We start from the raw sequence: 72,089 nt of genomic DNA, 5'->3' as shown, positions 1-72,089 counted from the left end.
CTTTGTCATCCTGAACCATTTCATCAGCCTTTTTTAACTTTTCGTGTGCGTTCTGAAGCCGCTTCAGGTTAATAGTCAGGCCTACTTCAATAATGTCATCAGACTCTTTCAAATAATTATTGACCTGATTACACAACTTTGTAAGTTGTGTGCGGCACGATGTCCTATGTAGTGGGTCGCTCATATTTTATGATGAATTTTATTTTATTTAAATTTCTTTCACCATCGACCGTTAGATATTATTCGTTTATAATTTTTATAAAAATTTCTTTTTAATTCGCTTTTTAAATAAATCGCTTTTTACTTGCACTATTATATTAAAATATCGACAGTTGTCTTCCCAGGTTTCGGCACATGAAATAAAGCATAGCTGTATGCTGCAGTATGCATTTATTACTGCTTTTAACAAAAAAAATAATTCAATAATAAGTATAAAGTTAGAAAAAAAGAGATTAAAATATTAATTCATGATAAGAGGTAAAAGATATTCTTGATATTAAGAGATATTTTTTACATACCGTTTTACGGGTCCCGAAGTGTCCTGCTGTGGGATAATCACGGCTTTCTCTAAAGATTTGTGGGCGTAGAATCGATCGATAGAATATATCAATTATGCTAAAAGTGAGGTATTTTGTGGCTTCTGAACTACACATCTTAGCAGCAAAGCCCGTACAGGCATTGATTGTTAAAGTAAATACACAACACAATTAAAAAAATGAAATAACACGCAAGCCTTGGACATAAATATATTATCTAATTCGTTTAACTATAATGCTAAACATACTACCTGAGAGTAACAGTGAAATATTCTTAAGGTAATGAACTCTAATAAACATATTAACTTCAAATATACACTATATACCAAAGGGGTGTAGTCTATCTGTACACTGTATATGTATCGATTTTAGAGATAAGGTGTTAAAAAATAGAAAACTGAAACAAAGTTTTCCTGATGGCAGTGTTATTTCACCGATATTATCTTATCTTTATGTTGTAAGAATGGAAATTTTTATCAATTTCCAACCTACATGTAATCAGAGTGTAGTGGTTATCTGAAATAAAAGTTGGTTAATTTTTATTTAATATATTAAATATAAACAACTTCCCAAAAATTCACCCCTGCATGCACGCAACTGCACCGCATGAATCAAGCTAAAAATACGTAAAAATATATTCACAAGGGATATAAAATATATTTAAATAAATAAATAATACACGTACCTTATTTATTTATTATTTCTATTTATTTTTTTTTTTTAATATTTTATTATTTATTTTATTTTAATAAATAAATATAAATATTAAAAACTACCAATGCTAAAGTAACCACGTTTCAAATCAAAACAAATAAACAACACAAAAACGTCAAAGCATGAAAGCTTTTGTTAAACATAATACAAGGCACGACGAATTCAAAAAAACACACGAAAACACAAAACGTAGAAATTACACGCAGGCGAAAAACAGCAACAGAATACAACAAGTATCAAAAATACCAACGGCAAATGTACCAATGCGCTACACAAAAACTTCGGTCGTTTAAGTATAAATAAACGCGTATTGTAGAAGCAAGGCTGTTAGTGATCGACTCTTGAAGTCATCACACGCACGCAGAGGGACTTAGTGATCAACATTCCAAGTCAACAGAAATACGCAGGAGAACTTTGTGGTAAACTTTTCAGGAAACATCGTAGACACATCAGAGCAGCTATATACTGCTATGTTGACTTATATAAATACTAGGTGACCCCGCGAACTTCGTACCGCGTAACAGTCAATAAATGTTATATTAAATTATAGGTAAACTAAATTTAGAAATTTATTAACGTAATAAAATGAATACAAAAAATTTATTGTATTCAATAATTTATTAGGATATTGATATATAATTAATTATTTTAATGGTCTGTCAGCAAGAACCTATGGGTTGCACTCCGATTGATTCTCTTCAATAAAGAACCTTGTGATATACGATAAACAAATAAAGCAGATGGTTTGCCTACACGTGAACATGCCACGTACAATTGACCATGTGAAAAACATGCATTTTCTAGATTCAGACCACAAACACTAAAGGATTGGCCTTGTGATTTATTTATAGTCATAGCGAATGCAAGCCGAATAGGAAATTGAATTCGTTTAAACTCAAAGGGCATATCGATTGAGATCATTGGAATCCTCGGCTCACTCAGTTCTCAGGAATCCTGTTTTGTTATCACTAAACGCGTTCCATTGCATAGTTTTGGTTGGTTTAGATTTCGAAGCATAATGTCTACTGTACTTTTATTTTAATGAAGTACACAGTTTGAGTATATTTTAGCTACTGATTTTATTTCAAAAATGTTTTTATACAAAAATATTTTAAGACTAATTTCTACATCAAGGTTAAAATATTATGATTTTAATGGACTGTATTACATTTGTCAAAAAAGGTTAAAAAAGGTTAAAAAAGGACGGAAGTCCCAACACTTGGGATTTTCCTCCTATTGTTTTTATGAATATATTTTAGTTTAATAATTTAAATACGGTTGCTAAAAAATGTTACTATTTATCTATATTTTTCCTTAGTACATAATTCTAAGAATTTAGGTGATAATATAAACTATAGTAATTAAATATATGGTATAAATTCATGTTCATGATTGAACATTCTGCCGGAGGTCAAAACTCATGTTCGTGATTGAACATCTACCGAACCAATCTTTAATTGTAAATTGTGCGGTGGTAAGCCAGGCACATCCAAGGAGTTCAAAAATTCAGTTGGATAGTTGGTAGCTTCTTCTTCGTTTGTTACACAGTCAATAGGTTTGAATGTATGCAGAATACCAACGATTTGATTTTGAATTACAAAGTTTAAGTCATTCACATCTTTGTTCTTAGCTGCCAAAATTGCTCGCTCACTCAACCATTTTTAGTTTTTATGATTATCAATGATGTTCGGAAATACTTCATTGATGAGTTCGTCTTTTGATGAGACGAAATTGCAAAAATTTGAAGGAAATGCAATTAATCCGCTCGATTCTTCAACAGCTACACGGCCATTACCGATTATCAGCAATTGCTTGGAGAACTCTTCAGCAGATGTATCGTTTACCAATGCAACTCTCATGTTTGTTACCAGCTGAAGTTTCTTCAAATAGCGCCAAAGATTTGATGATTTAAGGCAAGCATTTATTTCGTCGGCAGCAGTCGATTTTGGAATGACTGGGAGTGTTTGGCGAAAATCGCCAGACAGTAAAATCATTGCGCCTCCAAAACATCTCGAGTCATTGCGATGATCTTTCAATGTTCTGTCAAGTGCTTCTAATGCGCGTTTGTGCGCCATTGTGCATTCGTCCTAGATGATGATTTTAGATGCTACTAAAACTTTAGCCATTGCAGAATGCTTCGCAATATTATATATCGGTTGCTCGGTAGTTTGAAGGTTTTACGGCAATTTTAAAGCTGAATGAGGCGTACGGCATCCTTCTAACAATGTAGCCGCTATTACAGAAGAAGCAACTGCTACCGCAATGTCGGAATATCGCACGAACAGTGGCCAAAATTAATGACATGAGGAATGTTTTATCAGTCCCCATTTGGTGGCTCCTAAAAGCCACCATTTTCTTCATCAATCGCTTTCATTAATGTTAAACTTCCTTCTGTTGCGGATTCAATAGAGGTACATTAGCTTGAACTGATTGGTCTAATTCATGTCGATCATATTCACGTTCACGTTCCAATTCTCGATTAAATGCGTTATTTATTCCACGATCAGGAGCTGGCATTCCTAATCTGACTAACAAACTACCGCAGGTATGGTAACATATGTCTTCGATCAAGAGCAAAGCCTGATTATGCATTTCATCATTCACCTCAAGATCGATATTTCTTGAACTAACACGAATTCTATGTAAAATGTCTTCTGACATGTTATCCTTATATTTGTTCCACAGGTCAAGTGGATTCGATGGTATATTGATAACAATATTTATTTATTATATATGAATTTATTATATTTGAAATTTCAAATATTTGAAATATAAAAAAAAAAAATTTAAAAAGAAATCAATATCACTCTAACTGTCGAACTGTCAACAATTTGAAACAGCATTTACAAATTTATTATTTTTGCTAAAATTAGTGGATTTTTCGAATATTATATAATGTATTCTGCTATTCGGAGTGGAGACGATTCCAACAAATCAAAGATAATTAAAATCGGTTGAGCCGTTCTTGAGTTATGAGTGGTCTAACTAACACGACTTTCTTTTATGTATATAGATATATATAAAAATTATATATTTATAAATTCTAACTAAACCTCACATAAGCGTGAATACGTTTATGTACTTCCAATTTGAAAATTAATATTTAAACACTGTGTCCTTATTATATAAAAATTTATTGTTACAACCCACGACAAACCGGTGAGTTTACCCCAGCAAAAGAATGAGCGGAACTAGTCGATATAATGTGTGCAAACTGTCGGACCTTCGGTTGAATCAGAGTCGTAACGTATACCGACGATTGCACAATTCTAGCTACGTGTCAGAACAGTGTGACAATCATTATCATAGCGTAACAATGTAAATGAATACCTACCTACGTGACCTCAATCTTTGGTAATTGAAATCTTTGCCTATCACCAACAAAATCTCTGCCCATCAACATCGGTGAATTCAGAATCACCACCATCACCAAACCAAAAATCCTGAGTGTCGAACTGGAGGACGTATTGACATATTACGACAATGTGAAATCGACTGAAGTAAAGCAATAATACTTTAAAAGCTCTCGCAGATTAATCATAGAGTAAAGGTAAAGATAAAAGTAAAAATAAAGAAATCTTGGTACAATTGACCTTTTGACCCGTCCCATAAAAGTGGTCGTAGCAATATTAAAAAAAAAAAACAATAAATAACGAGGTGCTACCAAAAAATCTCTGTTTACATGTAATCAGTACATTTTCTGAATTTTCAAATACCAGAACTCTATGTCCTTCTATGAGAATAATAGAAGAACAATAAATAAGCCTTGTATTTCAATGTACTGAGCTTTTAATAGTACTAACTATTCGGAATCAAAAAAACTAACTAATTTTTAATAGTATGACAAAAATATGGATTTTCCAAAATCTTTCAAAGTATGTTCAATACTAGGTCTTGTGAATTATTGATTGCCAACCCGGATGGCAAACGAATTAGGAATTGCATTTGTTGGAATTTTATTGGAACGTCGGTTGGAATGATTAATAAGCGTGGACTTAACACATTTTTCTCTCTGAACTTCCCATTTATTATTGTGGATTGAATTAAGTTCCTCATAATTTTTCTAATAACTAATTTAATTCTATTCTGTAATATAGGTGAACTAAGATTTCTAAATAAAATGACGCTTCCCGATTTTCAAATGCAAATTGTGTAGAGGTAGTTCTGACAAATCAAGCGAATTTTTGAAAAGTGGAATAATTAAAATTCTCATTTTCATTAATCATTGTTACGATCGGTTTAAACAAAAATTAATTGTAAGACAATATACTTTAAAATTTAAAATTAATTTCATCGACATCTAAGTTCTTGGTTAGCAAAATCTCTCTGTCACAACGGAATTAATAGTGCCGATGTTATAAAGCTTTTCTGGTAAATAAAGATTTAATTTCTTATTACCAAAATCCCGTAATTATTTGAAAGATACTTCCATAGTTAATTATTTTGTAATGTAAAATACGTGCTTTCCATGTGTCGCAATATATGTATAGACATTTTACCACAAAACGGACGATTTCAGGCATGCATAGAATTCATCCTCTATTGTTAGAATTTGACCTTCTTTTGCCACAACCGCACTCAACACCCAATCTTTAGTGTCTCCAGCGTTGTACTGTAGTTCGCGTAGCATATCATTTATCGCGAGCTAAACGTACAATATAGATACAAATAATAATAAAAACATATACACTCAAACTTCCATAACTGAAACTTCTATAATTCGAATTTTCTGTCACTCGAACTAAATAAAGTGCAATAGGATTTAGACAGCAAATTGTATACAAATCTCCTTCCATAACTCGAACTCCTATAACTCGAATTTCTTTAAAATTCGAATAGAAATATTGTCACGTGCCAATAGGAATATGGGAAAGTACATTCTATAAGTCGAATTTTAGTTTTAATTAAGAATTCATTTCGGTGTTAGGTGAAGTCCCTTTTCCAAACCAAATGTTTAATTTTTTTCTTTATTACGTTGTTAAGTGAACAACATAGATTAGAATACAGTCGTACAGTACAGGTAAATTGTTTTTAATGGCATCGAAACGTGTTTTAAAATGTTTGTCGCTTGAAGAAAAATTTAAACTAATTTCGGATATCGAAAGCGGCGAAATATGAAATCCCGGCGAGTTCAGTTTCCACGAATTTTAAAAAATATAAAATTTATTACCGCTTCATTGGAGTCTGGTACTCGTACTTCTTCTGGATGCAGAAAAACAGTAAAAAAGCTAATATTTGAAAATGTCGACAAAGCAGAGCTCGAAGTATGAAACCCGATTAATTTTTTGAAAAATGGATTACAAAATTAGATAATCAGTTTTTGCTTGCAGGACGAAAAATTTTATTGCTTATCGATAATTGTCCGACACATCCAAAATTGTTGCAAACTAAAATGTATTCTATGCATTTCATAGACATTTTCTTGAATAACATTGAGGATGGTCGTGAATGGATGGAACAGAATTACTAATGAAATTTAATGAGCATTTCTACAGATGACGATATTATTGAGCATTATAGCTTTGAATAATTGAATCCGATTCTAAGCGGAGCGAAATGGTAAGGGAAAATGATAATGATGATGGTTCGGTGGGTAAAATTGTTCATCCACCTTCCAAAAATGAAGTAGAAGATTCATTCAAAATTTTGAATTTTTATCTAAAAGGAAAGATCCTACAACTTAAGGTCATTATAACGCTTTGAATAAATTGGATAAATTAAAAATTGGAACTCTTACTGAAAATAACAGAAAAAAGTAAGAGCCAAAACCCTAACTTCTGTATATTTTACTTTGCTGTAACTTCTGTGCCGTATTTGATTTCAAATAAATAAATAATATCTTTGTAGCTTAAAATATAAATTCAGTTTCCTTCAAAAATAAAAAAAAAATATTCTTTAATTCTAATTTGTGTATTCTATGTAATATAATTTTCTCCATTACGCGATTATACTGACTTTAGCGCCACCTATCGAATATTTTGATAGGATTCCAGCTTGAAATATAGTATATTTTGGGACCCGCTAGGTGGCACTATTGTTGAGATTTAAAAATCTTTTTCGATATTTTTACCAAAAAAAAATTGCATTTTTAATTCTGAACCCATAAAAAAATTAGGTACATTGAATAAATAATTCAATAAAGCATTTGTAGAAAATAAATACAGACCAATCAATTAAAATTTTTTAATCAATTATTTTCTATTCAATTATTAATAAAGCGTATGGCGCGGCTTAAAATAAAATTTACTTGTATGGTTTTATTAAAATATTTTTGAGTTGATGATCTGATGATTTATGGGGGAAGAGAACAGAAGAAAGGTGTTATTTCTAATTTAAAATTAAAATGTAATTTAGCGATAATTATAATAAAATTTAAAATATAATTTAATCGATTATTTTCTATTTAATTATTAATAAAGCGTAAATGTTTTACGCTTAAGGCTTAAAATAAAATTTAAAGTAAAATTTAATGATATGTTTGTACTAGAATATTTTTGAATTGATGATTTGATAATTTATAAAAAAAAAAATAAAAACAATATTGTAAATAATATTTTATAATTAATTGTAAACAAATAAATACCCTGTATTTATAATTATAACTATTTATTAAGATATAGTAATTTTACAATTTCAGTAATTTTAATTCTAATCTATTTAACATTTAATGATAAATGAAAGAAAATGAAAAAATGAAAGCAAAAAAATATTTTCTTTTATGAAGTGCTCCCCTTCAGGAGGCAAAAGATGAAATTAAGCACAGTGACTCAACCGTGGACGTTTAAAATTAGTAAGGGAGAAGTTTACACCCGCATTAACGACATAATCATCCGATATTTTTCAATCGCACGATTACAACCAAACGAACATCAACTTCTCTGAATGGAAAAGCCCCGTTTGGCCTTCATTGCTCTCAACTTTATAAGCGAAGCTTGTTTAATTCTATCTTAGTTACTGAAATAATCAAACGCGCGCTCACGGGTACGCCCAAGCAAAAAACCTAAACCTACTGGCAACTTCAGCAGAGTTTGCAGTTAAATGAAATTAAAACAAATTTACAGACAAATTTTATAGATAAGTTTTTAATACTTATTATGTAGGTATATATAATTTTATTATGATAATATTTTTAACTATAAGAAAAAATATTTCGTGTAATTAAGTTCTAACTCTTTGGTTTCTTGGTAGTATTATACATGCATCCTCCTATTTAAAAATATTATATTATAATTTAATATTAATTATGAATAAACGCAAATCGAATTTGACTTGTCTTGACTTGACTAGAAAATTTAGACTAATGCCTTCAGTACAATTAAAATAAGTTTGAAGTGAATCAGCTATTTACAAAAACTGTGTATTTAACACTGAATACAATTAAATTACAATTTCGATAGAGTATATCCAAAAAAATAAATTACAATAAATACAATATAAATCTAGTAATTAATAATTAATTTTCTTATTACAAATCTTGTTTCAAACTATCATCATTTATCTAATCGAAACAATGTTAAATGTTTGAAAAATATTTGTTCAATGGAAGTCACCACAACTTTAGTGTTTAAATAAAATATTTAATTTACATATACATATTCTATATATAATTGAGCAACTTATTATATATAGGAAAGCAGCAACAAATAAAACATAAATGCAGAGAAGAGACTGTAATGCACACATATAAATAATATAGTTTCAAAAAATATAATCACCTTTCAGGTACTTTCATAATTGTATTAAAAAAAAAATAACTTACGGATATATAGTTATTATATTAATTAAAAGCGAATTCAACTTAACATATATTGTACTCGACAAAAAAGTTGCTATCCCTTAATATAATAATAAACGTATGAAATATTTTCCGATTTTAGTTGGGTAAATAATATTTCTAAAAATTTATTGCTCCATTATAATTGTGTCTTCGGCTTTAACATTTCCACCGGTTATGGCCTCCATGGCCTTGCTAAGTAACGTAGCATCTTTTAAGCTAACGACTTGCACAACCTGAGGTTCTGTGCCTGGAGCTCCTTGTATCATCATCTGATGCATTCCCGGCGATACAGTGATCGTTTCGAGCTGATCGCCATTTTCAACCTATAAATGTATGAATTACATATTTTATACATTTGTTTACTGTTATCAAATTAGTTCTAAATGTTGTACATATTCTATATAAATATTTTAAATATTGTATTATCATATGCAAATAGTAACATATTTCGCAGTCACACAATGAGTTTAACATTTTAAATTAGTGACTGCAACTGCAGAAAAAAAACTTAATACTCCCACGGACTTCGGAATCACACATCATTTTTTTCATGCATATTAACTATACCCAATAACTGATTCCTGCACATTTTTATTAACGCTCATTTTTTACCAGAACTCTGAAAAGTTTATGATCGTACAATCATTTATATATGAATAGAATTCGCATGAAACCTTTTATTATTGCATTGCTTTGTTATCGAAAGCTTCGTGCTCATAATAAAGGATTTGAGTTCCCTATTCGGGCGTTTATAATAATCCATGTATATGAAAATGAGGTTAAAAATATCAGAAACTAACATAGTTATGTCAAAAAGGAATCAGCAAGTAACCAGTAACGCTATATGAAGAAGCGGGTCCAGTCTGGTGCAGGTGCAGACTTGCAAACTCGACGGTCAGTCAAGTCGGCTTCTCGCACATAATTGTTCTAATGACCACACTGAACATTGTAACAGTCACGATTTCTCACTCAAGTCACTAAAAATGTTGGTGAACACGCCAACATGTTGTCTGACCGTCATTCAAAGATGCAGAGCTGCAGTTTTGCTCAATCAGAGTACTTTTTCTCTCTGGACTGATAGCCAAGCTTGCAAGTCTGCACCAGATTTAAGGCGACTATGGTAAGTAAGCCATTATTTTTTGTGTTTTTAAAATTGGTGCTGAACTGAAAAAATAATAAAAATCAAAACAAATACTTTATTTAAAATTGTTTATTTAAATTTTTGGTTTAGGAAAATACGTAAAAAATAAAAAATATTTGGCAAACATTTTTAAAAACATCACAACACAAATTGAAAATATATTAAATATAACAAATTAAACTAAAAACTTAAATTAAAAATAATTAATCTTTTAATCTTAAATAATAACAAACTTAAAGAAAATTTTGCGAATATAAATTTCAACAAATTATTTAAATTCTAAGATTTTTGGCATTATTGCATTTTTTTATTGAACTAAAATATTTTAGTTTCTATCGGAAGCTGTGGACACAAAACAAATTAATCTATTCAAATTATTATTATTTATTGCACATATAAATATTTCCGAAAAGTGAATATTTTAAAGATTCCCTGTACTTAACGAATATTAACGAATATTAAATTTATTCAAAATTTAATTATATTTTTTATATACACATGTAAGTATTTTATATTTTGTGTGTTTACTAAGTCGCATACGTTAATAAATTGAATTTAATTGCACTTCTTTTTTCTATTCACTTATAGCGAAGACTAAATATTAAAATTTATTTATTAACGCAAAATAAAAAATAAAATTAAAACGAATATGTTATTCTCTACATAATAAACATAATTAAACATAATTAAACATAATTAAACATAATTAATAAAAACATTTATACATTTTTTGTTTTTTATAAATAAAAAAGAAAAATCAAATAACAATTTTAGGAACATTTTTACATTATTAAAGTGGGGGTTACCTTCATCTTTTGTTTATTTTAGAACAAACGATTTGTTAACAAAAAAAATTAAACTATATTAAAAAACGATATTTGTAATACCAAATAAAATGAAATGGCAAGAAATCAAGTGTTATCCTATCACTTCTATCCTATCCGTGTGCTCAGATGTGCTATAGAAGCTGGATGCGTGCCAAGCAGATGAACTACTCACAAATAATTCTACTTTCAAGAAAAGCAATGAATTCTAAACTGAGCAAATATAAGAGTTTCCAGATCAAAATATATGCCCAAATTACCAGTTGACACAGCACATATATCAGTGATATAGCCAGTATCTTTTAGAAAAAAGTTGTAGAAGTAGTAGCGAAAAGGGAAATGTGTGACGATGTATACACGATGTGTACACAAATACAAATATTAAATTAAAAACCTTTTTTTCCGTTTTACTAATTAACATTTCAATTTACAGAAATAACAAAATTTTACTGCACATTTGAATTGTTCATTACGAAAATCATTTCGTATTGACATTTTTGAATACACACCAGAGGGTGTGTAAACTCATCCCAAATCATCTCTCGAAAGGAAGATGTCTTAATTTTTTTTTAAACACATAGGTTTTAAACATTTTTGGATTCGAAGATTTTTACTCTTATGCACTATTTAACTTCAAAAACATCTAAGCCGATCTGAACGAAATTTTACTTAATATTGATAGTACCAGTATGTAGTATGTGTTGTACATCTTATACATCTCACAATGTATAAATCCAAAAATCTTAATAAATAGTAAAGACAATCATATTCTCTTATAGTCAGTTATATATGCAAGAAAAACAGAAGAATGTGTATATAATAATTAGTGATTCAAAGTGTTTGAGCATTTAAATACCTTAAATTTTGGAAAAACTTCGAGCTACTCAAAGATGTGAGATAGAAATGTATGTAACAAATAATACTCGAACTCTACTTGGTTTTTATCTTCATTTGACTGGCTGTGCTGGAGCTAAATACTCAAGTATAAGAATAAGCGAACATCAAATGCTAGAAGCTTCGAACTACTCGAATAGTATTTGAACCACTGATAATACTCATTATATTAATGATTAGCAAATTATTTGAGATTTACACACACGAAACCTAGAAAGTAATTCAAGTCGAAAGCCGTGGGTAAACTCAGTTTCTAATGATCCTAGAGTAACTCTTAGCATTCTAATTTTTCTTTTCATATTGGCTTCATTCAGTGAAATCTGAATTTAATCAGAGTAATCTGCAATATTTGGATATATTACTTGATTTAAATCTAAATTAAACTTTACTATTATATGATAATTTATTAAATGAAATATATAAAATATTTGGTTTGACTATCAAGCTGTTTCTTTGAAAGATATTTTTGGCAAATTTTTTTAGACATTTTAAACCTCAAGTATTATCGTTTAAACTCCGTCAATTTGAAATGCCGGCTCGTATCATTATTGCACAACTGCCCAAGTTTAGACTTGAAAAACGTTGATTAAATTTATAATTTGGTATTTCTATAATTTGGTATATTTGACACTCGTAGCGAGTACTCCCTACAATCTTTTAAGTGTAGATATTTTTTTGTGGGATTCTGACGTAACTTAATTAACATGTAACTTAATTAACATGTGTAACTATATATAACATATATAACATTATTTACTATCTATATGACTAGAGCAAGCAACGTCGAAGTGCTTCTTTATTAACAATAATTTGTTACACCTTGGTGGGTTCCCTAAAGTGGTTCATTTATCTATATTTTCTAATTTTATAGCCTTAAGAGGCAAAATTTCCTCAACCGAAGTGCTATTGTTATTATTATTACTATTATTATTGTTATTAATATTATTATTATTAATATTATTATTATTATTAATATTATTATTATTATTAATATTGTTATTTTTTATATTATGTTCATTTTTTGATTCTTCTAACACTTCTATGCTTACAAATTCCTCATTTTGGGTTTCTTCTAATTTTATAGGTACAGCTTTAGGTTGTTTACGGCGTTTTTGGGTACCTCGTTTGATTGTCGCGGATTTAGAAATCGGTTTTAGAAATTTACTTGAGTTTGTAATTATTGTTGAGCTTGATTGAAGGTTAGCTGCACTGGCAAACAACAATTTTGCATGGATTTGATTTGGTTGGTGGCTCTGCTGACTAGAGTTATTACTTAAACTAGATGGGTTTAATATTTGGCAACGTATATTACGAATACTACTATTACTACAACTATCATTGTTATCGTTATTGCTAGTATTTGATATACTAGCATGATTTTGGTTCCGTGAACCTATTTGAAGTCGCTGTCCCGCTATTTGTGTAGCTGGTGCCGCCATTAAAGTGTAGTACTGATAATTGTTATTTCTATTATTACTTGAATGTACCTGCATCGGAGTAATGCACACTGTACCATCGCTGTTTGTGTGTATCTGCTGTATATTTGCCATCATAGATTGATACATTGACGCAGAAACGGGAACGGTTATCATGTTGCTTACAGACACTGGATAACCTAAAATAAAAGACATTGATGCATTAATGTTATTATAATACTTTCAAACATATTCACTTCTTTATTTGAAAATATACACATTTAATTGTTCTTTAGCAACTAGACAAACAGTGTCATATACTTATAATATATATTATTTATACCTTGCCCATCTTCGGCTGTTATATAAATTTGTCCATCCTGTGCAACCGTAGCTTCGGTCAGATCTACTGTCATGTTTTCATGTCCATTGACATCTGTTAAGCTTTGTACAGTTTGTATGGTAGCGCCGCCTTCCCCTTGATGCAACTACAATCCAAAAAGAAAAACTGCTTAACTTATCAGAGCATGCATTATCTCAAATATACCGTGGCAACTCCTTGAACTTGAGCTGTTGTACCATCCGGCAACGTTATAATTGGATTATTTGGGTCAACTTGTATAAGTGACACTGTCCCGTCTGCATTCTGAATTGTTGACAAAACAGTTTGTGTCGAATACTGTAAGAAACATAACATGATTAACAGCGAACTTTCTAATAGTTGCTCATAGAAATTAGGCAACAGAACAAAAAATTATTATTAGACATAAGATACTTTGAATAAACTCATCAAAAATAAATAGAATATTAACAAAATATTTAATTATAAAGTGGGAATTTAATATGCGAACTTAGCAAGCAAAAGTACTTTCAAAACAAAATTTACATATCATAAACAACAAATAAAAGCAAAAAATTAACCACAACATTAAAAATTGAAAAGAATTTATTGTTAGTACGAACATCAACGTCTCCCAAAGTTATCGGATCGATGCAAACCTGGGCGTTTGCAAGGGTTTGTGCCGCCGATGTACTCGTGTGATGGTTTGTCACTTGTTGAGGTGGAGCTGTGCAAAGTTCTATCTTCGTTGATGCTGGCAGAGTGGCTGTAGTGGTCACATGTTGGTTATTCGTACTCTGTATAATTGTTGGTGTGGGATGATGATTTTGTAAGTTAGGGTTATGAGTCGTAATTACTGTTCCTGCGCTATTTATTTTCACAACATTTACTTGCTGCTATTGGTGATAATCGTAAATAAATTTTATTAATTATATTGTATTTTCGAACCGAAAATAAAAACTAATCTCCATTTCATTAATTTATATAGATTTATATAGATTTATATAAATTAAATATATAACTTATATATTAATTAATTAAATATATGAAAAGAATTCTATTTGTTTTAAAATTGCAAACATTCAGTGGCGGCGTGAAAGTTTTTTTTTTTTAAACACTTATACATCTATTTATTATACCTTCTCTTACAAAGAGACTAACAATAAGTTTTAAAATCTTATCATTAATTGCATAATATCAAATTTTTATTTTAACTAAACATTGTATAATATAAAATAACATAAGTAAACCTTACGTCACCACGGACCTCACTTAAATCAATGAGTTAAATTTCATTGGAATGATTGTTAGGTGGTGTATTAAGAAAGCAGTTAAACTTTGTCAGATTACTAAAAAGAAGAGTGCGGTTTTTACTTGAATCTATTGAATTTTAATTAATGGCTGGACGGTCAGCTCTTTTTAGGCGGAAAGTAATGGATAGAAGTGCGAGATGCCTTGCTAAGGCGTTAACATGTTGTATCAACCTTTTATTATATTTTTTCTTGTAATATCAAATTAAGCTTTAACTAAGGGAATTTGTATATCTCGAGGAGGATACTTTCATTCCTAATATATCATGGGGCACCAGTGATTGTTCTCAGTGTTTTGACTGAGCTCTTTGGATAATTTTAATATTTGAAGCACCATCATTACCAAATAGCTGGGCACCATAACTCCCTATTGATTTTATTATGCTGTTACACAGAGAGAATCTGTTATTAATGAACCAGTGCAACTTAGAGGCTTGGAGCTTCATTTAAATGTTTTCGGCCTCAATATGCTTGCGCCAAGTTAGTCGCCTGTCTAGGTGAATACCTAAGTAAATTATATTACCTGCTTGTGGTATGGGAGTGTTATTTAGTAAAATTCTTGGAGATATACTGCGATTTAAGGTAAAAATGACGTGTCCACAATTTAGTTCATTAATTTTAATTCGCCATTTTGACCATCATATTTCAAACCCAAAATAAGTGAGATTGAAGTTGATTTGAAGCCAACACAACGTTTTTCTTTCACCATAAAATTGCCGTGTCATCGACAAACCTTGTGGTGACAACTACTTAATGGAAAATCAGATGTGTAAAGTACATACAAGAAAGGGCCAAGAACACATTCTTAAAGAACTCCAGCTTCTATTGGGAACTTAGTAGAAGTATATAATTAACGTTTGACTTCAAACTTTCTGTTCTGTAGCTTAGATTCTAATCTTTCAAAGAGTTTAGAAAGGCATGACAGGAAACTTATTGGCCTGTAAAAATGTGAGCTTGGCAAGCTTGGGATCTTTGCCTGATTTATGAGTCGTTATAATCATGGATGTTTTCCACTCTGTTGGAGAAAAGCCAAATTTAATAATGGCATTAAAAAATCGTGATACAATTTATGGTTAAAAGAGGTAAGTTTTTTAACATGATGGGTGAGATGTTATCATATCGCGGTCCTGTTATATCATATCCTGTTGTAGTATTCGGTTGGAATACTTCTGTTAGGAAATCAGCAAATGCGTTAGATTTTTCTTCATCGCGTCGCGAGAAAGTTTTTTATTTGAGAATCAGATTCTATGGAGGAGTTTATACATTTGCTAGCATTCCATAACGATGAATGTTTTTTGCGATTTGGACATAAGTTTTGAATATAATTATATTGCCTGACTTTGGTTTCCCTGCTTAATGCAGTTCTAAGTCTCCTTTGGGCATCCTTTAATAAGATTTTCGCTAAAGGAACTTCATTTTTGCCATTTACGCCTTAACCTACGTTTTTGTAAAACTAAATTCTCTATGTCATAAATTCTCTATCTTATAAATTGTGTGTAAACTAATGATCTTTTTATATTTTAGCAGTTTGTTCTAGGACTTGTAAGGCTATAGGAACAGTCGTTTAACTGAGAACCATTCAAGTAAACAAAATGTAACTGGAGAATGGTCAGAAGACAAATCGCTGCTTGTGTATGTTGACATAAAATTTCTGCTTATGCTTATTGTTATCTGTAGGCCAATATGTTGACTGCACAGGAGAGACTACGTCTAATGCATTTTTTCTATTTAGAATGGAATTATAAACCTGTTTACGTTTTGAATTATAGCGCCCTGAACCACAATACGTGTGCTTGGCGTTGTAGTATACTGCTGCACGAAATCTATCACCTAGATTTAAGAAATTATCCGTAAATTGAGTCTCAGTAATGTTGAAACTGCCGACAAAGTTAAATTTTTACCTTTGTGCCTAAGGCATATTGATGTGGCTTGCATATAATTATAAGTATATGTATCTAGAAAATTGTGTATTAGACAACTTCGTACCAAAATACCTGTATCACCTTTCCCATCAGGGTGATTAGTTTTATAGAATAAATAAATAGAAATAGAGAAGAAATTTTTGTTTGTTAGATGAGTTTCTGAACGAGTTTATGTTGGCACTGTTTCTTATCTTTGTGAGCTCAAGTTTATGTTAGCACTGTTTTAAAGTACTAATTTATTAGGCAATTAATTGGCTTTGCATTTTAACTATCTCATTACGACAAGTTTGTACAACTGACTTAAACTGAGTTAAGCTCTGGGTAGGGGTGGAGATCATCATTTTCAAACTATTGCTTTGAACTGGAAGTGCTTGTTTCTTGTCAGATTTTTTGTTTCTTGTCGACATTAACATATGAAACACCTGATGCAGCAGACTTAGAAGATAAAGGTTCTTTAACTAATTTGATGGAGGGTACTTCTTGCAGGGTCACGCAAGACTTCTTTTTGCAAAGCTAAACTGTGCTTCAGTTTATTATAAATAGGACAGCCTCTGTAGTTTGCGGTGTGATTTCCACTACAGTTGCTATATTTTTAGAAGTTGGTATCCTTTAATGCTTTTTTATCGCATTCTAAAACTAAAACTAAATTTTTAAAAAGCGTTTGGCAATCAGATTTGTTTCTAGGCAACTTGGAAAGTCGCACCACCTCTGCATACATATTCATAGCATTTGTTTTATATTTTTTTATTAACCTAAACAATGAACTTAATTTATTATTCAAATTCATTTCGTTTATGATAATATCACAATAATGTGCATAAAACAATCTTCCTTGGTTAAAATTTGTTACTTACATTTGATGTGTTCGTGCCGACATGTGTAACTGTTTGCACTGTTGTTATATGTGGCTCTTCGTCTTCATCTTCATCGCCAGCGTGGGAAATTAACTGACCAACTTTGTCTTCATCATCAGCGAAAGTGGGCAACAAATCTTCACGACCGTGGTATTTATAGCAGTTGATAACAATTTTTCTCAATGCATGTGTCCAGCTTATCTACAATTTAAATTGTTATAACCAAGAAGTTAGAAATTCAGAAATTTAATATATAGAACTATTGCAATGAAACTTAATCACCTTTTGCTTGTCATCCTCGGATCGTGCATCCATTCGTACATTTGCCCACGGTAATTCCTTTGGCCACCATGGTGGACGAGTGGATTCACGACCCCAACCAGGCTTACCTCGTCCTGTCGAATACTTCAACATTAATGGTATAAATGCTCGAAGCTGTGCTTGAGTCATTTTTTCGACAGGTGTAGGAATGCCGTCAATTATTAGTGGTGGTAGTTCAAAAAGTGATGGATCTTCCTGAGGTGGCGGTGGTGCTTGTTGCGCCAGCGCATTTTCTAACTCATCCATAACAATATTTTTCAAATTGCGCACCACATCTTCTAATGGCTTTGCACCAAAAACTTTATAGCTTGTATTTGGCTTACCAGGAGTAGCAACCAGCACCACAGCCTGCTTTCCAACTCTTCCAGTAAATTCATATATAATACCACGTAGTTTACGCAGTAATCGATTTTGTTGACGCTTGCGTATCGATGGGTTTGTTTCGAATGAATGAGCACGTTTACGCTTTTTGGATGAAGCTATAGCAGCTGCTGCAGCCACACCGACTGGTCCAGCAGCAGCTAACTGATTAGCAACATCGTCTTGAGCAGCCATATGAGCCAAATCCCCATCTCCGTACATACTCCCATCACTACTATCCATTTCCTCGTCGTCATCATCAGATCCCATACTTAACTGACCATCGTCAATCATTTCAATCTTATATGACTTCGTATTTATGGCTGTTGCAACCGAGTGTTGTGTTGTGCAGTCAGTTCCAGTTGACACCGTAGTGACATTCATAATTAAGTAGCTAAATTTGAATGTAATGGGAATTACACTCTTATTATTAACTCGTTTTCCTTTAAGTTTAAACAAATTCTAAATCAAAGTATACTTTCACAATTGATTGGAAAGTTACTCTATTTTTGATTACAGAAGGATTGGAAGAGTTGAGAGTAAGCTCACTTGAAGTAAAAAAGCCAACTACAGCGATTAGAAAACTGTAAAGAAGAAAAAAGTATTTGAAATTATTCTCTTTTTCATAATATAACAAATTCACATTTTTAATTTAAGTAAATTATATTATTTTATAATCTGGTCATATTTCGTAACAAAAAATACACATTTTCAAAAATATCTTGTTAATCTTACATCTTTATGAGGCATATTTTATTTTTTAATTTGAACAAGGCACTTAAATTTGTCTTAAAATATAAAAACATCAATGCAACGACCACCATACACGATTACATATTCCAGAAACACCCTATACACGCCAAGAGTTTGAAACTCATTACTCATAACTTTTATACTGAGTTTCGCCATTTGTGGGAGTCGTTGTTGTTTTCATTCATAGTTTGTATGAAATAAAAATTATATGAACTTGTTGCCACTAGATAGCGCGTCTGATTGTTATCTGTATACCTATTCAAATCAGAGTATCTCGATATCAAAGCTATATCGACATAAAACGTGCTGTGAAAAGTTGTTCGAAAATGATGAACTTTGCAAAAATCAGTTACCACATTACAGCACCAATAAAATAGTAACCGACCCTTACCTTAAGTATTAAATATGACACACTGCATACATATCTTTGATCGTGATTACAGTCATCATACTAATTTAATGGCTCTCTATTGTTCGAAAACTGTTAGAAGTCTCTTCAACTATAAGGACATGGACCTTTCATACTTCAAAATATGAGCTAAAAAGTCTTTTAGCACCAAAACTCCTTTGTAAATGTATGAATACATATGAAATATTTAATAATAATGTCTTTAAAGAATAATATTCCCGCTATACACCATTTTATTAGAAATACTACATTTACGCTTGCGCTATTGCGTCTTTCGCCTTTTACTCTTGTGTAAAGTCCATTAAATATATGTACATAAATTATTCAATCTATAGAGCCTATAATAAAAAAGGTTCCACCGCACTAGTAACAGAAAATGCACATCTAATAAATTATAAAATTAAATAAATTTCCTCTTACTTCTATAAAATAAAAAGATTTGTTTATTAATTTGAATATATATAAAATCTTTAACGCAAACGCACTGCTAATATGTGACTTCCACTCATTGTTAGACTACACCACAAACTGAGCACAATAGGCAGACGCAGGAAAAATCAATACTGCATGCGTCAGGTATGTATAAGTTTACTGTAAAGATAAAACAAGGGCTAAAACTACAGAGCCAACGCCAACACAGTCACCACCGCGATTTCCACCCTACTCCAATCAATAAAAGTTACACAAGCAAAAGCAATTGCATAAACACAGGGATGATTCTTCGCTGTCTGCTTTGGATACGCATGGCACACTGGTTTCTGACACCCTTACTTAGCTGACAACACACAATTGAAAGAAAACTTCACTTGCGTCTGTGCTTTCACTGCACAGAATTAATGTACACAGAATGCGAGTGCACACCCAGCGCGCAAAACGGTCATTCCCTTTAGCTTTTGCTCTCGGGGTTTTTGATCTAAGTAATGTTGTTACTCGGATTTTATGATTAATTAAAATATTTATAATAGGTAAGATTTAATTTGAGGTCGGTTTCTAACATTGATAAATACACAAATATAAATTTTTCTTATATTTCTTGTTTTTTATGAAAAAGATGCGATATTTCTATTTAACATTCAAATATTTCGAGACCTAATGGTGCAGTTATTTTACTCCTAAGTAAAATATTATATACTGAATAAAATGGATATATTTATATTATATACGTATGTACTTCGAAAATAACGAATTTGAGTACGACATATAAATTTATACTTAAGTGGTCGGCAAATCAAATCATTCTTCTTGTATTTGCATGCTGGGCACTGACAGACCATTGCCAATGTTTCGGGCATTCGATACGCCATCTCACTCTACACAGTATGTTGTAGCGATAGGAAACTTTGTTATTCAATAAGTAGTCTTCTGACCAAATTAAAATTTTGTACTGATTATTATTATCAGAAATCCAGATACCACAACTTTTCTATCCACCCACAAAACCGACAAGAAGGATTGTAAAGCCGATATGGCAGAATTAAAAAAGTGTAAACACAAATAAAAAGATAGTGCATTTCAAACGACGTAGCAAAATAAGGCATGTACACAAGCTGGGAACGTAGTACACACACAGCATCGAAAAATCATTTGTAATGAAAAGATTTTACTTCTTTTTCAAATTATAATTATTTTCTAAAATTAGAATAAAATCGTAGTCTTTACACTTTCGTCTTTAAAGTGCATTGCTCATGTGCCACCGCTGTAATCGCAAAGAAGCACACGCAAAGAAGTTCACCCCCTCGTGCTTTGCGTGCTTTATTTTGTTGTTATTGTTGCTGGTTTTTGGCCATTATTTTTAGTGAGAACAGGGAAAACGAAAAAGAGACAGCAATAAATCTGAGAAGAGCTCGCAGGCAGGAAAGCAACACAAGAAATCAATATTCGTACACATGTTGTACTGTATCTAAAACCATTGTGCGATGTTGACTTTGGTGGTGTATGGTACGCATATATTTCAGGGTGAATGACATTTGCGTGCGGTTCTTTGAGTAAATGGGCTCCACTGATCTCGTAGTGGCAGCGCATTAATCGTATTAAAAACTATTAAAAATGCACGTGAGCGTGCGTACTCTAAATTATGTACACGCAGAACCACTACCCATCCCGCTTATCACCTTGGTTTAATACGAATACGTATGCCATATATTCAAAGCAAATTTTATGAGTTCCTAAATTACATATTTTGCTAAATATATTAGTAAATTACTAGCAGAAAAATCTTACAATTGCACATGATGAGGATGTTAAAAATTTTTCTTTTTTACTTTATAGCCTGCGTTTGATGGCAAATTTCCCTTATACAAAAAATACGTCCTGCGCTTTGGGCAAGCGAAAAAGCCGGAAAAGAATAAAAAACACCACACAAGAGTTCCCCATACTGCCAGATAGCAACTGATTAACATGCCGCAACTGTGCCCATTGAGCATGCATGGATTCGGGACATTCGCAGATGCATCGGTAAGAACTCCTAAGCGACAGAGAAATAGTTTAAGTGACAGTTGCATTAAAGCAGCGACAGCAACAGCAACGACAACTCATTGTGCTGGCAACAAAATGTCAAAAGGACCGAAGCAATATAAAATAAAGCATCTCATCGCAAGTGTTCTGCTCCTTTGAAGAAATTCTTCTAAATACCTTTCTAGTGCAACTAATTTCTAGGTAAAAGATATCACGCTCCTGCCAACTACCACCCCGAAAGCGACCTGAGTATACATACATTATTAAAGCAAATAAAATCGCACAGCAATTGATATTGTGTTGGTTAAATAACTCAAGAAATCTCGGAAAGTTGATATTTATTTCGCAACAAATTATTTTAACAGTTTATCACTTGTATTAATCGATTCAATTTTACATTCGATTTGTTGGGATCTTATAGACAAATTTCTCGTTATTTTAGCGGAGCAGGCCCAGTAAATTTATCTTCACGACTGCGTACGCACCTGCGTGTAATTTTTGTTGACAATTTATAACAAAATTCATCGATTTCATTAATTACACACAACACTCCCGAATTATGAAGCCACTTTAAGATTTTACTAAATTTTCATGAAAAATCGACATTTTCTCGCGATTTGAAAATATATCTTACAGAATAGCACAAAACGAACAGAGTGGGAGAATAGAACAGAGGGTAAATGCATTCATTTTTCCTATTCTTCACGAATTCCTTTTGTGTTGCTGTTCTAATTGGAAATTTACTTTGAAGTCGATAATACAGTTTCCGTACAGCATAGTTGCCATATTATGAGTTTTCGATTTCAAAAGTCACGTCAAATGTTTTTGAATGCAATTAAAATTATTTTCAGTTTAATTGTGTACAAAAATAAAAAAATGTGAAATTTAGTTTGTTGAGATTACTTAAACAATTTATCAATTAGTTTTTTTTTCTAACAATTAGTTTTTTTTCATAAATATATGAATAATTTTAAAAAATATATGTATACATGTTTTGTATTAGACATGTATTTACATTATAACAATAAAAATAAATTTAAGCTAAAACAAAATAAAATAATTTATTACAATTACAACTAACAATTGTATTTGCATTTTTCATTAAAATTATGTTAGCAGTTATATTGTGTTTGTGTTATTATTAATTAATTTCTGTCATGCTTAATTAATTTGTGTATTGAATTAAGTGAAAAACTATAATTAAAAATTTTTTATGTTCCTATCATTATAATAATATAAAATTACCTATCATTGGTTTCAATAGCTGTTTTAATAGAATTTCATTGAATTAATTAATTATTATTGGACGGAGACAATAATTCTGTATTTTTTGCAGGACAACAGGAAAAATTCAATATATAACTTGTTTTTGCTAAACTTGCTACTAAACAAAAATATATAACGATAGCTAAAAAGTATGTGTAGATGAGGATTCAAACTATAAGAATTTATACATTTAAGACATAAAACATACAAGTTAGCCGCTTTAACTAAATCGGAGCGTATTCAGTAAAACGTTATTAGCTATATTTGGTTAAACCAAGTCTTGTAATGACTTTTTCCGTGGTTGAGGCTCTAAAAAATAACAGAAAACTTTCATTTTAACAGTAAGATATTTCATATTTTTGGGCGCTTTTGTCACCGATCTGACAGAGCTGTCTTGTTTTCAAATAAGGAACATAGTCAAGTTTATTGACTTGTCAGGTTGATTCACTTTTACTTAAATAAAGAGGTTCTTCCCGTTATTTTCGACATTGTCTAAGTGCACACAGCTTAGGTCATTATACCTGTTTCAATCGTCTCTTGGTCTGGTATAAACATTTTTATGCGTGTATTCAAGTAGACTGTGTGCAACGCCGCTACTCCAATCTAATCCAACTTGTCTTTACGGTTAAATGAACACAATGCCATAAAAACAATAACGCAAATACGATATAACAAAGTTAAGGAAATTCTATTTCATTCCTGTCCGGTTCTCTTAGGGTCTCAATTTTTATTGAGACCTTTGTTTTTATTAAAACAAATGTTTTAATTTGTAAAATATTGCTTTTAAAATATAAATCATTTTATCTTCAACACATTGATTGTATTATCGATCATGAAATTTGTGATATTCCATAACATCAATTTTTTTCTATCTTAATTATATAATTTCACAATATAAAATATATGTATGTGACAATAGCCCAACATTAGACTGCCGAAAGAAATGCTAGTTGACCAATAAATCTCTCTAAATCTTTCTCTAACGAAATTTGACATTTCAAACTTTTTTATTCTCGCCTGTAGAGTTCAGAAACTTTTTCTATAAACTGGTGTCAAACTTATAAATAATAAAGTAAACTAAAAAGATTTAAATAAGGTAAAGAATTTGTAAAATAAAAATATTTACTTCATATAGAAAAGTAATTTTAAAATTTTTGATATTTATTAATTAAATATATGAAATATCCCATTAAAATATTAATAATGAATAATAATTAGTATATAACAGTTGCGAAAATTGTTTTTTTATTGAGTTTATTCATATGATGAAAAATTTTAAAAAGTATTAAAATTTTATTAAAGATATACATTAGAGTGCCCCAGATCGGTTCATTTTACTAAAAAATAATCTGTGTAAAATTTTAATTCAATTGGATAAATGGAAATGGCGCCCCAAGAGCCCCAAAGTTTGGAAAATAACCATTTTTTCCATAAATAAAATATATATGATTGCTTATACATATATCCGACATATTAATTTTACATAAAAACGGTTTTCTTAAAAGTTATAGATTTATTAAAAATAAACAATTCACTCATACAAATTTTTTCTGTATTTCTAATAGTTATTGAATAAAAGAAAAAATTTACTGAAAGCACCCGATTGCTAAGTTTGCAAGTGCTATGAATGTAATTGCTCGCTTCAGCTTTACAAAAATTGCTATAATTTAATATTTACTCTAATAAAAGGTACTAATTCTGGTTATCTCCGACATCAACGTTTATTTTTGACCAAAACTTGTGAAAATTAAATTCGTTGAAATAGTTAAACATTTAAGCTTTCAGACTTGAATATCTTAGCATGACAAACACTTTTAAGAATAATTTCGTAAATATGATGTCTGCAAGCTAAATATGAAAGATCCTTTTCTAAACGTTTTTTAATAACTGAGCAACTTCCGTTAAAATGATTAGTGTTTACTGCTGTCGTATAAAAAACTAAAGCTTGCACGTGATCCTGCAAACCCCATTTAAAAATTGATTTACAAATAGATGCCTGTGCTCTTCCGGTACCATTTTTTATTGCAGACACTTCAAGTATTACTAAACAGACCCACTTGAGACAAATTTTGAACTTTTTTTAAGTGCTCTACTCTTTGTGATCGTAAGTATTGTCGAACAATGCGTACGGAATTTTTATTCAATTATGGCGATATTAAGATAACCGGCATTACGATCACTAATTTTGCAAGCATCAAAGACAGCTCCAATCTTCTGATCTGCAATTTCTAAATTTTCTCTTGATCTTTTACATAGGTGTAGGTGTAACCGCCATTTCAAAATTAAACTATTAATTAATAGTTTAATTTAAGTGTAATATCGTTATCACTAGAAGAACTTTCACTTTCTGATGATATCGGCAATGACACAGTTTCTAATCAAAATGTTACAATAATTTAATTTCTTTTCTGGGAGATCAAGCAAGGAATACTTACCTAATTCTTTCAGTTGCCGCACGCAGCGTTCTCTTCTTTGTAAAATTATTTGATTCATTTCTTCACTTCTTGTTTCTCTTCGAATTTCTTGGTGATCTCGGCCATACATGGAACCCTCCCGCTAATGGTAATTTACTACCAGGCAACCCATTATAATGATAATCAACAAGATATATATTTTTACGAAAATTTAAAGAAGACCTCTCGACAACACTTTTTGATCTAATCACTTTGAATTGTTTTACAGTAATGAGTTTTAGCAGCTGAGAGTTTAAAAAGTAGGACGATAAGATATTATAAAATTCACTTCGTATTCTAATGAATAACACAGAAACTCATCTATGTATATAACTATCCAAATGTTAGTAAATTTAGTAAACAACATACAGTCATGCGGCAAATGCATTCATAGAACTTACCTAAATTCAATTGGGTGCTTTCTGCTAATTTTTTCTTTTATTCAATAACTATTAGAAATACAGAAAAACTTTGTATGAGTGAATTGTTTATTTTTAATAGATCTATAACTTTTAAGAAAACCGTTTTTATGTAAAATTAAATATGTCGGATATATAAGCAATCATATATGAATTTTATGGAAAAATGGTTATTTTTCAAACTTTGGTGCTCTTGGGGCGCCATTTCCACTTATCCAATTGAAAATTTTTTACAGATTATTTTTTTAGCAAAATGAACCGATCTGGGGTTCCGCGGAAAATTCTCCAATTTTCGAAGATTAATGGCACCCTATTATACATACATACATCAAAATTTTATTCATATTTATTTTATAAAAATGACTTTAATGCTACAGACCCGTTCCATGTACTCAATAGTAACTTGTTCGAGTTAATAAGATACAAATGTGTCGAATATAAAATGAATCTAGTTTCTTATTTTATCAATATCTTGAAGCCAGCAAGCATGAAAAAAGTTCTACATATATTATTGCTTACATGGCTTCAGCATTTTTCAATACTACTCAAACTGTTACACATGGACTAGTTAGTTTTTACATTTTTGAGATTTTACAAATTTTTATAACAAAATTTGTTCTGATTTGCGTCACAAGATTTCACATAAAAATGCCAAACAAGGTATGGATACTTAAATATTAATTTAAAGCTTAAGTTAATCTCTTTAAAATGAGGTATTGTGCAAATAATTTACTTTTTCAATAATTTTTTAGTTTCCATTTTACTAAGAAATACCCTAACAAAAAAAATTATACGTCTAACTAACAACATTTATGTTTTCTTTTGTTCTACGCTTATTATTTCATGTTTTTTTTAGTTAAGTTATTAATGAAGTCTTCAATTGGTAAATCCGGTTTCAACCTAGATTTACTCTCGATCTGTTACCGAATTAAACATTTTCAGAGTAATCTGACATATTTGCAGTTGTAGTAGTAGATATGTATATTTTTTAGGAATAGATACATATATCGAATCAAATCACATTTTATTTGTTAAGTCATATAAAACAGCTATTAATTTCAGGGTAATCTTGCTATTCTGACAAAATATCTAGAACGTTATAAATTAATATCGAGTGTTATAAAATAATATCGAGTGTAATACATTTCGTTCGAGACATCAACTGAAAATTATAATTGTACTAAAAGTGAATCTCGATTAAAAAAGTTTCCACGATTTACCAATGGAAATCCAGAAATGTGCCCCACTGGTCAGTAACACTGCAACTGTGTTTCATTGTTTGCAATGCCTTTTAAATGGGTTGTAAGAGTTTATGGCGAATTTAGTACAAAATGGCGCGTAATTCTATAAATAATTTTTTAATAACTCAAGTTTTTGACTTAATTTCTATTTATTTTAAATAGAAATAGTTTTGACTGATATTTGGTTTATATAATATTTTATACATTTTTTATGCCTCGAAAAAGTTCCGATTCTATTTTGGACTAACCGTCGAAATTATCTCCACGCACATAAAGAATTTACAAAAAATATTTCCAACTGAAGATTACTTTGGATATCTAGAATGGTGTCGAGCCCGATCTCTAACACTTGCAAATTTTCAAGCGTATAATTTGCTTTTACTTTGGAACAATTTCAATGAAAACCTACATTTGCATGTTTTCAAACGTGATGATAGAAAATTGTGTTAAAAAAAATGTGCTAAGGCTTATTTCAGTAATTTCTTTAAAAAAAATACTTCATATACATTTCAATCGATTGATCGATTGCCATTCCCTGTATAATAAAATATATATTTTATAATAATTTAACTAAACGCTTGTTTGAGTATTATATATACATGCAGATTCCTCAACGAACAACTATTAACTTTTAAAAAATTTAGAATCGATCGCCTATTGAAAGTATTTCTTCTCAAGTATCTTATGCTAATGAGTCAATTTTTTATTTATAATTTTTTTATTAATATTAACATCACTAATGGAGACTTAATACTGCGAATATTGGTGTGTCATACTTTAAAAATAAAATTTGTATTGAAATGTCTCTAGTATATTTATTTTAGTAATAAGTTAAATATATTTATAAAACTTCTTTGTATTTTCAGAAAACTATACGAATTTCACAAATTTAAAACGAACAATAACATATTCAGTGAAAATAAATAAACAAATTATCATAAATTACCAAAACTGCTATCACATAACTCTAAAAGATAAAGTATATATATATATATATATTTGGCTATATATTTTCTATTTGGATATATATGAATGAGTGACTCTGGCACAACTAAAGAACCGGCACAGCTCCACTTTATAACATATTTCACATTTTTTCCGTTGCCATTTTTTAACTTTATATTTGCATAAAACTCCACATATAAAAATTTTGTACAAAAAACATTTTTTAAATGAAATTTAGTACTAGGCTTTATAAAGTTTTAATAACTTAACTTAATTTACATACATTAATCAAGATTTTCCACATACTACGGAAAGCTAGAATCCTTGTTAGATACAGAATTCAGTGTCTAGGTTAGGTTGGACGGGCGGCCTTGTATATCAAAGCTCACTTCAGCTCTAATTATGACCCGCTGTGAATGTGTATCTAAGTTTTTAAACTTAGATACATTTTCATTTGATTCATTTGAATCATTTTCCATTTTCCATTTTACTTCTAAGAACTTCTTCCATTGTTATGACGATTATTTTCGTTTTTGGAAAATACTTTTTACAATAATTATTATACAAGAACTTTTTTTTACAATGCTCCAATTTAGTTAGAATTTTTTTAAAGATTTCTATATTTAATAACTGATCATATCACTTAAATGTTGTTTGCCTATCACAAGGAAGCCCTTCACAAGGCAGCTAACATCCAAATATAGCTAGATTGCCAAGTGATGGACTGTCTTGTAATCTGAACATGAATATAGTATAAATTTCCACGCGTTTGAACGCACGGGTTGACGATTAACGACTGCTAAGATATTACTCAAGTCCGATTTTATATGTAATGTTTTATCTACTCAGCATTAAATTTTTTGCTTTCCTTCTCAAACTCATGAAAGAACGATAAGAATAAATATAGTTAATTTATTTTGTATTTGCATAACACTTCCCATTTCGCATATAACCGGATTGAATGAATTTAGTCGCTTATCAGCAAGCCACGCCTACACATTTCTCTGTTAGTACACAGATAAGCTGCATTTAATACCAACAGTTTTAAGATATATTTTCTTTTCTGTGTACATTTCTTACGCCATTTTGAAAACTCATTGTTCGAAACCCGACTTAAAATAAACTTATCGCAAATTTAAAAAAAAATTTAAATTATAGATATGAATTTGCGATATCAGTACATTCGGATTGAGGCGCGCTGCGGTTAGCAGTTTTCACAATTCGAAAGAAAAAACAATTTTAAAGTAATGTAAATAACGGCTTAGTGGTACTTACGCCGCTGTGCCGCTGTGCCGCTGTCAATCTAAGTATACAACTAAACATTTTCAGTTTAGACTATAAAATTCCGATATCAATAGCGGTTTTTATAAAAATAATAATCAACTCTGTTCAATTCACTCAGATCTATTCACATTTTACCCCTACAAGTGGACAATTATTTCAGACCCGTCTCAAAGTGATTTAAGCCAAGTGCATACAAACGCATACCAGGGTGCGGCACAATATCACACATCATGAGATAACGATATAAGTAACAGTACTTGGACAGATGCGGTACGGTACACCGAGAATCACTTAGTGCTTTTGGTGTTTTAGTGCAAAGTAACTGTTAATTCTTGTAAAATAAAAATAACTGGTGTGTGTTAATAGGTGTCATATTTTTACCGCACATATCTTTCTATCGGAAAGGTACCATAAGTACCATATATTCTAAGTTTAGTTAGAAGATCTGCTGCTTTTACTATATCTTAGTTCACTTATAGAATCTTTATAAACCTCACAGAATACATATTTCAACACGTGTTGAAACGTTTTTTCATGCAGCGTAAATGACGGAAATAAGTTAGATTATACTATAATCTAAGCTTGCTATGTAGGTCTACATTCACTTTCGCAACTACGGTTAATATTTATAAAATTAAATATCCACATTTGAGGCCATATTCTCATGCGCTTCCCCATTATGTGAGTTTGGTTTTTTTTTTCGTTTAAAAAAAAACAACTAAAAAAGGTAAAGATAATTATTCTGATTCAAAGTTACATCATTTTGTTATTCTAGAAATTATGTTCTCATGGATGCTCCGACGGGTCACTGCATAATGGAAAGATATGCTATGAAGCTGGGTCTACCTTATAATGACTTTTATCGAGGTTGTGGCTCTGAGAATGAAGAGGAAACTGTGATTCACCTCATGTGTCAGTGTCCATTCTTAGCTAGAAGATGATCTAAAATCTTCGCGGTCCCTTTTCTTACCGACCTAAACGAAGTCTCGTCTCGTCCTACAAAATTAGGGATTTAGCCGAGTTCATAGAACTGCCAGGTTAGTTTACCTTTACCTAATTGGGAGACGCGTGGCTTTTCGCTAAATCCGAGGTACTACACCAAACCGTTTTATAAGCCTTAGTGGTTTTTTCACTTAAACTAATACTCTTTGCCAATAATACCACAGACATAATTATCACCGCTTGTCGTCATATCGGACTCATCCATCTCTATAGGTCCATTCAGGATTTCTTTATGAAATTCTGGACATATTTAGGATAATTATCAATATTCAAAAGATTAAATCATAATCTCTAAGGTTCTTATTATCTTCGAAGAATGATTGTAAAAATATCGAATTATTTCAGAAACTCACTTCGTTGTGAGCTATTAGATAATTTAAGTAATTTAATATGTTTTTATTTTATTTAAAATTTATAATGAATTCATAGTAAATACACACTATGAATACTATGAATATATTGTTCTTTGGAATCATTTTTTATTACATTTTATTAATTTATAATTTTTCATATATTAATTTATTGTCTATTAATGCATGTCCTCATCAGCTTCGACATATTGGAAGCACTTCATACTATCGTCCGCAAAAATGGAATCTGTTACGTTTCTACCACAACCTTATAAATATGGAATTCAATGGGATACGTAAACTTATTTCTAAGAACAGTATTTCTGCCGGCCCGCGCCATTAACGCCACTTACTTATACAGTATATATTTTTCTTAGAAAAAAATTAAAAACTGCAATGGTTTCAAGAATGTTAGCTTCATAGCCCTCATTTACTCTTTGCTATACTCTAACTAAATAAAAATGATAAAGTTTTATACATAACACATTTTTACCTTTCACCAAATTAATTTGGAAAATATTGGCACCCGTCTTTACAAAACGCATTGAATATTTTTCCAATTCACAAATGATCTTCGAAATATGAAGCCTGCCATGATTTTATAAAACACTGATTATATATTCTTTTACAGTAGGTGTAAAGTAGCAGTTAACTAATTGTTCAGTTTGAAGCAAAAAGTCCTGGGAACCTCTGGACTACGATACACTTAATAGGTGTTAGTGCCCCAGATTTGTTATTATTATTGTTGATAACTTTAAATATTTGATTATTGTGATCGGAATAAGAATAAGTTAATAAATTGCTGCGCCAATGCAGGCAAAACAAGGTCACCTGAAACTCCCAAATCGGGAAAGTTTTTTCATGTTCTTTCCATTATTTAATAACATGTATTATAGATGATTTAGATGATTTTATTTGCAAAATATAAACTTTCTGTTCAAAAAAATATACCATGATTTTTCTATTTTTATATAATTGCGTGCAAAATAAACCGATTATTTTTATTAGGTCACGTGCAAGTACACAGATGCATTCAAAACACACCTCTGCACTATTGTACATAAAATATTCCATATACTTTCTTGCCTATGTACTGAGAAGGCTTCTATGTCCACATGGCGAGGAACTTATATAAACAGTTGTACATATTTTGTGTTTATTGCCCGAATAGTCAGCCAGAATTTTCTTATTGTTTTAATAACTTGTATTTTATAGCCAATATCTTGTTCACTTACTGTTCATATTCACATTCACATTCACATTGTCAAATATTGAAATAATAATTCAATTTGACGGTTTCCGAATTATATCCTTTTTACGTTGCACCAAAGCAAAATCAAAACAGGTTCAGTGTGCTGCCATCAAAATAGCAATAGTATTTTCTATTGGCGCTCCCCAAACACTCCTCTACTCAAGTAAGCACATGAGGTTCTTAGCGTAAGAATTACTGCGCTTGCGTCTCTTTGAGTACACAGATTTTCCTTATTTATTTTGGTTTTGAAATGGGGGTCACACCGTGTACATTGCAAATGAAATCGATATAAAAGGTCCGAGTGCTTATGCTCACGACGTAATTGGCGCGTAAAGTTAAATTACTGCGCTAAAAATTGGCCTTCAAAACTCTGCAAATGAAACTGTAGGACTTAGTATTACTGGAGTTCATTATTTACACCACATGCCAACAAATATTTAATTTAAGAACAAGCAATCTTTCTATTTCTTAATTTGCCAAAAATCAAATTAATATCCTTCTTGTTTTTATAAATCGGATTATGTTGAAATCACCTACTCAGGACCATCTACCACAATAGCGGTTCTTTGTTATAAACTCAAAAAATCCATTATCGTCGCATCGAATAACATAAGCCTCTATATGAAGTTCACTGGGCTATAGAATGAAAATAGCTTGTTTTTGAAACATCGATGTGGCAACAAGAACACAGCAACCTGCTCCGACAAATATTTATTTACTCATTTTAATTTTTTTGTACAAATATTTTAAAAAAATTTAACAAGTAAAAATACTTTTTAAAATTTAACAAGTAAAAATAATTTTCAAATTTTAACAAAAACTTCTATAAAATTACGGCTCAATATAGCAAAAACTAAATTAATGAAACGTATGTGTTTTGTCTAAATATTAAGCAAACGCTTTACGCTGTCTGCATTTTTGGTTTTTTCTAAAGTACGTTAAAGATTAAAGACAAAGTTGTGTGAACATCTAAGAGTACGGTGTGCGGGGATTAACATTTATCATTTCCGTAGTACTAGAAAGATATATTCAAATGTCATATTATATATAAAACTTTTGATAGAAATTACAAACCTTTTGCTGCACTTGAGATGTATAATTAGTAGGGCAATACCAAGAGAAAAACAAATGCAACCAACAACAATATATGCAATACCAAGGAATGGATTCTTTCCACCAAGCACAGATGTCGTTGACAAAATCATTTTCTTAGAACCATCAAACGCTGTAACTGGGTATTCTAAAAAAATTTCATTTAAATTAGTATGTAGTTTATTTGATTTTATTTGATTGTTTCCTTACGATAATTTATTTTTAAAGTATAAATGCCCCTCTTTAAACCTTCTGTAAATAATGGTGCTGTATGATTAACTCGTCGGTACAGTTTTCTGAAACTAGGCAAAGCAGCTGTACGCATCCAAACAATAAGATCTTCGTTCTATAAGATTAGGAAATATTTTGCACATATTATATAATAATAAATAAATAATTACTTGAAAACCATTATTTTCAGGGTTTTGTTGGTCCAGCTCCCACAATTCCTTTTTCCAAAATTTTGGTTTGGCAAACCCTCTTAACGCCGTTTGCAGATTTCCGGGTGGGTTATGAAATTTGGTATCTTTATCGGATTTCCATGCTATGCCAGTATTGAGTAATGGAACTTCTTCACTACCGTAATGTAAAGTCAATGTGTCTTTAAAAACATTAATAAAACTGATGATTAACCACTTTCTGAACATAAAAAAGATTTTACATTTTTACCGTTAAATAGGGAATTTGCGATGGCTCCACAGGGTGCAATCGGGACTTGTTCATCTGTATAAGCAAAAGGTACACAGTCTGTTGACGGTGTTAGGGATAGACGCCCTAACAATTGGTCATCATCGCGGGATTTAACATAACGTCGATGATTTTGATAATAGTTACTTAGTCCGTAATACATAAAAACATTGCCCTAAAAAATAGACACGAGAAATTAAATGTTTTTCCACCCTCATTAACATCAAGCATGAAAAACTTACATTAAAATCATTAGTAAGGTTAAAATTAATTTGGCATTCACAGCGGCTACTGGGATTCGATTCAATATATTGGGCGCATGTCAAATTGATTTGATCAATCTTATTACAGTTGGTGTAATCTATGACATGCTCGCTTACTTCATCTGAGAAATAAAGTAGTACAACGCCAACTGGTATAAAGAGTATCCCAATTATAAAAAATGTGGGTAATACTGTTCCAGCAGTCAATACTGGCTGCCAGGCAGGTAAACGCTGCTGCTTAAAAGCCGAGTCTAAACGAAAAATGTGTGGGATATATTTATTAATATTTCATTAGTCATATGGAGAGTCTATTTGTAACTTCTTATCTGTATGCAAGACATACAAGGTAACACGGTTAAAATAAAAATAATCAATACATTAGTCACTATTTATGTTACAATATCTTATAGAAATTTTATTAACCTACCAGCAGGTCGCTTGGATTTTTGTTGCAAACCCTGACCTTCAGCCTGTGCAGACATTTCAATTAATCAATATGTTTCACTTACTACTTATAAAACTATAATAATTTATAGTTAAAAACTTATCTTTTCCACAGGTGAGTAAATATTACAATTGATATGTTGCTTCTTCTCGTGCCAATATTCACAATAATATTATTCAAAACATGAAAACTGGTTACTTTTAAGTAACCACAATGAAATTTTTTGTGCGACTCTACCTTTCAAAGAACGGAATTTCCACCTACTTCAAGCATAACGAAAAGTATTTGCTAAACAAAATTTATTTTTTATTTTTTGGTACACGTATTGAATACATTTAATCTTACTACGATATCAAATTACTCTCTTTTGAGAGTAATTTGCAATATAATAATTTGTTACTATTTGTTAATCATATCGCACACCCTCTTAAAAAGAGGCGCAACTTGAAATTCATCAATACGACAAAAATATTTTACAGCGTAGTGTCGTACCTAACAACAAATTTGTGCTCCATATTCACATCTATTGTAATACAAGAGCTATGTTTTTGTATTGCTGATTCTTTGCTTCTTAAAAAAATCTCTAAGTCGTCTACAACTTCGTTATGGGTTTGAGTAGATGATACTGCTTGTTTTTTTGCTTCTGCAAACCCATGCAGAGTGTCTACAATTAATTGTATCTTCTCTCATTCTTTCTCCGTTCAAAAATAATCTAAATCACTTTCCGCTAAAGAAAAACAAAAGAGTTTACAATCTACTAAGCTTCTGAGCATTTTGTTGTGCTATTCCATCTAGTTCGACAATATAAGAAGGTCTTTCAACACTAACATTCTTGAACTTTAACATAAGTGTTGGAATATGCAATTTTTTTACTAGTCCTATAAGGACTATAAGGCTATTAAAAGCCAAGCTATTTCCGAAAATATTGCCTTCATCTAAGTGATCGTTAGATTCTCATTCATTTTCAATAGGAGAATATTCTTCTATTTCCATTCCTAAAGTATTTACAAAACAAATCATATTTCGTTCCGTTATCTGAAATAATGGAATAGATTTGCTGTGCATAAATATGTATTATAGTTTTCCAAGTAAATTCCCGTATGTTTATCTTTTCATTCCATCATTCCCAACGTAAACAAATTTATTTTTCCATAGTATCAACTGTGCATTGATTCCCAAAATTGATCTATTTAGTCGAGTAGCTATGTCAACTTTTAAACAAATCTTTTTCTTATCTAAAGCTGTACGTAGTTTAGTTATAATTTTAGAAGCCGTCTCAGGTGTATCTATATATGCTATAGCTATATCAGTCACTATTGGGTCCATTATTCGTTTTAATCCTGAATACTCCAACATTTCAAATGAACACCCAATAATGGTAATAAATTCTACACAAGCCTGCAAAACTGTTTCTTTTCTTAATTTCACTTTTAAAAATTCTGATTGTAAAAATTTGTGTAACGAACTTCTTTTTAAACCTTTATAACTTGGGTTAGATGCATTACTCTCGTTTTTGTGGTACGTGAAAAAATTTCGGCTGACATCTATCTTATCTCTCCCTTCTGTCTTATAACAGTTGTTATTTCGAGATTTTAAATCTGCTGTAAATGTATGTAAAGTAGTAAAAAAAAATACTCACAAAATATGTTTAATATTACTTCTTCACAAATAATAATTCTTGTTATTTTTATTTTCCATTTTATTTTTTTTAAATAATAAAATTAATTCAAACCAAGCTGATAACAAATTTTGAATAACATGTATCCATAATATTATTTTATATAGGTGTATTCAGACTTGCTCGGTAGCAAATAATTTTATGTGTATTTGTTTTTGTGAAATTACGATATTATCGAGTTACCGAAACAGCAAGTGTGATCATTTCTTCGGTATTGGGTAAAACCTCAGCTAATTCTTATTGTTGTGAAATATTGCACTAAATTTACATGTAATATAATATTTGAAGTGTTTAAAAATATAATAAAACATAAATACACTAACAGATATAAAAAAATTAAATAAACTAATTTCTCTTCAGTTTTACTTCAAGCTTAATTTTACTTTTTCCTCTTTTTCTTGCTTTTGTATAATAAATAAAAATAATATCAGCTGTTTTGATAATTCAATTTTACCGCTTTACCGAAGAAGAATTGAACAAGTGGTTTTAGATGCTTTTTTTTATAACGTTACCGAATACACAGGTACCGAGTTTCGGAGATACGTCTGTATACCCCTATTATATTATATTATGGTAGATGCTAGTTTATATGACTTTCCGGTGAAATAAATGTTTAAATTTTTTTTCTAAAATTTCCATTATTGTATGAAATTTTAGCACTAAAATAGGACCATATAATTCACAATTGAAATGTTTGTAAAATTACTACTTTGACTACTGGAGCTGAAAAAAACTTTCAATCATCGCTCACTTTAAATATATATATGTTTGTCTATAAATTATTTTCTATTTCGGTTCAATAGTCTATTACAGTTTAGTTCTAAATTAAATGACTTAGTTAACGCATGTTTTTTGCAAATATTTATGCACCCCTATTCTGAATCGCATGGGAATAGGAGTTTTTTCCCAATTTTGCACAAATTTTTTCCCAATCAAATTTTTTGGGAGACAAGTTAAAAAGTATTAAAAATAGTAACTTATATAAGTAATGAACAGATTTTTGAATATATTTTAATAAAATTATTATAATAATTAAAATTTTCTAATTCATATTTTTTTACTTTATTCACACGGGTTGATTAGTTTTTCGAATTTGTTTTAATAAAATTATTATAATAAATTTAATATAACTAAATTTTTATTTAAAATATTTTATTAAAATTATTATTTAAATAAAAGTTTTATAACGAACTAGCGGACCTGATAGACTTCATTCTTTCAAACAGATTTGGAGTGTGGCACTTTTTAGTTCCTACCTATTTTAAAGTCGGGTTAAAAAAATCTCCACCACAGAACAGTCACCCTGTTGTGTGGGGCTCAGCTCGGGTGACCAAAGTATTTTCTCTTCCAAGAACTTTATCCACCCTTCTGGGATCCACTAAAAAACCCCGACTGGAATGTCTGCCAGAAGATTTCAAACTAAGAGGCGAACTTAGGGTTCAAACCTGATTGGAAAATAGTCTAAAGGGGCAGTGGAAACCTAAAGGTGATAAATATATAAAAATTGTGTGGCTCGCTTGGATAGTTGAGATAATGATCTGCAAAGGAAGTCATGGGGATTTAATAAACATACCTACAATAATCAACAACTTATTACAACACACAAACTCATCTATTCTGGTTATGTTCTTGTCTTCTTATATGTAATAATGAATCGAAAAATGTGTTGGTAAGCGCATAACTAGTGTTGGTAAGCGCATAATTAGTAATCATTGGTAATTAAACTTCGTACAAAACATGATATAAAAAGAAAACTCAGTAAAATATGTAAAAACACGAAAAATTAAAATACGAAAATGCAACCATGAGTGTGCAAAAATAGCAAATCGAGCGTTTGACGTTTAAAGAGGAGTATGGCGAAATACGACGCGTAGAGTGGAGGTTTTTTTGGTTGCTTTGGAATGAAATAATATATATATATTAAAAACTGCTACTATCAATATAATAAATAAACTAGGTTAAAATCTTAAAAGCTTTGCAAACTGTTTTATTTTACAATAACTTAACAAATATTAGTATGTATTAAAATTATTTACAGTTCATATATTAATGACAGTATTTATAATAAATTTGAAATACTGATGATGTTGCTTAGACAACAGTGAGTGTTTGTAATGTAATATGAATTTTATTGAATAGCAATAATTCGATTTTTTTTTCTCGCCGTAAAAACCATCCTTGGACATCAACGAACATTTAAAAAAAGAATTCACCAAATTGGTTCAGGCGTTGTTGAGTTATGCGCTTACCAACACATTTTTCGATTCATTTTTATATATATTAGAACTTTATTGAATAGCAATAATTCGATTTTTTTTTCGCCGTAAAAACCATCCTTAAACTTCAACGAACATTGAATAAAACGAATTAACACATTTTTCGATTCATTTTTATATATAAGATTATAACTTTATTGTATAGCAATAATTCGTTTTTTTCTCGCCGTAAAAACCATCCTTAGACTTCAACGAACATTTAAAAAAAAGAATTGACCAAATTGGTCCAGGCGTTGTTGAGTTATGCGCTTACCAACACATTTTTCGGTTCATTTTTATATATAAGATTTAGTATATTTAAATTTTTATTTATTTATTTTATTCATTTGGGTTTTTTTCCACAAATTAGAGCATTAACTATTGTTATTTGAAGGAAACCCAAATTCTGAAATGAATGGGATTCCAATAATAAGTTAAAATAAACTTTTGCAATTATGCGCAGGTAAAACATTGCTTCTTTTAACTCAAATTTAAGTTTAAACATAAATAATTTCATTATTTAATTAAAAAAATATTTTACTTTTAAATTTAAAATTTTATACATATTTAAATAATAAAATAATGAATACTTATGAATTTATTTATGAATATCATTTATGAATAATGAATACTTATAAATTTATGAGTGAATACTTATAAAGTATTCATTAAATTTATTTCTAATAATTTGTCCAGCAGACAAATAATGTGATTATTACATTTAAATCAACATATGATACGCAATTATTTTCTTTGTATTGCTCAAACTAACTTTTCGTCCTTAAAACGTGCCATGGTTGCCAAAATTTAACAAAACAAATTTGATTCCTGGGAGCAAAGAAGATTTCTCTGCCTGGGAGTATTCAGAATTACTATGATTATTTAAGGCATAACTTGGCTCAAATAATATATTTAAAATAAATAAATAAATCAAAAATCAACAACTGAAGAGAAATTCGCGTGAAAGATCAAATGCTAAACTATACGGTGCTAAACCGAAATAAAACAATATATTTTTTTCGGTTCGGTTTTGGTTTTTGTTCCAGCAAAAATACCGGTTTTTTGATTTGGTTTGATTCCGGTTCGAAGCCCTACAGGCCGATTCCACTAATCGCTATCGATAAAATTCTTTAAATGCAGTTTAGCGACTTTTGTGATTCTGCTAACTCATTACGCTTAATTTTTATTCGCTAATTTTCTCAACTTTCAAAAACAGCTGATTTCTCCGGATAAATCGTTAAATCTCCAATTTTCGTATTCTGCTAAATTGGCAATCGTTAAATATCGATAAAAACGAACAAAAAAACGAATTTCTCCTAATTTGATTGTTTTTACCGATTAGGTTTTTACTGTCGCTAAAAGTGAAAATATTATTTTTTAAACAAATTGAGCAATTATTTTGTAAATTATTTAGTATATTTCCATATTTATTTATTAATTATTTTATTGTGATAGAAATAAACTTGCATTTGAAGTTAAAATGTAAAAAAATAATTGTTAATATTACAAAAATTTTGTGGCAGTAATATAGTGAGAGTGTGTTTGGTATTCGGCAAATGTAAGCAAATGTATTTTATTTTTCATATTTCATTTTTAATTTTTGAAATTGCACCAAAAATAAATGAATTGCATATAAAACAGTGAAAAAAATAAATAATTGTGTACCTATTTACACATATTTTATTTAATATATTTTATTTATTATTTAATTATCAGATATTTATGATGGAATTCGTGGACTTAAAGACAAAACGCAAGAAACATTTAATAAAAAGCTTTGACCCATAGAACGCTGTTAACATCCTATAAATTAAAACAATGGATTTATTTTTTTGCAATTATTAAACGTCAACTTACATTGAGCAAAAAAACCGCAAAGCAACAAGTACGCATATAATCGAAATTCCATCTAATCGACTTCTCGGTGTCATGTACCGAGTTATTTCCGTCATGAAAAGCTTACATAAATATTTCGAAAGACGAAATATTTCAATAAAACGCTCATCAACGTAAATCATTCCGTGAATCTCTCATATCATCGGAAAAAAAAAATTCTTTCTTATTAAATAGTCCAATGTTATATTAATTTAATTTTAATTTAAATTTCACAATGGAATTTAAATTATAATTCCAACAGCTGATATTTGTTTACAATTTTTGTTTTTATGATGACATTTCAATGCATTTCAGCATTATCCACATCGCCGGATAAATTTAGCGAAGAAATTGTGTTAGCAGAATCGCACGATCGCTTATTCTCCTAAAATAAACAAATCGCTTATTTGAGACTTTTAGCGAAGAGATTGGAGTTTTAGCGATAGCTATTAGTGGAATCGGCCTGATGCTTTTAATATCTTTATTGACGGATCTTTTTTGGCTTTTTTTAAAACATAATTTACAATACAAATAATTGATCAATTAGACGGTATACAATATATATAAAAATAAATACACAAATTAATATATTTGATTATTTCTGATACATATATGATACGTTATAATTAACTTTACATATTATTATCGGTGACAATTAATTTTGTCTGTCAACTTCATATAAAACTAATTTCAGTAAAATTATGCAAAATACAACACTGAGTTCGTGTATGGCTGAATACGTCACAAGCAAAAAAAAGGAGGTACTCTAAAAGTTTTCCGATTCTTCTATAGAATAATAACTTGTTTTACATAATTAGTTATTTAAAATTTGATCGAACTTATTTAAAACAAATTACGCTTATAAAGCATTGCATTAGAGACTATTTAGTACAAACTTTTGGTTTATGGTGAATTCGAATACGGCTGCATTAAAAGTGTGCTGTGTGTATACCAAATTCAGCACAAAAAAAACGCCATTCTCGGAAAATTTACCTGCCATTGTAAGTTAGGAAATCATTTCAGTAGTCTGCATCATGAACTGAAGTTTTGACTGTTGATTAGTGGTTTGTTTGTTAATTAAACGCATGCTTTAATTGTATAAATTTTACAAATCCATTTAAACAAAATCCTGTGTATATATTTTAAAATTGTGTATTAAGAATCTATATTGAAGTGATTTTTTTTGGTAAAAGGTAAGAGTAAATAAAAATTAGGAAGATTCAAGCATATTAAATTCATACAAAATTAAAATTAATTTTTTGAAGTAGAAAAAAATAAAGTAAAGATAAATATAAAAATAAAAACCTTAACATAAATTAATTTTATAAATATTGTTTACATATACAGAATTACGATTAAGTTGCGTTCAAAAAAGTGTGCTGTACTATAATGCGGACAGTCATATACATATTAGAAATTCACTTAATGTCAAAAAAATGTACTTTATAAGTAGTTGCATATATAATTCATTATTTTTGGAATACACATAATGTTTGAAAAGAATAGAAAGAAATGAAATTATAATAAAAATAAATTAAAAGTAAGAGCTAATAGACAATTAAAATTTTAGATTTTTAGAAACTGCTTAAAATTTATTGTGTGAAAGGAGTTTGTACTAACATTAACGCTGGAGAAACAAAATCGAGTTAAGTTAATTCGTGACAAGATGGTATTAGCTGAACGAAATGCAGAGCTTGTCAGGAATGGGCGACGATCCCGAGGTCCAAGTCCAAATGGACACAGTGCAAGCGCTGGTAATAGTAATGGCGCTGTTGTCGGTGGTGGCGGCGCTGGTACTCCGGAGACTAGTTCAGACGATGATAACTGTAAGCACAAACAAAAATGAAATTATGTTAGAAAACTAATGGTGATTTTTTTAGCAGTTAAGAGAAATGGCAAATCTAAAACTAAGGCTATTGAATATGAGGGTTTGTATAAGTAAATTTATATAAAAGCATAATAATAATTTTATACATACATGCGTAGAAAAAATTCGAGTCGGGCGCGATTATCAAGCTGTGTGCCCTGCACTGATACCTGAAGGCGATCGAAAGCCAGAAATATTAAATGACCGTGCATTACTTGTATGGTCACCAACAAAGGAAATACCTGATTTAAAACGTGAGTAAATGAATTTCTGATATTAATTTTTTTTATTACAAACTAAAAATGGATAGATATTTGTAACAAAAGTAAGAGACTAAATATCTGCACAATGAAATGATTTCTAATGCTGCACAAATTATATATTGTTTCGAAGGAAAAATAAATCAATTTATTAATTAATAATATTTATTTAATAAATAATAATTAATTGATTAATAATACACAATAATAAATTAAATATCAATAATAATTTATTAATATATTAAAATTTAATTAGTAATAATTAAATATTAAGTTGATTATTATAGATATTTCATGTTAATGATTTTTATAAAATTAATAAAAATTAATAATTTCGTCTACGTAAAACCACTCCTTTCGAGTTTGCTTAGGATGTACACATATTGCTATTCAAAATTTAAATATATGTATTTAGATTTATCAAACGAAGCTCAAGCAAAAGTTCAAAAAATTATTTGCTAAATGTGTGCTATATCACAACCTTTACTTTTCTTAAATACACATCAAAACACTACATAACAATAAAATGTTATTTTTAATTGAATTATAAGAATAAAAGCAGATAGAAACCGTATTAATTACATTTTATATAATGTATTATGACCTTTAGTGGAGGAATATATATCTGTAGCTAAAGAAAAATATGGTTATAACGGCGAGCAGGCGCTCGGGATGCTGTTCTGGCATAAACATGATCTTGAACGTGCAGTTATGGATTTGGCGAATTTTACACCTTTTCCAGATGAATGGACAGTGGAAGATAAAGTACTTTTCGAGCAGGCCTTTCAATTTCATGGCAAGAGTTTTCATCGCATACGACAGATGGTATTCAATCTTAATTAATATTATCTAAATAAATTTAAGCCTATGTCTTTAATAGTTACCAGATAAATCAATAGCCAGTTTGGTTAAATATTATTATTCGTGGAAAAAGACAAGACATAGGCAAAGCGTCATGGACAGAACAGAGAAGGTCAAATCTAATAAAGAAGGTTCAGAAAATGGCAGCGAAAACGGAAGTAATGAAGAATCAGATAGCGAAGATAAGGTAATTCATAGTTAGTTTATATACCAAATACTAATTTTATACAATATTTTAAATTGATTTTATTTTGGTAGAGACTTAGTTACATTTGAAAAAATTTCGATATAAGAACACATCCCATAAGTAGGTTATTATGTACATTTTCTATATATTTTATTTTATTTTACATCTATGTTAATAGTAGTTATTTAGTCAAAAAAAAAAAAAACAAAAAAATATTTGGAAGCGGGAGAATGGTTCTTATAATTAATCAAGATAGTCGAAAATTTTATACGATTCGTAAAAAAATTTCCGAAATGAAATGTTCCTGATTTAAAAGTAAAAGTAACCGGACGTTCTTTTTATAAAAAACCAATATTGAACCAGCATAGCTTCTAATTTCACTAAGGTATAATAACAGATCGAAAAGTTATGTGAAGAATTAAAAGATTGTCATAATTTTTTTAAAAAATGTATTTTTTTTTGTATTTTTGTTTATTTGATGCCTTTGCAATATATTATCGCATTGAAATGGGCTCTGCGCCGTATTATTCATTTTTCTCAAATTAAAAATTTTGAGATAAAAATATTTTTCGGAAATTTTATTGAAAATTTTCAAAAAAGAAATTAACTTTAACCCACCACAAGTAATGAACTTATTAAAATGATAAGGGTCTTTTGACAGAGGTATTTATTAAGTGGAAGTGCCTTTTTGACACCTTTAATGTCATTATGTCATATTGAGAATGCTTCTTTTTTGTCCCTCTTTTCGATACGAATTTTTCATTTCTATAACTAAGGAATCAATTCCCGAAGACTAAGTACGTTAAAACGAAATACACATACTGAAATCTATTATATTAGTTGCATAGCATTTAAATATATTATTTTATTAGTATATAGGGTATAAGTATATATAGTTTACGCATATATATATAAGTTTATTTATATCATTAGCAGTAAGAACATTAATTTTCATACATTTGTTTTTTTTTATGTGTTGGTCTTTTATTGATCTTTTGTTATTTTTATACATATTCTGAGCACACCAGCTTGCAGGATTATTCTTTTTTTTAATGATTTGTTTATATAAAGTAATAGAAAGTGTAAATCAAATCAAATTAAAATAATTTGTGTTTAAACTGGTTGAATTCAACAATCCTTCCAAATCAACAATTTCGAATGTTTAAAATTAATATATTAGGACATACATTTAATGATAATTTAAAATAAGGGTAGAAATCAAAGCACAACGCAAGGAGAACACTTAGTATTAGATTTTGTTCTTGCGTTTTTGCAATTAAACACAAAAACATCAACAAAGCGAACAACTCAAATCAGTAAAAACTCAAATCATACATATCGAGTTAACAATAAAAAAGAGCGCTTCTTTATTATTCCTTGTCAATATTTTCATATTATTGCATATATGAAAAGTTAACACAGAAACATGTCTTTCATTCATATATTAATTATAAGTACATGTAATGACTTCACTATATGTTTTCAATTTTTTTTTTTTACATTTTCATTGTCTTTCAGTTAGTTTTACAATTTTTAAAAACTTGATATGATGAAGATGACTAATTTTTTCAGTTTCTGTACTTTTTAAAGACGTACGCTTTTGTCTGAAAAAGTTTCGTATCACATCTTACTTTAAAAATTGTCAGAAAGTACTTTTGTTTGTTTGGTTGATTCTTTTATTCTATAGAACCTAATAACGAATACATAACAGATCTATCTATTAATCTATTCTTATATAATATTGCATATTCATTGCGCTAATATGCTCTTCTTCTTATATAAGTATATATATATGTATATATCTCACTCTTAACCCGTATATAACGACCTTTAGGTTTATGGGTCAAATGGTCAAGCAAAAGCAAATAGTAGCGGCAGCGTTATCAGTGAAATTTTAAGCAAATCGAAAAAACCAAGCGATCTTACCGCAAATGAAAATGATAATGAAAGTGGTATTTATGAAGAAACAACCCGAATAAAAGCGCAAATTTTTTAATGCTGACTTTTTGTTCTTAGGTGGCCGCAACACACCTTCAAGCAATAGTGGTGTAGGTGGTTTTTGCAGTAATTGCGGTGTTATTTGCAATGTTCTTTGCGTTTCTCCCCTGGGAAAAATGTGCTCCAGTTGCCACCATCATTGGAGGTACATACACATATATATTTAGCTTTAACCGTTTTTATCGTATTGTAATTAAAAGAATAACTTGTATGTTAAACACACAGACGAACCGGCAACAAGCGACCAACTTCCGGTCCTACATTTGGCAAAAGGGTAAGAGACCCAACAGCCGATCGTCACGAACGAAAGCCTCCAAAGGGAATATATATTAATCATGATGATATTATTACTTTGGCTAGTCCAAATGGCGCCCGAGATTTTTTTAAGGGTATCGAAAGAAAAATTATCTCCCTCCATACTCAAGTAAGGATCGCATTACATTATTCATTCCATTCTTTATTCATTAATTTTTTTTAATTATATTTTTGTTTTGTTTTTGTCTTATGGAATTTTGAATTGTTCAAACTTAGTATGTTTTTAAGTGTGTTGAAAAATCCTTATCTTAAATTTTGAATGGATTGTGTTAAGATGAAAGATTATAAAATAATATTTATATTTATAACCATATATTTTTAGTTGTAATAAGTAAAAAAAACAGAATCATAACAGGGTTAATTAATATTAACTTATATATAAAAATCGTGGTAAACAAATTCAGTAGGACTTCCGAATTGGAAATGTAGGAAAAAATGTGTATGAAGGAATATTAAGATTTTCGTAATTGTTTTTCTTAGTAGTAATAAGTTTATTTAAGTTTATTGTATTCCGTAATATTTTTATAGTGTAAGTTAATGTAAAATTGAAGTAATTTGTTGTAAATATTGAAATAGTTTCCTGTAAAATATAAATATTTCAAGTTTTGTCTTGAAGAGTCATTACGATATAAAGACTATGAATTTTTTTAAGCACATTTGTATTTATAATTATAATCAATAATTTCAAAATGTTTTATAAACTCTGAAGAACGTAAAGAATGATTATAATTGATTATATAAAATAAAATTATTTGATGTGTATAATGTTTTTAATATATTTGCAAATGAATATTTTGCAAACTCACGGTTGAAACCGTATCATTATTTAATAGATAGAATATTCAATATATCGTTGCCGTTCTATCGTTAACAGTTCTATAGGCTAAAGTGTGATGTTTTCCCGTGGGCCCCTAATTTATTATATCAAAAGTACAGCTTTGGGTCAGTTGGATCAGTTTGAGGTTCAATTTTGCCAGGGCACGAATTCAATCCCTGGTACTTGTAGTCTCAAAAAATTATTTATTAATAAATAAATTAAATAATAAATAAAATACAAGAAATATTTCCAAGACCACTGATGATGGGTATTTGGGAATATTCGAAACAGCTGTATGGTCGGTCAGCCAAAAATTCAATTAATTAAAATAATATAAAATAAATATTTGTTGTTGTTCTTCACTTCTTTTCGAAACCTCTTTACTACTTATATTAAAAGTTAATAATTAATTAAATTTTTTTTTAAGTAGTTATGTTTTCATATATTATTTTAAATTTCCTTGTGGAATTTCTGTATTCTCGTGAGTGTGGTCCGCTGCAAAGGCACAAAATTTGCGACAAGCCGTTACGTCTACAAAATTAGACTTGTCTGATTGAAATATTCAATTATAATTACTTAAAAATGCTCATTTCTAACTTGGTATTAAGTAAGAAGTGAGCGATTAATAGATATTAAATTTTAAAACCGTGATCCAGAATCGGATCGGTAATGTGATAACTTTTTTAAGTAAGCAATGACTTAATACAGTCTCGTGGTAAAATTTTAAAACTAATTAAAACGCTTACGCTAAGTAGGGATTGTGTTTGTTCAATATATCTTATATAAAGCATAACATTTTATTAAATAGTTTTACAAAAATAATGTAGTATTAACAATGCCCTCATATTTGTAATTCATTAATATCAAAACTCAAAATTTTTGATATTTTAGCAAACAGTGTGGTTGAGATTTTTGTTGCAAAATTATTGTTATAGTTCATTAAAATATTTTTTTAAAAAAAGACTTAATAATAATAAGTTCTTATACTGTAGGTGCAACTAAACAAACAAACTATATCTAGTTTAAAACGTAAAACTACTGAAAATGTGGAAGACTTGCGTCCTGCTGAAGTTGCAAATCGTATTAATTCTCGTTGGTCAAATGAGGAAATAAATTTGGCTGTGCAGGGAATCCGTAAATATGGGAAAGACTTTCAAGTAAGTTTTAAAATGATATGGTTATTAACACAATTTTGTATATGTATTAATTTTACAGCTCATAGCTGAAACACTTGGTACAAAAACAGAATCACACGTACGCACCTTTTATATAAATTATCGGCGTCGTTATAATTTAGACCAAGTACTTAAGAAACACGAAGCGGAAAAAGATGGTTCCAATATGGATACTGCCAACACTAATAAAAAGAGTGAAAAAAAAGAAAACAGCGGAGTAAATGAAGAATCTGATAACACTACATCTAGTGAGACCACCATATCAAAATCAACAACTGATGAAGCAAAATCATCTAGTTCAATAAAGTTAAAAGAAAATATTATTATGGAGGTAAATTATATAATAATCGTTTTCTTTATATTATATCAGTTTAGAGTATGTCAGCACAGTTTACGATTTAGAGTCATTTTTGTTTAATAAATTATGTGATACTTAAATTAGTTTTACTGATATTATTTGTATACTTACCTGACTTGTTCCAGTTCTAGAAAAATCAAAAAAAAAATCAAAACCGTTGTAGTAATATTAAATATAGGAATTATACAACAGTAAATAATATGAATAATCTTGTGGTAAAGTTAAAGTTGGTCTCAGAAATCTTTCCAACTGTTTGGATAATTTCATAGATCAAATAAATTTAATTTACAGATTGTGAAGATTGGTAATTCTGGAAATGGATCAATATTAATGGAATCAGAAATTAAAATTAAAATTATTTGAAAAAAGCAAGTTGCAAAAGATTATTTATACGTATGAAAAGTTGTGAAGTTTAAAAAAACCAATGCGTGTTTATTGCGAATTTAATATTGCTTTGTTAATATATTGCGTATACTTTTTTTATAATCATTTAAAAAATTCAAAATTTTTTATATTTACAAATTTCAATTATATTATTTAAAATATTTTAAAACTCGTTTTTTTTTTATTGAACATATAGATTGACTTAGATGATGAACCGTCTGAAGTAACACCACCAGCTTCAAAAAAAATCGGATTGAATGTAGGCAATTTGGATGTGCCTAAACCAACAACTGTTTAGATACTTTAAAGATCCTGTTTTCGTGTTTAAAATCTATTAATGTAAGTTCACGCTCAGAATATAACTCAAAACGAAGATTGTCTTCAATTCTGGCAGGTGCGTTACAACAACATTAATATTCAATCTACTGCGACAATTCGAAAGAAATAAAGTTCAGTTCGTTTATTTCACTTTTTTATAATTAAATAATTTATATATTTTATTTCAACTTTTGATTGAACTGTATATATTTAATTGGCATTGAGAATATTAATAATATATATTTGGCTTTTTCCTTGTAACTAATTTTTTCATTAAATTGTATGTATTATTAAAATTTTGTTTATTCTTTAAATAAGGAACTATGAAAAAATTTTGTATTTTCGTATTTTTGGCTAATTCCAACAAGTACGAAATTAATTTTTCTTTTGATTTTAATTTAAAATTGAAGACCACTTCAATATTTTATTTATTTTAATTAGGTTTATTTTTTAGTTTAATTATATTCATAAGATTGTCATGCTAAATACAAACAATCAACTAATATTTTATACATCAAGTTAAAGCTTGTCGTTGTTTGTTTTCTTTTTATAATTTTCTATCAATATTAGCAGTTTTTTGATTAGTAAGTCTATTTTAAAAATCATAATTTATTTTACTTACATGTGTGGTTGTAAAATATTACGGACAGGAATACAAGCAATACTGTTTAGTTTTTTTGTTTATTGAACGAAAAATTAAGAAAAGAGAATGTCTATGCCAATAACAAATCGCTAACTAACGATAATGTTCTACACATACATCTTGCAAAATTACTAATTATTAATTTAGTAAACTTTACTAATAAAATGTTTATATGGAATTGAAATTGTTTTTTAATTATTTTTTATTTTTATTGCTTAATTTTTAATTATAAACAGTTATAAACAAATTGAATAGATTAAGTGGATTAGGCATTTATTATTAAATCGTTTAAACCTGTAATATAAGATAAAACGTGTGTAATATGTTTTTATTACTTTTCATTAAACTAAAAATTTTACAAAATATTTAGTAAAATAATTTAAATGTTGTATTTATAAATAAAAATCCTGTTGGATGAAACATGTAAAAAAGCAACAACATTAATTGTTATTTTCTGCATAGAGTGAAAATGCAGTGCGTTTTCGTTTTTGTTCGTATTTAAGTACCAAATTCTACTAAGAAAACAATATTAATTATATTTTGAACAAATATTATTTATGTTAAACTGAAACTTTCACCATTTTTAATTTGTCTTCAATATTATTTTATTTGTAAACTTTGATATTTTCTAAAATTTTGTACACATATAATTATATTTAATTAATTGGTGGTAACCAGTTTGACATAAAAAACCGTAAAACGCAATTTGAATCACTTAAAACTATAACTGTTTACAAATAATTTCCGGTATTTATAGTTTTTTAATAGTATTATGCAAATAATAAATACAAATAAATATCTGTTATTAAAACCTATATGGTATGGAAGAAGCAGTAATAGTAATAAGCAAAAATAAACATTTAAGTATATATATAAAAATTTACAAGAATGCTAAAAATTAAATAAGTTAATATAAAAAAATGTATGAGTATAAGTATTATCTTTTAGCTAATAAATTTTATGATTTTTTCGTAATCCATAAAATTAAAATAATTTTATTGTATAAAAATGATTTAATACTACTATTATTTAAAATAAAAAAAAAAAACAAGTAAATATATTGGTTAAAGTATTCACGGTCCAGGAATTGTTTTTGACCCTTATGCGTTTCAAATTCGTTATATCTGAGTTAGTTGACGTAGCTGGCACACAAATATGTACCGTAATTGATCGATGTTTGCATCAGTTAATGTAGGATTTCACAAACATTTATATACAAAACCAAAGCATAATTAGTTCTTGAGTGAGTGTTATATATCACACTTGGTTTCCAATCCAATCTTTCTTTTCTACATACCTACATCAGTATAACGTTATCGATCAGATATCAACAAAAACTGGTATACGCATATTTGCTTATTTTTGTTCTGTTAAAGATGCAAACATCTTAATATGGATATGCATCTTTGCGGAATATTTTTTTAACAGTCACTGAAAGGATGACATGATTAATAATTATATGACATTACTAAACAGTAATTAATGGTTTCCACGTATTGCGGAAATATTTACGTATTTTTGAACTTCAGTTGCGAAGTAGTTCTCATCTTCATTTAGTTAATTTATAAAATAAATTTTTTTCTATTTGGGAACTTATTTGTCACATACTGTATGCATATTTCTGTAATATAGAATCTATGTTAAACTAGATGAAATAACATTACGGATTGAGTAAATATTATTACTATTACATATATGTTCCAATTTACATTTCTAGTATGGGTTTGACAATTAGTAATAAAATAATTTGGTGAATTTCTAAATTGCATCAATGGTAATCAATGGCAACTTTAAATTAATGGTCATTTATAATAAAATAATCTTTCCTAATTTTTAAAATTTTTTCATGATTTTCAATGCATTTTTATGCTTTGAAGCTTCCACCTTAATGACTTAAATCAGAACAAAGTTTATATGGATACCTTCAAAAATTCGATCAAAAACAAAGGCAAACGAGCAAGATTGTCGAAAAATCGAATAGAAAAATATTTTGATTTCTATCAGTCTGCAGTATACAATTTTGTTATTATACGTGAGACTTGGTTGAAATTTCAGACTAACACACCAGGTCGGCATCCAAGTACAATATGTACTACAGTGAAATTCCCCTAACTCGAAGTCCCCTAAGTCGAATTATTCCACAACTTAGATGGCTAACAACTGCTCTTATAATTGTAAATTTCCTAATGCGATGATAGAGTTGTGCTTATTGTCAGTAAAGCAGTAGACTTTCAATCACAGACATGAGTAAAAGAAATTTAAAATGTTTTGCAATCCCGGAAAAAATTAATTTAATTATGGAAGTAGAAAAAGGTAACAAAAAAAAAGATATAGCCGAAAAATATGGAATTCCTTGTAACACTTCATGAACGATTTTAAAAAAACTCAAAAAGAGAGTTCTGTAATAATAAACGTCAACGGATTACAATATGTAAATAAGATGACGCTGGTGAAGCTATGTTACAATGGATAATTATTGCACCTACCTCTGTTGGGTAGTATTATTAAAGAAAAGGTAAAACAGTTTCCAGACACAAATGCCGCAAATAAAAATGCGATCAAGCCAATTTGAACATTTATGCATTCCAGAGCAAATGCAATGGATGATATATTCCAATTAAATAATTTGGAAATTATATAGAAAAGAACAACAAGTAAACAGAACACCAATACATATAATCGAATATTTTAAATAAATTTAAAGTAGAGTGGTAAAAAGTAAAAAAATGTATCTGAATATTTTAAATAAAAAGTATTTGATAGCAAATCCAAAAAAAAATGTTGTCTTATAACTCGAACTCTTTTGCCGTCTGCTCGAAGATTCGAGTTAGGGGAATATCACTGTACTTGTGTCCCATAAGGTAAACAGCGTTGATAACTTGTAATTGGAAAAAGTCGCCGTCGCTGGTGTGGTCGATCATCGTTATATTCCGTATTAAATCCATATTTATTGATATGAATAAGTGTCGCTCTCGTAGTTATTATTGTAGTAAAATAATATTACAGTGCGTAGCGGATTTCCTTGTGATAAATCAAAGCACACTAAATAACAAAATATGAACAACTATCAGGGGTTTTTTAGCTGCATGAGAACTTAAAATGATAAAAACAAGACAAAAATATTATTGGTTTGAAATTTTTTTATTATAATCTGGTAGATAATTTCATGGTATTTAGTTTTTGAATATAATTTCCGACATATGTCCGTCGCGGCTACAAGTTGCATGGTCTATTCGATAAGTCCAATTTTTGACAATTATTTGCAATAAATGTGGCAGTATGGCGCCAATGATAGCATGAATATTGGGTTCTAATGCTTCAAGAGTTGCTGGTATGGTATGTCTCACGGAAGAGGGGGCCAGTTAACAGGACTACTTCTGGAAATTAAGTTGTCACCATATTGATTTCGCAAAAAATCAATTATTAAACGCACTGTATGACAAGTTTGTAACGACACTTTCCTTAGAGTCGTTGCTAATTGCTGGAGTATCTTCAGTCTCACCAGAATCATCAGGTGTACAACACCTGAATTATTTTTTCGATTGAATATATCCTTATGGTATATAGAAATATTCCTTTGCGTTTTATTCAAAATTATTTCGTTTACAGTAGGCGTACTGTAGCCAATCGTAACGATATTAGATTAGATTAGATTTAAAAACGGATTACCATTATGTCCTTTGGGGAGATGTTGCCTAATTCCGTTATAAGTGGATAGTACAAGTGGATAGTAGAAGTCTAAGTCTGGCGAGACTATCAGAGTAACACAGAATGTGTTCTGCTGTTTCCTTTTCTTCGCAACAAAGTCTGCAGCTATCGTCTCTTGTAATACTTAGGTTCGATAGATGCCTTTTTACTTCGCAATGTTCAGTAAGAATCCTGTGACAAATCAGATGGCAAGAATTCTTTAGGCATTTACATTATCTTAATTAGTCTGAGCTGCTCTATCCAGCCATTTTTTAATTTTATATATAGGTTGACCACAAAATATTTTCTGCAGCTTTCGTAGCTTATCTATCACAATCTTCTGCTGAGCTATCTTGTACCAGATAGATAATACAGAAGTAAGAATTGGCCTAGCAATAGATGTATACATCCAGAGACTGAGTTTATGATTTAGGCCCCAGTGTTAACCAATGAGGTTTCTGCTGGTCCATAATATTTCTTTGGCTCTTCGGATAACATTGTCTACATGAGAATGAAAACCATTGCTTATCCATGTAGTGTCGTGCTATCGACTCTATTATGAAGGCATCTTTCGATATATGAGTGATCTGTATTATTGAACGCTTCTTCAATATCAAGAAAACAGCCCACCTCAAATTCGTTGCAGTCTACAGACTTCTATATTAAAGTAGATAGATTGAGTGAAGCATGTATGTTAGATTTATTCTGTTGGTAATTTAAGATGTTTATTTAGCTTATATCTTTCTTTAGATATGTGTTTGACAATTCCAAATAGTGGGAATGATTCCCAGTACCAGCCCTGCTCTTAAGATATTGACTAGGTAGGGCATAAGGTGCGTAAGTTCCTTTTGTAGCACTGCTGGAAATATATCGTCTGCTCCAGCGGCTTTGAAAGGAAAGAATGAGTTAATCGCCTATTCAATTTTACTCTCTGTGAAAATTTTACGAGTTATCTTCTAGTCATTGGCCCTGGGCCTTTGGCCACCAGGGAGCTGAGCTGGGAATTTGATTGGTCATAAACTAGAAATCCCGGGAAGTATACTTTTGTTAAAAGTATAAGTGACTCTTTGCAGTAATTAGTGTAATGGCTATCTGGTTGTTTTAGAAGCCCAATATGACAACTCTGTGGATTTTAGCGTTACTGCTAAAATTTTGAATCTCAAAGCAGATTGAATCTCAAAGCAAATTCGCTATAATTCTCTTTTTGCCCTTCTAATTTCCTTATTGTAGGCAGTGAGGGCATTCCTTTAAGTGTTTCAGTCACCATTTATTTTAGCCTTCTTAAACAGTCTTCGCGATTCCACTAATTTGTTGTTCCACCAATGTTCACTTCTGTTGTCGGTCTTAGTTTTTACCAGACAGGCCTCATGGTAGGTATTTATAATAGTTGTACCTAAGGTAGCATCAGCTATTCATAAGCCATGAATGTTACTTGTCGTATATTTGTTATCGCTTAGGTTGGCCATCTTGGTCGTCTTTAAATCGAACCCAATCTGTGGCCCTAGGTAGCCTATAAGATTCCGTTACTTTCATATTTAGATCAATATCGAATCTTATCTGACGATGATAAGACATGGTTGTTTGTTGCATCATTCGAGTCTTTGATAAAATGTTTTATAACTGGTGTGGCTAAAGAGATGTCTAATAACTCTTCCCTGATTCTGTTTATAAAACGGGCATATTACCCGTATTCAAAACATTTAGGTTGTTCCCAGTAATATATTCAAATAAACACTCATCTCTTTTGCTGATGTTGGTGCTGCCCAAATCGCGTGTTGTGCATTAACGTCACTTTCAACAATGAGTTGGTATTTATTTTTAGCACTGTAGTCCACGAGTCCTTTCAGTCCTTTCCAGGTCTTGGAATTCTACAGATAGATAAGATAAGCCAACAATGAGCTCTGTCTTAGTTACTAGGGTGTCCACAGATATTATAGCTGTTACCTGTTCCTTATTGGTATGCTGTGGAATAATAAAACCATTAATACCATTTCTTGCCAATACAAGTACGAGGTTGATCATGGCTGTCTTGGTTTTACAGTAACTTACCTTTCAGTCCATTTATATGGTTCTCATAGACATTAGCTCCTAGATAAAGGCTAAGTCAATCTTTTCATATATAATATAAGATTGACCTATTCATTTTTTATTCTTTTCGTCCCTTGCGATTCCGTAACCTCTTGGACAATTTTGCCCCATGAGTGGCTGCTTCTTGTCGATGGAATTTCAATGGCTTTTGCTTCTGGTCTTTCACCCTAGAGACCGGTCTATATCCATACTACCTGGAGGAGTTGGATGCGACATCGGCCGGAGTGCTTTCCCGTGAAACCTGTACTGTGTCACTTGGTCTATTTGTCTGTGCTTTCGAAGTTTTTGGTTTTTTACTTCGATGCGGCTGTTGGATGGAGGCACCTGGGACTTAAATTCACTCGGTTTCTCTGTCGTTGGTGACCTTTTGTCACTAGTATTTTATGTCCACTGGGCTCTCCCTTTACACGTACGTGAATTTGAGTCTTCGCTTAAACAGGATCACGAACAGCTTCCCTACCTGACCGACTCTCCAGTTTTTGGATATCTCTATTACCGACACCGTGATTGTTTCCTCACCATTTTTGTCATTTTCTGACAGTCCTCCACGTTGATGTACATATTCCACCATTTTGTTTCACCAGACGGCTCAGTAAGATGTTCGGTGATAGTATAGCGGAGAGGGGAATAAAGATGATGAATGCATATGTCTTGGAAATCTCTCCGCTCTGAAACATTTTAAGTGTGGCATCCGAGAATGGTTCTAACTTTGTGAGATTTACTTCCGGATATTTCTCATGAGTAATAGCCACTTCGTAGGCAGTGGCAACGTCCCTGAAAGATGGGGTCGGTTTCGGATAATGTTCGATCGAGCTAGTCGTTTGCTTTTGGCTTCTTGGGCTGTGTGCGTTGTTCTTCTTCGGGAGATTTGCTGTACTTTTCGTTGGTACTGGGTCTGTCACTTTCTCCTACTACCACCAGAAAAGCTCGCAGTCTCCAAATCCAGTTAAAAGTAATTATAACATAACCCAACCATTGAACAACAATAATTAACATATTTCTTCTTTATTATTAATATTATTTTCTCTGATCATGGCCTTAATACGCCTTTTTTGAGCTCCGGTGAAGTATTCCGTCTTCTTCCTGGTCTCTTTGTTGCCGTCAGCTGAGTGCACCGTGCTCTGGGTGTTAGTATTTGAAGCACCGCCACCACAGTCACCTCTGTTCATACAACAGCTTGATACCATTGCTTTCTGAGCAGATGGGTTCAGATTGTCCGTATCTTGAATCTTAAGTGAGGCTTCAAGCCTATGTTCAAGATTTGCTCCAATTTTCGTTGACGAACGGAGTACAGCTTCTTCCTCTGTCTCCATATATACATTATTTTTATATACATAGTACATAGTAATACAAAACAATTACTAGTATCACATACCCGGGAAGTTTACTCTCCCCAACCCGATAATCAGCGGTCTACCCTTGGCAGAGACATGGCTGTATCTTGAGGATTGTCATACTTACCCTGATGAGTCTAGTTGATAAGATGGAACTAAGTCGACGATCTTTACCGCCACCTACTCTCTAAGACGCAAGGACATTGTTAAGCTATTCAGACCTTGTCAGCTTTCAAACACGAAAATCTACTAACTACTGACGAACCAATTACTGACAAAAAAAATATAAATCTACTTGCTACCAACTAACTACTAACAAGACATACACTACAAGACAACACAATCTACCTAAACCTACTGGTAGAGATTGTTTGCACTTCTTGCTCTAATCTCTATCAATATTTCAAAAAGTAGCAGAGTAGCAGAGTATTAATCAGAGTAGCTGAAGTTACATCAAAGCCCCTACACCACTACAAGGTGTCTACCACGTAGAGGATCGTAACGATATAATTTTTAATATAAATTATTGCTTCGATTGTATTATTTTTTCTTTATGTAGAAATTTTTTACATGCAGCGAGTGCTAATATGGTGCTAGGTGTCTATGCCTTAGTGATTATAATTCAAGTCCCTACATTAACAAAAATGCTCATCTTAAATACCCAATGTTTTAGTAGAGCGTAACATTTTTGTTTACAGCTGTTCTTTAGTAATTCTTGTTTATTCTGTTGATTTTTAATTTCACATGTCTACTCAGCATGTCTTCTTAGCTTTCTTTGATCTTCTCTTTGAAATTATCTTACGGCGAATACTTTTGGCAATTCTGGTTTTATTGTTTCGCTATTCCTTTGTTTTGATTCTTGTGATATGTGTATTCGATTCTGGTAGTTTTATTTATTTTTTTATTATAATAAAATAAATATTAAAAGTCTTTAAAAAAAAATATATATACCATAATTAATAAAAAATTATAAATATTATTCATTTATGTAATTATATTTCTATATTATTTATTTCAGGTGCGTGCTGCAATAATCTTTTTGCGAGGGTGGAATTTTGCAAGTAAATGTATTCATTTATTTTAAATAAAATTTAATTTAATTAGTTTTAATTTTAGGTGTCCACATTTATTTCTAGTGAGTTTCTTTGGTGTTTGGGATGATAGCAATTGTAATGTGTGTAAAAACAGATATTTTTTTTTATTTAAGCTATTCGAGCTAAAGATGTAGAATCTTCAAAAGATACTGATAGCCCGTGCTACCAGTATGCACAATTCGTGACCAAAACTTACTCTTGGTTACTTACTTTGCCAATATGAGATTCGCATATATACGAGTAGTATTAGCCTTACTGTTTCTTCTGTTGCCTAGATCCACCTGTATTGGGCATTATTCGCGATAGTACACACGTTGTTTTCGTACATGATCGCAGTTAGCTTGAGGCCTACGCCTGTGATTCACTTCTTTACCATAGCAACGGTATGTCGCATGTAATTTCTATGTTTTCTATATGTTTCCCTCTAACCACCAGTTAGAGGGACTTGATATGACATCCTTCTTTATAGTAAAAAAGCACTCTGTCTTAAAAATAGTTAACCATTATATCTATTAGGTACTTTGGGACGTTTTCCCCATCAAGTGCTGCCAGTATAGTGTCCCAGTCTGTGGGAAGAGGCCTTCAACTATTGTTTGGAGCTAAGTTGCTTTTGTTGTAACTGGTAGGCGGTTGACTGGTTGACTAAAATTGAATAGTAAAATTCGATTTCAAATATTTTTAGTTTTTTAATTTGATTGAGGAAAACGTTTCTGATTTCACTCTTAAGAAAATTTGAATAAGGTTTTGAATAAGGTGCATGTTAAGCCCTATTTAACAGCCCAGGTCGCCTGTAACCACTATTGGGTTTATATTTTTTGCGTTGTTGGCAATGTCGTCTAGTTTTTGTTTGTATTGCTCGATTGATAGACTGAGTTGTAAATAACGTTACTCCGTTGACCGTACTTTTTACCTATGCTTTCTTTCTCTCATAGACCTTCTCTAGGAAGGTCTACTGGAAGCCCAGCATTGTTTGTCTAGTGTGCTAAAATGCTCACTTATTATAATAAGGTTTATTTTTTGTTTGCAAACAGTCTGCTTTAGAAGATCCTGTCCCGCTGCACAGTAATTTAAATTCAGCTGCAAGACTCTCATCTCCATTTACTTATTATCCTTCGGTGGGCAGACAGATAAAGGAGGCATTTAAGCTCTCCCGTAGTATAGTTACTGTCGACATTCATTTTTTTCTTTTAGCCGCTTGGATATAAGTGGTATTTGCTGCGGCTGGAATGTCTGGGTACATCTATCGTTGGTTTTAGCGTTGATGGTTTGCTTCGATGTCTTTTCAGCAGTTCGTTTGTAGAGGGATGATATTGTTGCAACAAGGTCATGCATTGCTTGGTGTATAGACCTTCTTCTTCCACCCATCACCTCATTTACCTCGGATATTTTATCTCCGAGTTTAATGAACGCTCCATCGGGGATGAGTGAGCTCTCCTGTTGTACTGCCTCTCTGGTGATAGTACAGGTAACTGTGTTAGTCTCGGCGCCCTCATGAAGGGGTTTTGGCTGAGACTGACTATCTGTGACTTCTTTGCACTTTCGGTGCTAGCTGGAGTATTAATGACAGTGTGTGTAGGTGTTTTTGTTGTTGACATATATTTTGCGAGTGTGTCCCAACTTAAGACCGTTAGTTTCCTTGTATAATTACTCTTTTTGTGGTTCCATGATTATCTCTGCAATGCAATGAGGTCATTCGAGGATTGACACATGGTCTTTTGAGCGCATGTTTTCAGAGCCAAACCGGGACCAGATTTCACTGTATCCCATATTAATATAACATAATACTTCATCCACCAGTCCATGTCATCATTTCCAATCACTTTCTGTTCACCAGTATACCATTATCAGAATTTTACTGGTATCGATCGTGATGCCTTTTCTTATAGGCTTCCTTCGTTATCATATTTGGTGTGTGTATTGTAATGCGACAGCCGCCCATGACATGGGGTGCAGACACTGCGCATATCCTTCTCCCTCGGTGGTGCTGCAACCACTCCTTACATTGAAGTCAGTCGCTAGCACTTCTAACTCCCTCGCTGGCGCATCAACCGTTCCCCACAAAACAAGTCTCCCTCGTTGCCATTCTGAGATGGTAGACGCTTAGTTACAGCCGGCATTTACTCGGCTCAGCTCAGGAGCTTTTCAGTGTTTTTGTGACCTTTTAAGCCACACCCTTCGACGCCTGGCTGGATTTAAGTCGCCTCGTATGACAGGCATGCCTTACTGCGTCAATATTCTAACCTCTATCTCGCATTTCGAATGAAATAAATAAAATAATTATGTTTTTTAAACAAGAGGTCACTGCAATCATTGCTCTATCTAAAAAGTTCTTCCGAATTTTTGTTTTTTTCTTCACCTAAGCACAACAACTGCTTGCTTTAACATAATCAAGGCTTTTAAGACTTCTATAATCAATATCTTCTCAAATGTATCATTATTCATAAATTGCCCAACTTGTGGATCACCAATTTATTATGAATTTGAATTTATTATGAATTTAATTTATTATGACTGAATTTATTATGATTGAAATGGCGTAAGCTCACTTTTAATCGTTTTAAAGAGGTCTCTCAAGTTACATAGTGTGAACAAGCTATTTTAGTTTTTTTATTTAGTTTTATGTAATTCCTATGTACAAATTGGGATGCGAGTCGCACTTGTGGCGACCCAGTAGGCTATGCTTTTATTGAATTTAAAAAGGAAAATTCAATTTTAAATATTTTCAAGTTTTCTGTTTGAGATTGTGGGAAACGTTTCCATTTTTCTCTCGTGTAAAAAGTTTGATTAAAAGATTATTAACATCATAAATTTTGAGAGTTTTATTTATTAGCAAGGTTAATAGACCCTAGCTAAATTGGTGACCCCGACGTGATCTGAACGAACGGTTACGTTTTTCAAAATTACCTACTGCAATTATCACACCACCTACACTCACCCCCGCTAATACGATGCCAATATCAGCGTAGCAAACCCACGAAAATTGCACAGGTGGCACCAAATCTGCGAAAAACGACAAGCAATAATTACACTGCATCCTCCACTAACAAATCACCGGCTAAGAAACACGTTGCCATAGCGCCACGCACACCTGAAATGAAGCAGCAACAGCAGCAGCAACAACTTACAACCACTTTGATACGGCGCGGCCGCCAACGAGGCATGAGGCCAGCCTACAGATCAAAGTTATTTTCATCAAATCTCATCAACGCTCTCCACTCTCAATCACTTTGACATGGCGCGGCCGCCAACGAGGCATACGGCCAGCCTGCACGTCAAAGTTTTTTAAATCCTGTATCGCTTGTCAATTGTCTAAAGTTAATCGACACATCAAGTCACCTTTAGGCTGTTTCGCAGGTGTTTACGAGCGTTTCCAACATGTGCATATGGACATCATCGGACCACTACCACTGTCGCAGGGTAAAAGATACTGTGTGACGTGCATCGATCGTTTTTCACGATGGCCCGTGGTGATTCCTGTTTCAGACATGACGACCGAAGTCATTGCCGGCGCGTTTATCGAAGGATGGGTAGCACAGTATGGTGTTCCTCATATTATCACGACTGATTTAGGACGTCAGTTTGAATCAACGATCTTCCGAGAGTTGTCCAGACTATTGGGTATCAAGCATATTCACACCACAGCATATCACCCCCAAGCGAATGGGATGGTTGAACGTATGCATAGGACGTTGAAGGCTGCTTTGCGATGCCATAATTCTAATGACTGGACGCGCACACTCCCATTGATTCTGCTGGGGTAACGGACTTCCCCAAAGGAAGATCTAGGCGTCAGTTCCGCTGAAATGTTGTACGGAAACCCGTTACGTGTTCCAGGACAGCTGTTGTCACAGAAATGCCAAAAGCCAGGTGAAACCGATTTCGTTTCATCACTTCGTAATGCATTGGCTCAACTGAAGACAATCAACGGCAGCAGACACGGGCATCACCCAGTCTATGTTCCGAATGACCTCCTAACCAGCAAGTTTGTGTTCGTGCGTGTCGATCGGGTGAGAGCTCCATTGGAACAGCGGTATGAAGGTCCGTTTCAAGTTCTTCAACGAGATGAAAAATATTTCGTAATTAACAGAAGAGGGAGCAGGTGCACCGTCTCGTTAGACAGATTAAAACCAGCTTATTTGACTAACGATGAACTTACCGGCAAGCAGTTTTCGCCACTTCCTTTAGTCAATCATGAGCGGAAACAAGCATCCGAGAAGAAGGTTCTTAAACCGTCGGCCGTTTCTTCAAAGGTTTCGCGTTCTGGCCGAGCAGTGCATTTCCCAGCGAAGTTGTGTGACTACCGCGAGTAACTTCTCTTCATGTGTAGCGCGTCGTCGCCCGAACTCCGTCGCTAGGAGGGGGGTACTGTGGCTTGCAAAAAAAAAATACTGCAACAGTTCTCTCTAATTAATATTATTTATTTTCATTTTTTTTGTTGTAACATTTCATCGCTAAACAGCCGAATCACTACAATGTGATTATTAAATTTTATTTGTATTTTAATTTATTTCAAATTATCATTATTCAAATTTATCAAAAAAAAAAAAAAATTAATTGATTCACTTTACGACTACTTGAGTTGCGCTATCTTTGAACGTCTTTACTCATCAAAGACAAGTGCGAACTGTCGGTTCTTACCTACTTAAACCACTTAAGTATGTCCAAACAGTTTGAAAGTGATTGGATGTAGGTCAATATATATGTTAGATAGTCTTTTTATAGGAGCAATTTTGTTTAAATAGTTAAACTTTTACAATAATGAGTTACTATGAGTTTTTTCGTGACAGAATGTATTATTTTAATCTCGTAACATAATTTGCTATTTCTACAGCGAGAAGCAAACTCGTTGCTTTCAATAGCGTCAAATTAGCAGCTTTAGCCACTATTTTCGGCAAGTGACACTTGGAGAATTAAAGATAATTTTTTTGGGTCGCTTCTTATATCACAGATAACTGATAAGAATGATTATGAGGCTTTCAAAAGTCAGAAAAGGGGCTAGAATAATAAATTCTTGATATTCTTTGGCACTATAAAAACACTCTTTGAACTTCAAAAATTTTCTAAACCTTAAATATCAGTATTACTCTCTATAATTGACACAGTTTTGCTACTTATAACTCTTTACAATTATTTTTCATAGTTATATCAGAGAATTAACTTCTTGATATCTCTACAATTAATTTGACCATATCGTCTAAAAAGCATCAGGTATAAACGGTAAGTCGTTTTAGAGTAAATTCTTACTTGTTCTCCTCATGGTTCTAGAATTCATATCTATATTTCATCATGATTTTTCTTTTTCGATTGAAAAGTGCCCTTACACGCCTTGTAAGGGTACTAACGAAATGTATATTTCGTATGGCTAGGAACGATATATTTATTTGGTGATCGCAAATGGGAATTGGTATCACCTTGGGAATGTTCACTAACGAAATGTTGATTTCGTTACTAATAAATAAGGAATAGAAATGTAGATTTCTATAACTAATCAAAAAATGGGAATAGAAATATAAATATCTATTATTGACAGCCTTTTATACCGGAGAAGTGTAATATACTCTGGTGTTTTGTTAGTGTAGCTTCCTATACAAATTTCATTATTGTTTTGTTATTTATTGTGTGAATTTGGTTTTTAATAGTTGTTCTATTACACAGGTCAAAAAAAAAAAATTTTTTTTTTATCCTAGATATGTGATTGAGTGAACCTAGAGGTATTTTGCGTGCTGATTCCAAATCTGGACTTAGATTTTTTCTATCACGTCTAGTTTTCTTTAGACAACCAGATTAACGGGTGATTCAAGGGGTTTCAGCAAATAAATCGTGAATTTAAAAAATGGTACTTACTTATGTTTTTCTCGCATATTGAGCATCTGGTAAGTCCCTTTTTAGTGTCCAGCAGTAATCTGCTAACATGTTAGTGAAATTTCCTTTGTGGCGTTTTTCCATGTGTAAAATATCCTGGTGAAAACGCTCACCATGTTCATCACTAACGGCGCCAAGATTTAGGAAGTAGGAAGTGAAGTTTTAAAGACATATTGCAGCCCATTTTTTGGTATGAATCAATTAGATTAGCCACCAGATCGCGATAATTTTCAGCTAACATATTTCCTAAAAAATGCTCAACTACATTTTTGAATGAGTTCCACGCGTTAATTTCTGTTGAACTCAATTGCTGTTGAAATTCCGAGTCCTTCAGCAGTTCTCTAATCTGTGGCCCAATAAAAATACCTTCCTTAATCTTTGCCTCACTTATTTTAGGAAATTTTTGCTTCAAATAAGTAAAACCACCGCCATTTTTATCCATGGCCTTAACAAAATTTTTAAAAAGTCCTAATTTAATGTGCAGAGGTGGTAAAAGAATATTTTTAGGATCGACCAAAGGCTGGAAGAGGACATTTTTGATTTCAGGAACGAGTGCTTTACTTTGTGGCCACTCTTTTTTCAAGTAATGCAATTTTCTGTCTCTGCTATCCCACTCGCAGATGAAGCAACAATATTTCGTGTAACCAAGTTGTAAGCCTAGTAAAATTGCAATAACTTTTAGGTCACCACAAATTTTCCACTTATATCTTTCGTATTGAATTTTTTTTAAGAGAAACTGCATATTCTCGTAAGTTTCTTTCATAACAGTTCCATGGGCTAACGGTATTGAGGGAATTTCATTTCCATTATGTAAGAGAACAGCCTTTAAACTGACCTTAGAAGAATCAATGAACAAACGCCAATCATCATCGTTGTATTCAAACTTAAGAGTATCCATAACAGATAAAACATCATTGCAAAAAATAAGGTTGTTTTCTTGAGTAGTTAACAAACAACAAAATTCGGATACTTTTTGAGCAGTAGGTAAATTACGACTTTATAGCAAAAATATACATTCAACTGTTTTGAAGAATCTAGACGTGATAGAAAGAATCTAAATACAGATTCGGAATCAGCACGAAAAACACGTCTAGGATCTCTTAACAACGTCTCTAGGATAAAATCTTTGTTGACCAGTGTTATTTTTATTATATATTATTATTATTGTTTTAACGATGTGGCTCTGATTAGTAGTTGGGTACCTTTTGTATTTTATTTAAGTAGTACCTTTTTGGGCAATCATTCAATATTGGAATTGAATTCAAAATGAACGCGGTATTGTCAAGCGTAAAAAAATAGTTTTATACCTTAGCATACGTTATTTCAAGACCATGGTTCGTGATATAATGTCAGATCCTTCTTAAGATGAGCTCTTTCTGAAAATTTACATAAATGAAAACTATGGATCGCAGTGGAAGTTTTGATAAAATCTGTAATCTTTGATGTTAGTCAATCCGGCCGTTGAGATGAATGGCTTAAGGTTTGTTCATTTCTAAATGGATGTATCTGGGTAACAGGCACTCTTTGATTAAAATATAAATTTGTATGCGTATAACGAATCTCGACTTTTGTCGACTTCTACATTAAAGATAAACAATAAAAACTGTTGTAAAAGCCAAAAGTTTGGCATATCTAAGCTCAGTTACCAGAATCTAGTATTCTGTCCTTCTAAAGTATCTTCCACGTCTTCTAGCGGAGAAAATACAAAGACTGTCGAACTGTAGTTATATTACCGTTTTATTAGATAACGTCCGAAGTAACTTAGGTCAAATATGTCCTGACTTCTTCTGAAAGCATCATTGCTTATTATATGTGTCACCTTTAAAACCAGAAGCCAATAAGGTCAAATTTCGTGGATGTCCCATACTTAATCAAAATACTAAAGAGCCTAATTATTGTGACTACCATAAAACAGGATGACTATAATAGAACTACCACGTCTGAAAAATTGAGTTTGTTGAACTGACTTCAAATATTTTAATTAGAGAGTAATAGATGAGCCATACCTTCGGCGGCCTATCTATCTTGTATGGAAAATTGGATCAAGTGTTGCTGCAGGAGGAAAGTACTTTAAAAACGATAATAAAGAAAGTCATTAAAAATTAAAATTTGCGTTTTTTTTTAAATTCTCGTTCTTTTTTGATCATAAAGTATGTGGTATATTTGAAACAAAAAAAAGCTGTCTTATTCTGTCAAAGATCTAGTTAGATAAACATAAAGAATTATTGCTTTCAAATATTAAAGATGGTAATAAACAAACTATCGTCACTAAAAACAGACAAGAAGTATAAGATATCACTATTCATGACTCTCCTAAGAAATAGAAAGTCTCCACTCGGCATTTTTTCGCGGATCATATGATCTTCAAATTTATTCTAGCTATAGATACGTCAGATTTCTCAAATTCAACAACTTTCAGAAATATAAAACAACAAACCGGATAATATTTAAAGCAGTTATCAATTAGTTGAAGTCTAAGATTTGACTTTAGTGCTTAATAAAGTGCTCCACATAGCATTTCCACTCGATCTTGAATAAGACTAATACATCGTGGGAGAAAGCAGGTTTTTGTAAAAGTATTTGCAAAAGAATATAAGAGACTTTAAATACACCTGAGCTAAATAGGAATGAGGTAGAATGATCGCATTCTTAGAGAAGTAAGTCTTACGCAGATATGGGTTTCATACTGAAAGCAGGTAAGAAGAATCCCCTCCATCAAAAATCCTTCAGACCTATTTATCTCACATTTATATTTTACAGGTTTTCTGATTACTGCATTGTTTTTAAAGCGGAAGTTGTTACTATTAGTGAAGTTATAACGAAGCCAGGGATGAAATGTGTATTTAATCAGAACATATATGGTACATTAAGGTGCCATTAAGGTATATAAGCAATTTTACAGAAAAATTTTGTATGAGTGAATTTTTAATGTTTAATAGATCTATAACTTTCAAGAAAACAGGTTTTATGTGAAATTAAATATATCGGAGATATAAGCAATCAAATATGAATTTTATGGAAAAAATGGTTATTTTCCAAACTTTGGGGCTCATGGGGCGCCCTTTCCACTTATTCAATTGAACTAAAATTTACACAGATTATTTTTTAGTAAAATGAACCGATCTGGGGAGTGCAGCGGAAGTTTTTCCCTAATATACATATATCGGATAGTCAAACTGTCACACATAGTTTTTGAGTTCTGTCCAAATTACACCTAACACAATTGATGACAGTTATACATTTCCAAACGCGATGCCAACTAAGTTCAATATTTTTTCTATCCAGATTTCTGATCAAACTTGCTAGATGCTTTAAGTAGTCACTCTGAACATCTGACAGATTTAGGCTTACCGCAGATATCATGCAAACAATTGTTGCAATCTTTCTGTAATGAGCAATTTAATATAATAATATTTGATTATTTGTATTTGTATTCTAGCAATCTCATGGTTCATAGCTATTTAGGGAACTATGTTTAAAGATAGAATCTCGGGGAAAAGAAGGAAAGTGCCTCACATCCGGCTTGTCTGCGTTTTTATACTATAGTACAATGGATCTCTAGGATCGCAGTTATAATCTAAGTTGTTCGATATGTATGCCGCTGCGACTACAGTTCTTAGTATTTTGTATTGTAACAGTTATACATATGGTGTTATTTTTAAAATTCATCTTTAATTGATTTATAATAAAAACCTTCGGGGTGTTCTTAGTGGTGTTTTTCGTGGTCTCCTATTTTTTTTTTTGTACAGCTTCTAAGTTTAAGTTTCTAATAGTGTCGGCTGTATATACTGATAGTATATGAACTGTTGCATACGTATTATACCGCTTATACTGGTCTATGTGAAGTGAGAAACTTCCCATGAATTTGACATATTGGCATAGTTTTCAATTTTGTAATTTTTATTTTTTTGTTTTTTATTTTTGTTGGTTATAAAGTACCAACACTGATAGTGTGCCGTTCTCTTATAATGTTCTAAACTTACGCAGAAAAATCAACTATACAATTAATTTATTTAAATTAAAATAATTTATTTGTTTAATTAATAATTATAATACATTTTACAACATTTATTAAAAGGTGGACTCAACTATCCAGCACGGACTTACACATGTATTACAATTTAGTGGATTCGCATTTTCGTGTCAATCAATTAATTACAATATTACAATATTATTTCTTACACGATTAAGTACGAATTCTTTACTTATCTACGTTAATTAAATTACAAAAAAAGAGCAATACTTTATATATCTGAAGTAATTTTATCTCATACCTAAAACATCTGTTTGGGTTCAAAGAGATTTGTATCTTTTTAATAATGATCAAAGTCAAATAAGTCAAGATGTGGCTTATCATGTGAAATCTTGATTAAAATTTTGTGAAATAGTTAAATAATTAAACATCTGCTGTGCGTATTTCTAAGTGGTTAGACTAGTGAGTGTATTGAATATTCTGACTAATTTCTCTGATTAGCTAATATAATGCATTTATTAAGAGATATATCTATTAATACAAATATTTATAGACTAAATCTTTTATGTATAAATTTTACACTTATTTCATAATGCTATATACATTTGAAAGTATTGAAGATACTTCCCAACAAAGATTTCCAAAATATACAAATATTGAACCCTTAGTGCTATATATACAGAATTGCATCCCAGTTTCGCTGCGTGACGGATCGACTTTTATATTTAAATATCAATTTTTACGTTGGCCTGTAGCAGATTGAGGCTTCGTAAATGATTTGCAGACTGTTTGCAGATTTGATATATTAAATTTAAAAGAAGTCGTCAAAAGTTTTTGATTATGTTTGATACTGCAACATTGGCGCTGATAAATTGGGGTGGTGAGAGCTATTCATGCGCAAAGCCGATAAACTTTTGTTGTACCATTCGTCCTCCGGCGACATTCCTGTAATAAACAATTATTGATTTAAATTGTTGCCAATGAAATGAACAAATTCTATTGTTTGTATAAATAAATAATAACTAAACGTGTATATACTATTATTAGTATTAAACCGGCAAATAATAATAATTGCCGTTTTAATTATAAACCGAAGCAGTTGAAGTAAAAGATCCAATGAAATAGATCAAATATGCCTGAATTAAAAATAAATAATTGAATTAGTGTTAAATTTGGAAGTATACGTTATACATGCTTTTCTAAGTTCTCAAGAGATGATATTAAACTAAAAATAACAAATTCACATCTCAACAAACCTAGTATTTACATATACATACTCATACTTGTGCATCAGATTTTTCCCAAAAACAATTTTCTCCTCTGATCCATTTTCTAAAACCTTAAGGTAACGCAAAATTATGTCGAAAAAAAGTCCAAAATTAAAAAAGAGTGGTTCAACTTTACTATTAGTTTCTAGCTGTCTTGAAAAATTTCAAAAGCACCAGGTGTTGAATTTGGCTACCTCTTTGTTTTTAATCGCAAAAGTTAGTTTGGAAAAAGTTAATCTATTATTTACAAAGAAATCTCTATTAACTCTCCATATCTCATTATTAATATGTTCAACATTTCTGCAGTTCGATCATATAACTTAATAGAGAAAGTTCTCAACAGGTAGTGAAAATGATTTAGAATGCGAATGGTTAAAATATTGGTCCCAGTCAGCGAAAATTCTACTTAAAGACACTCAAATGCTACTTGGGATTGCATTAATAAGGGGAAACCAGCTTCATATAATATATTTTAATTATTTTCAAAATCTATATCCCCAACCTTAAAAAAATGCATCTTTATGAAATAGTAGCAATGGGATCAACTTTTCGAAAGAATCTAAATCTCCAATTAGACATCCGGCACGAAGCAATGTAAAAGAGTTTGATGTATTTTTTAAATACTTAAAAGGAGTATTCCATCTTCATCTTGAATCGACGTATTATGAATTTTATACACAACCTTTTAACATACAATTCAACCACGAAAATTATGGCTTATGAGCTTTTTCAAGTAATCGACAAAATAAGTCAGCATTTGTAACTCTAAAAAGACACCAGAATATGACAACATTTTAATTATCATGATAAATTCTTTTTCCGCGATAAATATCATCTCTAAGCCTTATAATGTCATCATTAAAAGACTGGAGAACATTCTTAAATCCGGTAAAGATCCAATCTTAGCTTATTCCTATAGCGAAATAAGTTAAAAGCTGAAACCTGTCTTTGACGAATAATACCTAATTTTGGTTCACTGATTTATTTTAAGAGAAAATCACGGAACGATTGATTAACTGTTCTGCATTAAGCAAGCATTTGATAAAGTGCAGCATTACGGTCTGATTTACAATATTCGGTGTCATTACCTACAAATCTTCACTTATTTATAGAATCATTTATATAGTCAAGTGTATATTATTTATGTCTTCAAATTTCCGGCTTAGCTGCTGTTATTCCGTAAGAAAACAATCTAAATCCTTTATTCTATATACTTTAAATATATGATATACCAATTAGTGATCAAGTTGTAACCATAACCTTTGCCGATGAAAGTAAATTTATGATGAATTAATATATTACGAAACAGAACTGTTGTGGCAGCTTCTACACAATATCAATCTCATTAATATAGGTTAGAGAAATAGTTCTCGAAATGGTGAAATAAGGTTACATCATTTTTATGTTAAATCGGAGAAGCTCCTCAGTAGTCTTAGTAAATAAATTCCAAACCCACAAGCAGATGGTATCTCGTATCTAGATGTTCACGTACGCAATTGACTAAAACACAGGCTTGAAGCCTTCAAGTTACACTGGTTCATTGCAGGCAAGGTTTGTCTATTCCCAGAGTACAAGCACTTTAATATAATAGCACAATAAAACCATTTCATTGTTAAAGCGAAATTTTTGATAGCTTTTAATAAAAAAAACCCACTTACCCCTTTGCCAGAAATCTTACACTTACAACTAATATTTTCCGTTTACAAAAGAGCTAAGCGTCCAATCATTGATTTCAACCAAACAACCAGCAAAGAAATATGATATTTTCCCAGAAGAATTTCAAAGCTTTATTTGATTTCTTTAATAAATCTAATATCCAATTTAGCTTAGACTATGTAATGTACAGTGAGCGTAATTTACTTAGACGCACACAAAAAAAATGCTTTTATTTTTGTTGAAGAGCAGAGCTATTGATCTTTTTTCATTATTGTTTTTTCTTTTCCATTACTTTTCCATTTTCTTTTACCATTACAAAGCTAAGTAAGTGCGCAATTTTTATAGACGCATATATTTGTTTCGGTAGTTCGGACTAGTTTATTTGATTGTTCTGTAAGAAAGTTTGTATTTCATAACACATTAATATTTGAGCTAATATTCTAAAAGCAAAAACCATACAAATTCTTTACGAAATAGGCTCCGCATTTGCGCAAGTCGAAGGCAAAGGGAAAATTTCTGAGCGCTGATGAAAAAACCAAAATAGGGTGTTTACATCAAAATGGATTCTCAAAGAGGAAAATTGCACGCCTCATAAACCGATCGGAACACGTTGTAAGAAATTTTTTACGTATGGGTGAGGAATATGGTAAAGCCCCTACGAATAACAAGCGAAATGCAAAGATAAATCGGCGACTCAAAAACCAAATAAAGGAAGAAGCAACAAAAAATCGGCGCAGTGCAGCTCAAATCGCAGTAAAATTGCACCTACTAATTAAAAAAAGAAGAGTGCAGCAAATTTTACATGCAGATGGCCACATGAAATGGAAGAAAATGATGAAACGGCCCCCTCTGAAAGAAATGCACAAGAAGAATCGCATTGTTTTTGCTAAAAAATCATATGCATTGGACCAAAGAATGGCACTCGGTTATTTTTTCGGACGAGAAAAAATTTAACTTGGACGGGCCAGACGGTTTCAGCTCTTACTGGCATGATCTTCGCCAAAATAATCCCATAAGAATGAGTAGAAACTTTGGAGGCGGATCTGTCATGATATGGGGTGGCTTTTCACTCCATGGAAAACTTACTTTGTGCTTCATAAATACAAGAATGAACTCAGAGAAGTACACTGAAATGCTGGATGACGTTCTTATAAAGTTTCTGGAGGAACACGCCGATCGGGATCTTATTTTCCAAGCTTTCAAAGTCTTACTTCTCGTCGAAGCAGATAACGGTAATGAATTGGCCAGCAAGGAGTCCTGAGCTAAACCCCATTGAGAACCTATGGGGAATAATTTCACGGAAGGTCTATGCCAACGGACGTCAGTATTCCACAGTGAGTGAGCTCAAAGCATCAATCTAAGAGGCTTGGGACAAAATCGACGATGTGATTATCAAAAAATTGATAGATTCGA

The 72,089-nt window shown here is 31.0% G+C and overlaps 4 protein-coding genes across 16 annotated transcripts; 2 read left to right on the top strand and 2 right to left on the bottom strand.

Moving 5' to 3' along the window:
• Nucleotides 1-9,021: 9,021 nt before the first annotated feature.
• LOC119678727 (DNA-binding protein Ewg) lies at nt 9,022-22,925 on the bottom strand. Of its 7 annotated transcripts, XM_038090774.1 has the most exons (8): nt 22,510-22,925; nt 18,010-18,992; nt 17,728-17,928; nt 14,265-14,537; nt 13,849-13,980; nt 13,645-13,789; nt 13,374-13,501; nt 9,022-9,350 (listed from the first exon to the last, which is right to left on the bottom strand). In XM_038090774.1, the coding sequence occupies exons 2-8, from the start codon at nt 18,790-18,792 to the stop codon at nt 9,153-9,155; spliced, it is 1,860 nt and encodes a 619-aa protein (XP_037946702.1). In that variant the 5' UTR covers nt 18,793-18,992; nt 22,510-22,925; the 3' UTR covers nt 9,022-9,152. The 7 variants fall into 7 exon arrangements, with proteins under 7 accessions (XP_037946702.1, XP_037946714.1, XP_037946677.1 ...); XM_038090786.1 differs by lacking the exon at nt 14,265-14,537 and having other exon boundaries at nt 9,153-9,350; XM_038090749.1 differs by lacking the exon at nt 9,022-9,350 and having other exon boundaries at nt 11,004-13,501; nt 14,265-14,534.
• A 9,968-nt stretch (nt 22,926-32,893) lies between these two features.
• On the bottom strand, nt 32,894-34,869 carry LOC119678644 (cell cycle control protein 50A). The gene is made up of 7 exons (XM_038090599.1): nt 34,706-34,869; nt 34,258-34,529; nt 33,998-34,190; nt 33,730-33,929; nt 33,539-33,674; nt 33,311-33,476; nt 32,894-33,251 (listed from the first exon to the last, which is right to left on the bottom strand). The coding sequence occupies exons 1-7, from the start codon at nt 34,758-34,760 to the stop codon at nt 33,206-33,208; spliced, it is 1,068 nt and encodes a 355-aa protein (XP_037946527.1). The 5' UTR covers nt 34,761-34,869; the 3' UTR covers nt 32,894-33,205.
• A 6,360-nt stretch (nt 34,870-41,229) lies between these two features.
• Nucleotides 41,230-49,138, top strand: LOC119678436 (REST corepressor). Of its 7 annotated transcripts, none has more exons than XM_038090272.1 (12): nt 41,230-41,292; nt 42,102-42,357; nt 42,412-42,459; nt 42,518-42,652; nt 43,269-43,483; nt 43,539-43,706; nt 45,541-45,658; nt 45,723-45,849; nt 45,930-46,128; nt 47,829-47,993; nt 48,052-48,342; nt 48,950-49,138. In XM_038090272.1, exons 2-12 carry the CDS (start codon nt 42,198-42,200, stop codon nt 49,049-49,051), a joined length of 1,728 nt encoding a protein of 575 aa, XP_037946200.1. In that variant the 5' UTR covers nt 41,230-41,292; nt 42,102-42,197; the 3' UTR covers nt 49,052-49,138. The 7 variants fall into 7 exon arrangements, with proteins under 7 accessions (XP_037946200.1, XP_037946192.1, XP_037946215.1 ...); XM_038090264.1 differs by lacking the exon at nt 41,230-41,292 and adding an exon at nt 41,368-41,532; XM_038090287.1 differs by lacking the exon at nt 41,230-41,292 and adding an exon at nt 41,530-41,724 and having other exon boundaries at nt 42,415-42,459.
• Nucleotides 49,139-61,720: 12,582 nt separating this feature from the next.
• Nucleotides 61,721-62,227, top strand: LOC119665589. The gene has a single exon (XM_038074815.1). The coding sequence runs from the start codon at nt 61,721-61,723 to the stop codon at nt 62,225-62,227; it is 507 nt and encodes a 168-aa protein (XP_037930743.1).
• The last annotated feature ends 9,862 nt before the right edge of the window (nt 62,228-72,089 follow it).

Source organism: Teleopsis dalmanni, chromosome 1 (genome assembly GCF_002237135.1).
Source record: "Teleopsis dalmanni isolate 2A chromosome 1, ASM223713v2, whole genome shotgun sequence".
Taxonomy (NCBI): domain Eukaryota; kingdom Metazoa; phylum Arthropoda; class Insecta; order Diptera; family Diopsidae; genus Teleopsis; species Teleopsis dalmanni.
This window is presented reverse-complemented; position numbering and strand designations above follow the sequence as displayed.

Excerpts from the sequence above, each read along its gene's own strand:
- LOC119678727 (XM_038090741.1), bottom strand. The coding sequence starts at position 18,792 with ATGAATGTCACTACGGTGTCAACTGGAACTGACTGCACAACACAACAC. Across the intron at positions 13,981-14,264 it reads TAACTTTGGGAGACGTTGAT|TATTCGACACAAACTGTTTT; the intron begins GTTCGTACTAAC and ends TGTTTCTTACAG. Across the intron at positions 13,790-13,848 it reads AAGTTCAAGGAGTTGCCACG|TTGCATCAAGGGGAAGGCGG; the intron begins GTATATTTGAGA and ends TTTGGATTGTAG.
- LOC119678644 (XM_038090599.1), bottom strand. The coding sequence starts at position 34,760 with ATGTCTGCACAGGCTGAAGGTCAGGGTTTGCAACAAAAATCCAAGCGA. Across the intron at positions 33,477-33,538 it reads TACTTTAAAAATAAATTATC|AATACCCAGTTACAGCGTTT; the intron begins GTAAGGAAACAA and ends AAATTTTTTTAG. Across the intron at positions 33,252-33,310 it reads CATCTCAAGTGCAGCAAAAG|TACTACGGAAATGATAAATG; the intron begins GTTTGTAATTTC and ends ATATCTTTCTAG.
- LOC119678436 (XM_038090272.1), top strand. The coding sequence starts at position 42,198 with ATGGTATTAGCTGAACGAAATGCAGAGCTTGTCAGGAATGGGCGACGA. Across the intron at positions 42,358-42,411 it reads TAGTTCAGACGATGATAACT|CAGTTAAGAGAAATGGCAAA; the intron begins GTAAGCACAAAC and ends TGATTTTTTTAG. Across the intron at positions 45,850-45,929 it reads AGTTGCCACCATCATTGGAG|ACGAACCGGCAACAAGCGAC; the intron begins GTACATACACAT and ends TTAAACACACAG.
- LOC119665589 (XM_038074815.1), top strand. The coding sequence starts at position 61,721 with ATGTTGTACGGAAACCCGTTACGTGTTCCAGGACAGCTGTTGTCACAG.